This window comes from Primulina huaijiensis, chromosome 10 (genome assembly GCF_012295235.1).
Source record: "Primulina huaijiensis isolate GDHJ02 chromosome 10, ASM1229523v2, whole genome shotgun sequence".
NCBI lineage: Eukaryota > Viridiplantae > Streptophyta > Magnoliopsida > Lamiales > Gesneriaceae > Primulina > Primulina huaijiensis.
The window spans coordinates 16,354,365-16,425,585 of NC_133315.1; the positions used below are offsets into that span (position 1 = coordinate 16,354,365).

The window sequence follows — 71,221 nt, forward strand, 5'->3', positions numbered from 1 at the left end:
ACACAGAGAAGAACAGAGAGAATTCTGAGAACGATTTGAATATGTGTATGGATAGGCTATGGGGAGAAGCGAGAGGTAGTGTACCAGAGCCGGGATCAGGGAGGGTGATGCATTTGGTGAAGGCGTTTGAAGAACTTCTTTCAATTCACAAATTGAGGGATTCTGAGGAAGAAGTACAGGAGGTGGAAAATGCACCGCAACAGCCTCTGAAGGTTTGCGAAATGCAGGACTCTTCTCTCTTTCCATCAGAATTTTTCATCTCATTGAAGAGCTTAGATCTGCATTCACGACGATCTTGCTTATTGGACAGCAGCCAAGAGAGGTTGGTATGGTCACAGAAACTTAGTTGGATTTGATGATTATTTTTTAGATGAAACAAATTATCAAGTTTCGGGTCTGAAGGGATTTTCTTTTTTTCAAATTGCAGCCTTTTAACTAAAACTTCTGCTGGCTGTAGAAGAAGCTGGCTAAGCGTGAGAGCTATCCACCAAAACTTATCCTCTGCTAGAATAATGGTTTTTCTTTTAGGTGTCTCATCCATTTTTCCATTTCTGTAGAGCCCCGAATCCGTTGAAATGTTTTCTAGACCACACCGGAGGAGGAAGCCTAGAACAACTTCACCAAAGCCCTTCATGCTCCAAACTGAGGTTCGTGTTTCAAGATTTTTAAGCATGCCCGTGATGTGGAGTTCAGTTGGTGGTCATTTAGTGACAGTCTGGAGTAATTTTTTGCACATAGTGCAGTTTGAGAGTATATATTATGATTGATTAACCCATACATTCCAATTATCAATGATAAGCATTAGGCAAAACTTTAGCCCTTCTATTCTTTGTTAATCATGTTACTCTCTGTCGAACTGCTAATAATAATTTGAAAATTGCTCTACGTGCAGGAAAGAGGAAAAATCAAAGAGAAAGAATTCATGAAGAAATTGCAACAGATGATGAAGGAAGAAGAGAAGTTGCGGATGCCAACTACTCAAGGTCTTCCTTGGACAACAGAGGAACCAGAGGTAACTCATATCGACTTTCTTCTTGGTTTCACATGTCTTCATGACTTTTTTCATGATAACTATGTGAAGTATTATGCCTTAACATAACGTCTAAATATTTGTTAACTATTGGCCATATTGGCAAGTGATCGTGGATAAAATTTCCCTGAATTCATGTCAGTTTGCAGTTTTCTTTTTCACTCTTGTAAGGGGTAAATTCAGAACCTTAATGGAATATTTGAAAAGAAGTTAATTCACCGGATTTTTTTGCACCTCAGTGTGTGGTGAAGCCTCCAGCCAAAGAGAATACAACTATGTGAAGTTTATTTTTTTTCACACGTCTTCTTGACTTTTTTCATGATAACCATGTGAAGTATTATGCCTTAACATTGCGTCTAAAGATTTGTTAACTATTGGTCATTTTGGCAAGTGATCGTGGCTAAAATTTCCCAGATTTCATGTCAGTTTGCAGTTTTCTTTTTTCACTCTTGTAAGGGGTAAATTCTGAACCTTAATGGCATATTGGAAAAGAAGTTGATTCACCGGATTTTTTTGTACCTCAGTGTGTGGTGAAGCCTCCAGCCAAAGAAAATACAAGACCTGTTGATTTGGTACTGCATAGTGATACTAGGGCAGTGCAGCGTGCTGGATTCGATCATCAGGTACAATCTTCACATATCAAACATACTCTGCTGCCTTCCTTTTCACTAAGATACATATATGAGTCCAATGGTACGTGGCATTGGGACCAGAAAACTTGATATTGGTGTCAATATGAGCTATTTCAGTGTAGTTTTAATTTAAAATAAAACCGCGGTAGTCATACTTATGTCTTACAACTTTGCTTAACCAATTGGAAATTTGTCTATACATTTCAAACCAGAGTGGACTCATTGAAATGAAATAAGCTTAAAAATAAGCAAATGATTTCTCTAAATAAGTATGTTTTCACCCATTTTCAGGCTTCAGCTATATCTATATCCTTAGGGGTTTAGTAATACTAGGTTTTTTTTATCTCTGTTACAACTCGCGCTGTTTCGTAGGTGGCCAAGAAAATTAGCCTACTTGAGCACTACCGGATGGAAAGAGAGAAACAGCAGAAGGTAACTAAAACTGCAGCAATCAACTTTGACAACACAATGTTAATATTTTCACATTACGAATTTCACTTGCAGCTAACAGAAGAAGACGAGATCCGGAGACTAAGGAGAGAACTCATTCCGAAAGCTCTACCCATGCCATATTTCAATAGGCCTTTCGTACCCAAAAGGTAAACTGCATTAATTTAAAGATTTTCTCATCCGAGGCGCTCCCATCGAAACTGCTAATTAAACTCAAGCTAGATGTAACACAATGAGAAGCTATCTTTGGATTTCGCAGGTCTGCCAAGCACCCTACTATACCAAGAGAACCAAAGTTCCAGATTCCTTTATACAAGATGAAGTCTCTCAAATCTTTGGATAGCTTCTGTTTACACCAGTGAATGGCAAAAGATCCAGGATTTATTCTTATTTTTATTCAGATTAAAATTGCCAAAGGAAAGAAATTTTGATTATATAAAGAACTAATGTACACACAATTCTTATTGATCCTTTCTCGATTTCTTACACTCCCATGTGTCGAGTTTGACTCAATTATCAAGAAAAATCTCATCAACTTATTCTTCCATATGATTCAAATCTTCTTAATCTCTTCAATTTCCTTTAATTCAATCCACAAAATCTTGAAAATTCTTGTGAGAGCTACCCCTTCCACACACAATCCAAAGCCTTTTTCTGAAGCTCAAAAGCCCTTCTCTTCATTATTCATCACTCAGAAGCTGCTCCACCTTATTCTTAATCTCTTCCTGTTTAATTATCCCACTTTCATCTTTATCCGGTCTCAATCCAACCCTCCAGTAATCACAGATGTAGCTCATTGATGAACTGATCGGCAAAGTACGGCCAGCAAAAGAATCGCACCCCGTTGCTCACACCCTCCATCGTTGAATTCCATCCACAATGGCTCACGAAGCAAGACACAGAAGGATGCGACAGCACCTTCTGTTGAGGCGCCCAACCGACTATCTTCCCGCGACTCTCGACTCTTTGTTCAAATCCCTCCGGGTAGGATTTACCCGTGTGTTCCCTTACGACCCATAGGGAAACGGCATGTTGGTGCGTTCCAGGCCGAGCGCCAGTTCCTGAAACTGTGTTTCAATGAAGACGGTGAAGAGCTCCCGCATGCAACGTAGATGACAGAATGGCGGCTGTTTGTCGAGTCAATCCAGACTGGCGGAGTCTTCGGGCCAGAAATGACCCACCGTTCTGCCATGCGAGAAGAAGTCCTATGGCCGAGCAATTCGGGACAAAGACGGATCTCCTACAGGGTTATGGTGAGCTATACCCACCCAACTTTTTTTTTAATGTTTATATAGAGATCTAAAATAATCAATAATGTTGTAAAATTTTCACATTTTTGTATGCACTTCGTTTCTCTGAATTTTTTTTCCTAATTTTGATCAATTATTCGTTGTTAGATCAAAATAATTTATATGGGTTGGAAAAAATAAAAATTTTCAAGTCGTATTTATTATCTTATTACTTTAAATTCATGAAATTCTCAAATTGATTTCAAAATGTTAAAATTTATTATATTTTTTGATAATAATATATAATTTTCAAGTCCTCCTTAATTTTAATTCATGAAATCGTCCCTGATTCGAGACATACACGAGTGCCGCGGGTTCGAGCTCATGGGAGTTTGTAGGTCTGATTCGATACGATATACCGATTTTTTCAAATAATACCATACATAATACCAAAAAATTTCGGTATCGAAAAATAAATACTGACATCGTATTGAAATTTCGGTTTACCGGTAAGAACTGTATTAAATTTTTAAAAAGCTCAACACAAAAAATAAGAATTGATGCATTAAGTGAGCTCAACAACATTATATTATAATTTAAATATATAAAAAAATTTGGCAAAATTTCATATATATCAAAATATTTTGAATTTCATACCGATACCGAAAAGTTCACCATACCGAAATATTTGGTATACCGTTAAATTCGATATGTGAGTTATTTTGGAGTATGGTAAGTACGATATATCGGAACGATCGATATTTTTTCCCACCCATATGAGTTTGGTGCAGATTTTGTTTCTAATTTTAGAGAGTAATATAATATAGTTATATAATCCTTATCGAGAATTATTCCGTCAAAATGTGAGAAATTATCACACATTAACGTCTGATTGGGAAGAAAATAAAATTGGATTTGGATAAATATGAGTTCCAATCCCTTTTTGTCCGTCTGGTTATTGTTATTAATGAAATTTGATCATTTTTTGTAAATATAGATATTTGCATGAAAATTCAGATTTTTATTAAATAACCTTTGTTATCTCGTTAAAATAAAATATTGTTCAAAAAATATGTTATTCTTTTTATTTAAGCATAGAATATTTTATTCTATAAGAAAAGTTTTTGAAATTATTGTCTATATACGAAATTTTTAGTAAATTTGGAGGAAAACAAATGATTTACAAACGAGAAGAAATGAATATTAACAAAAGGTGAAGTATGACATCTGAAAAGAATTTCCCGTTCCAACTCCGAACAAATCCAATTAATTTTGAAAGGATTTCAATCAATCTAATGAAATCCTACCAAACTCTTCCCGATTACAATTCAATTTTAAAATCACATTCTTCTTCACAAATCCAAATTCTGAGGTTTATATAATTTTATCAAATCAGAGTGAGTATACAACGAATCAACGTGTAGCATGACCATTGATTTAGTATGGACTCCACATATTTTGTTGGGGCCTCACACCAAATATGTCACGGCCCAGCCCACTTATGATATTTTTCGATTTGGTCCGAGACCTCACGGCTTTAAAACACGCCACAACGTGCGACGTCCACACACTGGCTTTGATACCAAATGTCACGGCCCAGCCCACTTGTGATATTGTCCGCTTTGACCCGAGACCTCACGGCTTTAAAACGCGTGACAAGGGGTTCCTTTAGGCGAAATCCCACATCGCTAAACCACGGGAGAGATGCTAGGTATTTAAATGAGCGTGTAGCAACTCCTTGTAACGCGTTTTAAAGCCGTGAGGCCTCGGGCCAAAGCGGACAATATCACAAGTGGGCTGGGTAATGACATTTGGTATCAGAGCGACTTCGCATGAGTTTGAGAAGATGGGGCAAACCTCAGCGAGGACACTGAGTCTCGAAAGGAGGGTTGAAGGCCCTTAGATGAAATCTCACATCGCTAAATCATGGGAGAGATGTTGAGTATTTAAATGAGCGTGTAGCAATCCCTTGTGACACGTTTTAAAATCGTAAGACCTCGGGCCAAAGCAGACAATATCACAAGTAGATTGAGCTGTGACAAAATGAATAGTTGATGCACACAATTTTTCCACCGTCATCAAACAGAATTTGACATGGAAAATAATAGCAAATTGTAAAGGTTGTTGAGCAAAAAAGGTTGGACAAAACAAAAAGGAACAATCAACAAGTAGAGGGCACCAATTTTCCTTGAGGTTGAAGGGAAATGGAAGGGAATTTGGAGTGAAACTTCCATATGATTTGTGGGCATTACCAAGCTTTTCATCACATGTCCAACACACAAACTCAACAAAAAGTAGCTTTTCACAAGTAGGGGGTGGCCAATTTCAATTATTAGATTTCCCAATCTTTCCCCATACCACACCCTTTCTTACAAATTATTTAAACATTTTAAACCATATATTCCATTATTTTCCTTTACATTTATCTAACATTTCATAAAATATATATATATATATATATATATATATATATATCTCTAACATATAGTAAAAAAAATCAAATATAATTAATTAATAAAGTAGAATTAAATGTTTTCTTGTAGTGTTGTGAGTAAAGATTGATGGGCCCAAGACCAAGTCAACTTCAAAAACTAATTACAACAAGGTTTGGGCCTTGGGCCCACCAGCTCCATTGACGGGCTAATGCATTGACTGACCGGCTAATGGTCCATATCACCTGCCCACATTAAAGGTGTATTAACTTGGGTAACTCACTCTAACAATATATTCAAAATTCGAAGGAAAAGATGTGTTATATAGTTTATCTAACATTGAGTTTTCAGGTTGTGCTGGAATCAATAGATTTCAAGATTTTAAATAATTTTTTATTTAAATTTGTAACATCATAATATTCAAATTTATTTTTTACATGTTTCTATAGTACTTTATATTAATAAAGATGAATATCAAGTTCACACAATAATGACTTCATTTGAAATACATTCTAATTTGTATTATTAATTTGTCAATAAGTAAAGTGTGAATCTAAGATCTGATATATTATTTCACTGTAAACAATAAAACCAATCGAAATTCATAATTTTTTTAGATTCATCTCTTCAAGTACACTTTTAAATATGAAACCAGGTATTGGATTTGGGATCCAAANAACCGAAGATTCGTATTTTCTTCTCAATGGATTTTCTTAGAATCACTTTAAAATTATATCAAATATAATATTATTTCATCGTCGTACATTAAATTTCACTATCAATCTCATCCTCCAAATAAAGTGTGCCCAAAATGTACAAGAAATCTAGAAAAAATTATTATTAAAAAAATTTAAATATAACAAAGTTCGGTATAGAAAAATGAAGTGACTAGGAAGGTCCAATATGCAGTCATCATAGTCCAGCTTATGATCAAGAAAAATTCTCTGGATTTAAAAATGGAGGGGGCATTAAATTCTCTTTAAATTTTTTTTTTGAAAAAAAAAAAGAAAGAAAAATATGACAAGAGAAGACCAGAGAGAAACAATGAAATTGCAAAGCAACGCGTTTTGTCAAAGGAGAACAAACAAAGAGCAACCCCACTGTTTCCTCCTCCCTCTATCTTTCCTCTCTTTGCTCACCTCTGTGGACTCTGTTTCGTCAGTACAATTCGAAGAAAAAAGCTGATCCCCGAATTAGGGTTAGGGTTTTTTATCGCGCTCCATTACCTGATTCCAAGAAAAAGGTGGAAAAGCGAGGGTCCGAGCTTTTCTTGGGGCTTTTTGAGGACCCCTTTTGGTTATTCAGCAATGGGTTGTCTTTCTTTTCTTATGATATCGCACCATCTTCACAGGACGTTGAGGGTTTTGGTTTTCCTCTGTGTTGTCTTGTTTTCAGCTCAGAAGCGAGCTGTTTGGGGCTCCGATTCGGATAAATCCGTGCTCTTGGAGTTGAAGGATTCACTTTCGGACCCTTCTGGTGTGCTGAGTAGCTGGAATTTGGATAGCCCGGATCACTGTGTGTGGGCCGGGGTTTCTTGTGATTTGGGTTCCCGGGTCGTGGCGCTGAATGTTTCTGGTGGAGGTAATTCTTTGTCTTGTGCTAGAATTGCTCAATTCCCGGTGTACGGGTTTGGAATTAGAAGGCCTTGTTTGAAAAGTAAAGGTAAAATTTTGGGTACACTGAGCCCTTCTATTGCAAAACTTACTGGACTCAAGATTTTATCTCTGCCCTTCAATGAGCTAAGTGGTGAGATTCCCTTGGAAATTTGGGGTATGGAGAGTCTTGAGAATCTTGACCTTGAAGGGAATTTGATCTCAGGCTCTTTGCCCGCTCAATTTAATGGTTTGAAAAATTTGAAAGTTCTTAACTTGGGATTTAACAAGATGTTTGGGGGGATTCCAAGCTCTCTATCCGCCTGTGTTGCTCTTGAAGTTTTGAATTTAGCTGGGAATCAGATTAGTGGATCAATTCCGGCGTTTATTGGCAATTTTAAAGATTTAAGGGGGATTTACTTGTCCTATAATATACTTCATGGGCCGATTCCCCTCGAGATTGGGGATAACTGCAGGAAGCTTGAGTATTTGGAGCTTTCAGGGAATTACTTGACCGAAGGTATTCCTAAAAGTCTTGGAAACTGTAGTTGGTTGAAAACGCTTGTGCTATTCTCAAATATGTTGGAAGATGTTATTCCTAGTGAACTTGGTCGGCTGAGTCAGCTTGAAGTGCTGGATGTGTCGAGAAACAGTTTTAGTGGCACCATACCATCTGAGCTCGGAGGGTGCTCAAATTTATCTGTCCTTGTGTTGTCAAGCTTATGGGATCCTCTTCCAAATGTCGCGAGTCTTGGAAGTGGTCTTACAATGGAAAAGTTGGCAAATACTGGCAATGAATTTAATTTCTATGTAGGTACAATTCCAATCGAAGTTACTAGTCTCTCTAGCTTGAGGGTGGTCTGGGCACCTCGAGCAACTCTTCTAGGAAAGTTGCCTGTTAGTTGGGGTTCTTGTGACAACTTGGAGATGTTAAATTTGGCTCAAAATTTTTATTCTGGACATGTCCCCGAGGGGATTAGCAGTTGCAAGAAACTGCATTTTCTCGATTTGAGCACAAATAGACTCAGTGGTGAGATCCTTGACAAAATTCCTGTTCCTTGTATGACTCGGTTTGATGTTAGTGGGAATTTTTTGACTGGTTCAATTCCCAGATTTAATGGATCTTGTACACCGGTGCGATCAATATATGGGGAATCTCAAGATCCTTATGATCCACCTGCTGCATATATATCATATTTTGGATATAGAACTCAAGTTGAAACTTCTTTGCCATTGTTTGAAGATGCTGGTACTTTCCCTGTGATCCATAACTTTGGTTCTAACAACTTCACAGGCCTTGTGCAGTCAATGCCTATTGCATCTGAAAGATTGGGAAAGCAAACAGTTTATGCATTTCTTGCTGGCGGCAACAAGCTTACTGGTTCGTTCCCTGGAAGTTTTTTTGAAAAGTGTGATCAGGTGAGAGGTATGATTGTTAACGTCTCTGACAATTGGTTATCTGGCCAAATTCCGATAGATATTGGCACAATGTGCAAGTCTCTGCTGCTCCTTGATGCTTCGGCTAATCAACTGGTGGGTGGTCTTCCTTCCAGCGTCAGTGATTTGGTGTCACTTGAGGTTCTTAATTTAAGCTGGAACCGTTTGCAAGGTCTGATTCCTATCAATCTTGGCCAGATAAAGGATCTCCGATGCCTTTCTTTAGCTGGAAATTCCCTGAATGGTTCCATCCCTGCAAGCGTGGCACGTCTACACTCTCTGGAAGTTCTTGACCTTTCTTCAAACTCTCTGTCTGGCGAAATTCCTATAGACCTTGAGAATTTGAGGAACTTGAAGGTTCTCCTCCTGAGCAATAACAAATTTTCTGGGCAGATCCCGGCAAGGGTCGCAAATATAACCACTCTGTTGACATTTAATGTGTCATTCAATAATTTTTCTGGACCTCTGCCTCTGAATAATAATTCCATCAAATGCAACAGTTTCCTTGGGAACCATTTCCTCCAGCCTTGCCCTTCGTTCTTGTTAGCTTCGCCACCTGCTGATCAGCACAGAAACTGGCAAAATGATGCTACTTCTCCATCATCAAGTCCAAATGGAACAAGTGAACATGGAGGCTTCAACTCAATTGAGATTGCTTCTATAACATCAGCTGCAGCTATTGTATCTGTTCTTATTGCTCTTATTGTTCTATTCTTATACACAAGAAAGTGGAAACCACGGTCCCGAGTAAGTGGAACTGCACGAAAGGAAGTGATCACCTTTACCGACATTGGTGTTCCACTAACATTTGATATTGTTGTGCGTGCCGCAGCAAATTTTAATGCAAGCAACTGCATCGGCAGCGGAGGTTTTGGTGCTACATACAAAGCTGAGGTTGCTCCAGGTGTCCTGGTTGCGGTAAAGCGCCTAGCATTGGGACGTTTCCAAGGTGTTCAACAATTTGATGCAGAAATCAAAACCCTGGGGAGGCTTCGCCATCGAAACCTTGTTACTTTGATAGGATATCATGCCAGTGAAACCGAGATGTTTCTGATTTACAATTATTTACCAGGTGGCAATCTTGAAAAGTTTATTCAAGAAAGATCCACCAGAGCCGTCGATTGGAGAATACTGCACAAAATTGCTTTAGACATTGCAAGGGCACTCGCCTACCTACATGACCAATGTGTCCCACGAGTTCTTCATCGTGATGTGAAGCCAAGCAATATTTTACTGGATGAGGAGCATAATGCCTATCTATCTGATTTTGGACTAGCTAGGCTACTGGGGACTTCTGAAACTCACGCCACAACTGGTGTGGCAGGAACTTTCGGGTACGTAGCTCCAGAATACGCCATGACTTGCCGTGTCTCTGACAAGGCTGATGTATATAGCTATGGGGTTGTGCTGCTTGAGTTGATTTCCGATAAGAAAGCTCTGGATCCATCCTTCTCTTCCTATGGAAATGGGTTTAACATTGTCACATGGGCGTGCATGCTTCTACAGCAAGGCCATGCGAAGGAATTCTTTACTGCTGGGTTGTGGGATCCGAGCCCGCACGACGATTTGGTCGAAGTCTTGCATCTAGCAGTCGTTTGTACTGTCGACTCGCTGTCGAGCAGGCCAACAATGAAGCAGGTAGTAAGACGGCTTAAACAACTTCAACCTCCATCTTGTTAGAAATGCAGAAGAATTTTATTTTGTTGATACGGAATGTTAAAAAGTTCACTTGTATTTGTGACCCGGCGCATTTATGGGAGAAGTGGTTTTGGTTGTCTTCTTGGGGCTGCTGTCAGTATTGAATTTTTAGCTACTTGTATATTTTAGTGTAGCTTTTACCTTTACCCCCAATTTTTTTCCATGCCTGAGTCTTAGTTCAAGGGGGGATTCATTTACTAATGTTCTGCGGAATGAAGCAGATATTTGTTTATGGTGCTGTATACTTGTATCTTTTTCCTATTTTTTTTTCTTGGTTCAAGTAAAATAAGAAAGATTAGTGTTTTTTTTCCCTTTTTTGTAAGATTTCATCCCATGTTTCCCAGCCTGTGAAATCGACACTATTTATACATAGAAGGCCCAACTTCTTGCGTTGCAGACGATGTTTGGTTCTGATGCCCGAGTAAAATAACTATCAAGTAATTTCCCAAAACATCATTGAAAGTTTTAAGGAATGTTTGACAGGATGGAATGAGTTGGAAATGAAATGATCATTTTCAATATCATTTCATTCTTCATTTCTGTTGTTTTGGAATGAGTAATGTTCATGAGAATAGACATTCTCACCACTGTGGTTGAATTTATCTAATCTCCAAACTTTTATATATTCGTATTACATATTTATATAAATCTTTTTTTTTTGAATTCTTTTTATAATAAATATTTATAATTTATTTTTACAATATAATAATAATAAATAGAAAATAATAAAGATAATAAAAGTATAATAACGATATTACGAAGTAAAATATTATTAATAATTATTATTTGATAACAATTAAAAATATAATAAAAATTAATTGATGATGATGAAATAACAAGAACTAAGTTTAGAATAATTACTAATTAAATATTTTAATTGTAATATGGTTTGGTTATTAAAAATAATTGTATTTTATTTATTTTTTCATTTTTTTATGTCAATCATAGAAATTAAATAGATATCATTTCATTCTGTGATCCATTCAGTTTTTATTAAATTTTATTTTATCATACCATGCATGGCGGAAATCTTACTATACTATATATAATTACCATACTATATGTAATAATTATATATTATAATTCTAATCATATCTCATCAATTTTTTAAATATTTTTTCAATTAACTATCATAGATGTCAATTTATTTATTATTATTTTAAATGCCAAAAATTATATTAAATCAAATATCTGAATTAAACTAATTATTTGAAAAAAAATATTATTTATATGCAAATATAATACTAAATATGTCATATTATATTATATATATAATGTGTTCGATGAGGCTAGTTTAATTTTAAAGACTACTCACAGGAAATCTTTAATTTTTAAATACCAATCTTCCAACTATTAAGCACTAAATCTGAAATTGTAGAACGAAATCCTTCTTCGATCAATCAATAACAACACTTGCTCCAAATAAATAAAATGGATCATCGTTAAAATCTTCTTACAACCAAATCTCTCCCTTCGGGAGCCATGTTTTCTTCATGAAGTACAAGAAAGTCTGGAAACTTTCCTGCATAAACCAAATCCAGATGCCCAGCCTAACCTTCCCACCAAAGTTCGTCTCGGATTCGATTAAAAGATCATTACAAAAGAGGAGAGGGGTTAACAACTATGTGCTTCAAAGGGTTCTCCACATTACCGCCGCCGCCATGCTTCACGAATTCGGCTGGTGAAAGGAATTGACCATGGCAAACGCACAGAATTCTAACTTCCTCCCCCTTTTTGTATCTGTATAGAAACCCGTCGACCTTATTGCCATTTATTCCATCACATTTTGTTGATACATAAGGCATATCGAGCATGGCGTTCTTGAGCTTTTCTTTTGCTCCATACATTGTACCTTCATCGCCACTAGAAGGGCTCTTCACCTCAGTATTTTGTATTCCTGTTATAATACATAAGATACATGAAATCCCACAAAGATTTAGAGTAAATTCAGTATTAAAGTTGACTTTCAACGGTTACATCATATTGCATTTGGAGTGGAGAGATTTAATTTGAAATCCACAACCATAATGATGCCAAAACCTAGTTAGGGAGTTAAAACCCATTATCCCAAACAAACCAACGGATTTGTTAGTACGGATTTCAAATCTCTAGCTTCAAATACATTAATCCAAATGCAGCCCTACTGATTTAACTAGCTGAAAACTATAAAAGATCAAAATCGTGCACGATTTTCCAGAGGTGGACAATGGATTTCATTACAAGACAATGATCATCAACAAAACTCCAGAAGAAAGTATATTCTTTCGTTATAATATGATTTCCTAATATAAAAGGAGTCGCCGAATTTATATGCAGCATCAAGAAAATGTTGTTGAAGAGTGTGTTATTCACCTCATGTTACCAACATAAAATGTGATACACAGAGTTGAAACAAAGCACTTATTTCTCGAGGAGCATAAGCAGCAATTGCTCCTATTGTTCTCAACCATAGAGTTTCAAAGATTCGAGTCAAGCACTCGATCTTACATATTCTACAACAAAAATCAAAAACCATGTTTTCCAACTCCAAAATCTCCCAACATTGTCCATGATAATCACATAAGAAAACCAAGTCCAAAATGGCATATGGTCACTAATATGGGGTATATGAGAAACAGAATTAAATGACCCGATGCCAAATTTCTACATACATAAAAAAATCAAAGTCACACTTCATATTTGTTACTTCAACAAAAACAATTTAAAGTGCATATTTTAGACACAGTACCAAGAAATTTTTTTTAAAAAAAAATTACAAAGATGTGAATTGTAATATATACCATTTATATGCTGGCTCTGAGTTTCAGAAACTCCAGATGAACCACTCACCCTTGATCCAGTTGACCCTTCCATTCCATGTCCATTCTCCAAGCCATTACAATTCTCATTGCAAACCATTTGAAAGCCACCATTTTCAGATTCCAAACAGCTCTCCTTGTCCTTCACCACACGCACATTCTTCAACTTCTCCATCCTCTTCTTCCTCGCTTCCATACGCCGCATCGACTGCAGTTCCCTGCGGCGGCGGACCTCCTCCGCCGCCGCCTCCGTCGGCAGAGAGCAGGCCCTCATCAACGGCTGCCCGTAACTCTCAAACACAGACACACGTGGTGGTTGTGTGCCTCCCCCATTATCAGCCGCAGCCTCAACTGGGGAAACCAAATCCGAAATGGAAGAATAACGCTTCAGCTTCTTTCTAGCCGGGTCCACACCAAATCTACCGTTCGATGAAAGCCCTAAACTCAATTCTATATCTTCATCTTCCTCTTCAAAACCCTGGCTCGTGAATTTATGCTGCAGATCTCTTCGAACCCCATTCGCCAGCAAAGAAAGATTGAACTTTTCTTCATTTTCTCGAACTTTTTCCATAACTCAACCAAGAGAAAGAAAACCCAGAAAAGATTTGGAAGAATTCGCCAAACCCAGATTGTAAAACACACTTCCAATTCAAAATTCAGGCGGGTTCTTCAAAAACCAAAAAATTCCGCGCGAGTTTCAACGCAAGAATCAACATGTTTTCTAACAGAACAAATAACAGAACCGAATTTTCGGGGCTCCTAACCACCGGGGTGGGAAAAAAATCTTATCTTCTGATACTAAGAGAAAGCGGCCGGCGATATAGAGAGAAGCGAATGGAGAGGGAAAATAGGGAGAAATCGTTGGAGGAAGAGGTGGAAATGGAAGAGGGATCTTGATTATAGGAGAGAGGGTGAAATGACGAAAAGAGTCTTTCAGCGGTAACGTAGGTGTGTCAGAAAAGCGACACGTGGCGGCATGAGACGAGATTGAACTCTGTCACGTGGTTGAGACAACCAGTTTTCTAGGTGAAGTACTAAACAGGCGTCTCCAGCAACTTAGTTATATCCATTTAAAGATCATATTAAAATCAATAATTATAATTATAAAAAATAATAATAAATTTTAATTAATCTTTCTCTTATTTTTCATTAGGACTCTTTTATTAAAGAGAGTTTATAATAATTATAAAAAAAATTATTTTTGATTCTAAAAATCAATTTTGTATGTATTTTCAAAATCAGATTTTGTATTAAACACTGTTTAATTTAATTGAAATCTAAAATTTTATAAAGTTAAAATAATTTATTTTTATTGTATGTTTTTTTATACAAAATTGTTCTGAAATCGTCTCACGAACCAATTTTGTGAGACGGATTTTCGGCACGATCCAATTCATAAAAATAATTGTTACACTATTATAATGAGTTCGTTCGTCGCACGCCACCCATTATATTGGAAAATTTGGGAACGTTGACGAGTTCGTAATCACCAATCACCGTCTAAGTTGGAAAAATGGATAAAAAAAACATTGCACTAAATTGTATAAATTTATTCCGAGGTGGCGGTGGATTAGACGATATTATTATATTATACATTTGTCTCATGGCCAATAGGAATTGCCGAATTGGAGAAACATTGTCCTAAGAAAAATAATATTATATTGAGTAAAGTATTATTTAATTAATAAATTAGCAAGTTGGTGTGCAAGTAACAATAGACAAATGTCAATTGGGGCAATTAATGATTAATATTCCCAAAAAAAATTAATTTAATTTGAAAACTACACAAAAACATAATAATCTATAATTTTCAACTTTTAATGTGAGGCAAGTTGTCTTGAGAAACACTTAAAAAAAAAAAACCTCATTGACAATAATCTTTTTCCATGATTCTTCTATTTTTTTTTCTTCCATATTTTTAAGAGATTCGTATGTTAAAATTGATGTGTATGGATGCGTGGGATGTTTCCATGACATTCGATAAATGTATTCAAAGGAAAATTGGGAAAATCGGAGCTAACATGATCGAAAAATGTAGTTAATTATTATTATCGGTGACAATATTGTATGTATGAAGTATGTTTTTGTGACGTTTGATGAAATTATTTTCTTTAAAACGAGAATATTATAGTAGGTCGAATAGATTGTAAATGATGTATTGAGAATTATGATGTTTATTGTCAATTTATTGTTGCTATCTAATTAAAATAGAGGTTCTTATGCTAACATTTTAAATTTATTTGGTGGAATATTGATTCAAATTATAATTATATTTAACTCGAAACTTTTTTTAATTATTATTTTTAAGTATTTCAATTTTATTTTTATTTAAAATTTTTAATTCAATCATAATTATTCTATATTTTTAACATTTAGATGACGATATCATTTTATGATAAAAATATTATTTTTAAACAAAATGAATATCTAAAAACAAAAAAAAATTTCATCTATCCGTTGATATTATAATATTTGCTATAATATGGAGTAAAATTTCGTGGCTAGCTTAATTTTTTGATCATTTTAAAAAAAATTAAAAATTAAAAATTTCCAAATATTATTTTATGATTGAGATTTGAGAAGTTGTTGTCACAAGGAAAAAATAATAATAATGCAAGTTGGAGGGTCCGGGAGTCGGACCGAATCTGTGGAAAGATAAAAATGAAATCCGAAGTGGACCCGACTGGCGATTCAAGTTGCTCTTTCCGGTGCGGGTCGGTGTTGCCACGTGGATTTGTGGGTGATTTGTACACGTGTCGAGTTTTGGTTCAGAACCACATGTTACACGACAACATGCAACTTGCAGAAGGCAACGTTCTGAATGACAAACTGAATGAGAGTGGGGCCCATCTACTTTTAGCAAAACAATAATTTTGTATTAATATTTTATTAGGTCTTGGTATTTTAGAATAATCATAAGCAGTAGAGGTTTGTTGAGTATTTTTTAAAATGTTATTTTTTTCTTTACATTATTATAAGGCAGGATAATTTTTTCAGTAACAACTAATTTTGCATTATATTTGTAAGGCCCTGTTATTTTTAATCATGTAATCATAGTTCTCGTGATATTCCATAAAATCTTACTCACAGAACTCTCAACACCTGACTATGGAGTATGTGCATCCCCAGTTTCGAATTCAAGACGTACCAAGTTTTTTTAATCTAAGTACTTATGACTTGAACTTTTTTAATCCAAGTACTTATATGGCTTGAACGAGGTTTTGGGTTCGAAACTTAGAGATACATGTACTCCACAGCCAGTTGTGGGGAGTTATGAGGGTAAGGACATCATGGGCTATCGTGAGGGCTGTGGTTGCAGGACCTAAAAAAATATAAGATTATGAGCCTTACAAAATTCCACTATATCACGTTCTGGATTTGTTGATCCTTGAGCCAGCTAAACGCTTCTCTTATTCCCAAGATTTCTGCAGTAGTTGGAGAGTGATAACATGGACATGGGATACTTCCATGAACCGCAGCTACCAGCATTCCTTGATCGTGACAAATTAAACAACCATAACCTACATTTGGTCGGTCTGAAAAATAGCAGCGTCAACGTTGCACTTCACATAAGTCCATAGTATTCACCACCGTCCGGTCTGCTTTTACCTGTAATAGATAGTTTTCTTAATAAAAATAATTTTTTTTTCTTTATGATTAATTGGCTATAGTCCAAATGAATTTTATTCTAGACATTGGTACAAACCCAATCTCATTTCTACTTCATCATCCTCAGTTCCTAAAAACACAGATTTTATCTTTTATCCAATTCTTTCACTGTGTACGAGAGACACAAAAGAGGGATTTCGAGGAGTTGGGGGATGCACCTATTTGGTTCTAAAATGGGTGCATAAAATACGATATTAAGTATTTAAAATAGAAATAGAAAAAGAAATTGATTTCTCATTCTCAGATTCGTTTGATTCAATTGTAGCTAGAGAAAAATATTTGTCAGTTCCACTGAACAATAAAAATTCTTGCGATATTATTTCATAGATCAATTTTGTTAGATGAATCTTAGACTCGATTCGATCCGATTTATGAACTTTATTATTTTTTTTATGTCTAAGCTATTAGTTTTCACTGTAAAATATCATTTTTCGTTAGTTATATTATGAATAAATATTGTGTAATATATGTTGATTTGACAAAAAAAATATTATTATTATTTCAAAATTATTAATTTTCACTGTATGTATAAACCGGGTCGACTTGTTTAATAAATATAGATATGTGAGACTGTTGCACATGATACCTACTCCCACCGAACTTCATACCTAGAATTGCTGATTGCTTTCTATGGTTTTCCGAGATTGTTATGGAATTTTATTGTGAATTTGTTTTGAATTTTATTCGTATATTGAAAGTGAAAAATATACTTAGCTACTCTGTAATCAATTTCTGCCTACTCCCTTTGAGCAAGCACAATTGCTTTTGTAATTATATGGTGTCATGTTGGTGTACCATTTTTTTCGCATCAAAGGAATGTCCAAAGTTTTAAAAATTATGTTTTGAGGATCAAAACTCTCGTGGACGTTGTATGATTTAAACCATTCATAGGGCATTTAGATTTGATTTACCTTTGCATTTAAGATCAATGAACACCAAACCAGTCCATGATTAGCGGAGTTAGTCATTCTTGTAAATCCCTACGAACGATCTACTGGAATCAATTACCTTTTTCAACTCATGAATCAGATCCACGATCAAATGTTTTCTTCCTCATGTAGATTGCACTAGAAATCCACACGAAATTTGTTTCGAGATTACATCGGCTGAATTCCGACAAGCAGTGGAGGATGGCGGCGACACACGATGGAAGAAGGGTGGCCAAAAAATTTTCTTCAATATTAGGAGTGGACGATTTTGGCGACGGTGAGTAGAGAATAAAATTTTTTGTGGACAAAAACTTGTGGTAAAAGTTATGTAATTTCATATAACTCTTAATGAAATATTTATAAATTTTAATTCTTGATCTAATTAAGATTCTTTTGAATCATAACACTATATTTTCATTATTCAAAAACTCTCATGTATGTATATTCCATTTTGAAAATATCATGCATAATTAAATTATTATAAACTTTCGATAATACAATTTATATATATGTACACACACATATATATTTATTTATATTTTAAATTAAATAATTTTTATTTTATTACTCAATTAGGTATTAATTAATTAACCTATTATAGACTTTTCTAAAATGTTCTATGAGAATTTTGCACTTAGTAGTTTCTATTAATAATTTGTTATTTAATTAATATATTTTAAATTTACTAAATAAATAATTGTGAACTCATTGTAATTCCGATCGATAATCAGATAGCGTCGATGCATCAAGCGTACAAATCTCGTTCACATAGTGAAAATGAAAATTTCGAATGACAAAATTTTATACTAATTCATTTCGGCAGCTGTCAGTTTTGTGAACTCTTTTATTAAAACAAACAACTCCACTTTTCTCACTTAACTAGCAGTTAAACTAAATTTCACAACTTCCATTACATGAAATTAAATCATGAACTCCTTTATAAGTCACATGTTTGATCTCCATCAACTACAGTCTTCAAATTCAACTTCTTGAATATGACTATCTTAATGAGAACACAAAATCCAATACTTGCGTGACTCTCAAGCTCTGGAATATATCTAACGATCAGTTCACAACTTTATTTGATTCATAACAACATTTGTTCTATTTGGGCTTACCCTAATTAGTTTCATTCTTTTCAACAACCCCTTGATAAAAAACGTCAGAGCTTAAGTCTGATTGCACCCATCGGATCATATCAAGAGCATCTATTAATATCGCCTTATGATTCACTAGGTATCATTGATAGTGTCTGCATGAACCTTAAGTTATTATTAGCGTACAATATGGCCATTTCAACTCATATATACCGATCGAATATGCAACCATTGGTATTTCGAGAGTTACAAACGAAATCGATAACGAAATGGTGTATATTTTAGTAATAGTGACATGATATGTGCAAATGAGGAAATTCTTTCCAAAATGCACATATCTTACTCGGACTAGAGATTTCTTGTACTATTAACTCATCAGATCACAAATGATATCTTAACTCATGGGTGATCAGTGAATCTCCGACTACAATACATCGACTCCTACGTATTTTGAAACTACACCCAACCTCGTCACCTGATGACCCTCAATAGAGTCGATAAATGGATTAAAGTACATGATAGTACGTAGAGCCTCTACATTGTCCCAAGTCAAATGACTATGGTGTACAACCATAACCGCAGACTTTTCCACCCAATAAGTGATAACCACTTCGAAAGTACGAGGGAGAGTTGCTCAGTACTTCATCAAAAGATCAATCATCTGTATGAATCCATGCCCAAACATGGTGTTTACATCACAGATGGTACTCTCAAATTCGAGCGACATTTATCCTTATTTTAGATGGTTGAATCAACTAAGAACTAGTTTAGAATATACGATAAATTTCTTAATGAGTTTCGTGATCTTACATTGAGAGACATACTTCATGGTACCTATTTAATACTCAGTGACTTTGTCTATGCAGCTTGCATGAGTATACAGATACAATAAATGACATAATTGATAAAACCGTAAAATATATATTATTAAAATAAATATTGTTTTTACATAAGAGTAAAAAAACACAAACCACAAATTGATTTATTGGACACCTACTCTAGTACGTGGAAGTGGAATTATTAAAGCAAGTAGTTAACATAATGGAGTCATAGCCGAAGGTTTTTTTTTTAATGTGAAAATGAAACCGAAATTTATGCAAACTTAAACGTCATAAAGTTACGTATATTTCAACAATAGCAATATCTATTTATTTTTCAATTATTCATCCATTGTCACATATACATATTTTTAATTCCACAGTAAATTCAAAAAAATCATAATACTAAATCTTATTATATTCTTCACTCCATGGCTGCCCCCTCATCGATTGAAGTAAACTTTTGCATTCGCAAACTGATCTAATGTAGTTTGGTCCTTCACAACTTTATCCAATCTCTCACACGAGACACCATTTTTTCTCAGGGTTTTAAATCTAGTCGAGCTATTGAAGTCATCTAGGTCTGGGCTGCAATCCATGGTGGTATCGGTCCATTTCCGATGGTGTAGGGGCGGTGATTGCCCATAATCGAAAGGACCCATGGTTTAGGTTCGAACAAGAAAATCAATCGTACAAACTTTACCTAACGACAGAACACGAGATAAAATGCACAAAGTTATCGAAACAATGATTTGTCAGTTTATGAGAATATTATTTAATCTAAATAACACGTCAATTTTAAATATCGTCATGTTATTATACAAACCAACATAAACAATCACATTTGAATGCAAGGGAAAGAAACAAGTTCAAAAAATATCTAATCAGCCACATCCAAATATATTTTCCAAGAGAGATCATAATATAAATGGAAAAAAAAAACCCAACATTAGTTCAAATTCTAGAATTCATTTCGAGCGAAAACCCAAGAAAGGCCAAATCTTTATAAAAATACATCACAATCTCAATTAAATTTCCGAAATATACTTGATACAACTGAAAATTTAGAGTTCGATTTCAGCAGGTGATACTAGCTCGAGTGCAGACCTTGAATTTACTCTAGGCGTGAAATCAAAAAGAAGACCGTTAGAAGGGAACCGGGAGGATGTCCCGGTGTAGCCCCTCCGGCCCTCAAGTTAGATATTGAGAATAGAATGAGAGAACAGCTAGGGACACTGCTAAGAATCCATATATTGAATGAATGAATTAGACACTCAAACCTGATATTTATAAGTGAGTACATGAGTCTTCTACCTTGGCTAGAGATGGGTCGGGATCCAAAATCCAATTTGGACCTGATCTTGATGGGCCTATTCATGAGGTATCACCAGTCTTCCCCCTCCCGAGTCGAACTGCATCGCAGGTTCAAAGTTCGATTACGTGGCCTCGGTTTACAATATGTGAGTTGTATATTATTCTCATGTCGCTCACAGCCTCGACGCCTCGTTCACCCCACATCCTTGTGCTCGCCCTTCCTCTCCTAGGATAGCCCCTTGTATAGCCTCGCCGATTTCACCCCGCTTTGCCCTTCTCCGAATGCTCGCCCAACCTCTGCACGCCCTCGCCCGCAGCCGCCTCGCCTCGCGCTGCCCCTTCTTCTTCCTCGCCCTCCCGCGATGGCCTTTCTCACCCATCCTCGCCACCCTCGCCCGCAGTCGAGAGCTCGCCCACTCGCCCAACGCGCAGCCTCGCAACTTCGCCCATCTCTCACCCACTCGCCCAGCCTTGCACCCTCGTCTTTCTCTCTCGCCAACGCACGCCCTCGCCCATCACCCGGCTGTAGGCCCTCTCGCCCATCGCCTCCCTCGCCCTCGCCTTCCCACCTTGCGCCTCACCTGTCGCCTCTCCTCGTCCGCCGTCCATCGTCTCTCCATAGCCCTCGTCTAGCCTCGCCCACTTCACAGCCTCGTCTCTGCCCCTCTCCGTTCTCGCCTAGCAGCCCCTCTCCACTCCCGCACGCCCTCCATCCACTCTCACCCACAGCCCTGCGCCACGCTCGCCCATCTTCGCCCCACAGCCTGCCCTTGCCCTTGCATTACAACCGCCCCTCCTGGCCTTAGCTTCGCCTTGCACCGCATCACGCCTCTTCAGCCTCGCCTGAAGGCCTCATTTTGCTCTCGCCCATAGCTCTGCAGCCTCATCTCACCCCTTGCCCCAACACCCCACAACATCGTGACCTCGCCATCCTCACTTCAAGCTCCTCTACCTAGGGTCCAAACTTCACCCTCACCACCTCAAGCTCATCTACTAGGGTTCGACCTTAGTAGGAAAATTATGAACCATTATCCTCCATATTTCAAGCTCTTCACTTTCAGCACCCCAAGCTCATCTACTAGGCTCCAACCTTCACCCTAACCACCTCAAGCTCTTCTACTAGGCTTTAACCTTTATCCTCACTACGCAAGCTCTTATACTACATGCTTTTCTACTAGGCTCCAACCTTAGTAGGAAAAATTTAATTTTCAGTCTCCGCACATATTCTCATCTACTGGGCATAGCCTAAGTAGGTAAAATTTAATTTCAATCACCCCAAATCTTCTCCTCTACTAGGCGCAGCCTAAGTAAGTAAAATTTAATTTTTCTTCTCCCCACATTTTCTCCTTTACTAGGCTTAGCCTAAGTAGGTAAAATATAATTTTCAGTATCTCCAACTCTTCTCATCTCTTCTCCTCTACTAGGCACAACCCAGATAATAAAAGTTCCACATCCTTACCCCTGACTCCTCTGTTATGCGATGCATAAGCAGGAAAATAAAAGTTCCACCTTCTCATCTCTAATTCCTCTACTAGGCGATGCCTTAGCAGGAAAATAATAAATTCCACCTCCTCACCCATTACTCATCTCCTAGACGATGCCTTAGCAGGAAAATAAAAGTTTCACCTCCTCACCCCTGACTCTTCTGCTAGGCAATGTCTTAGCAGGAAAATAATAAATTCCACATCTTCACTCCTGACTCCTCATCTAAGCGATGCCTTAACAGGAAAATCAAAGTTTCACCTCCTCACTCCCGACTCCTCTGCTAGGCGATGCTTTAGAAAGAAAATAATAAATTCCACCTCCCCACTCCATGATCCTCTGTTATGCGATGCCTTAGCAAGAAAATAAAAGTTTCACCTCCTCACTCCTGACTCCTATGTCAGGCGATGTCTTAGCAGGAAAATAATAAATTTTAATATTCTCAACTCTTCTCCTCTACTAGGCATAGCTTAAGTAGGAAAATTTAACTTTCAATCTTCTCACCTCTTCTCTTCTACTAGGCATAATCTAAGTCGGAAATTTAATTTTCAATCTCCCAAATTCTTCTCATCTACTAGGCATAGCCCAAGTAGGAAAATTTAATTTTCAATCTCCTCACCTCTTCTCCTCTACTAGGCATAGCTCAAGTAGGAAAATTCAATTTTCAATCTCCTCACATCTTCTCCTCTACTAGGCATGGCCCAAGTAGAAAATTTTAATTTTCATTATCCCAAACTCTTCTCCTCTATTAGGCATAGTTTAAGTAAGTAAATTTTAATTTTCACTCCCCCTACCTCTTCTCCTCTAATAGGCATAACCCAAGTAGGTAAAATTCAGCTCATGTCATCCTCATAATAGAACAACATCCATGAAATTAATAAAAGAACTTTGTTTTATTAATTTTCAACCGATTATGCAGGACAAATTCAGAAACGAAATATATTAACAATAAAGTCAAGAGTAATATTTTCTAAGGTAGTAATCATTTCAGGGCCTCATTAAAGCATTGTCATGCGCATTCTCCAAATTTTCTCTCTGCTCTTCTTTTATCTTGTCTATCAAGAGTAGGCAATCTAGCATCACTCTCAACCATCTGCGATTTCTCCCACTTCCCTTCTGATTCCCCCACCTCCATCACCTTGTCTCGATCCTTATTCAGATGAACATGTGATGAGAATTGTCGTCTACCTCTAGCTTTATCCTCTTTTCTCTCACCCACACCTCTTCCTACCCTCTCTCCGCCTCCTCAACCTTATTTTCTCCATGTCGCTGCTCCATCTTCTTATGCCGTTGTGCATCTTCTAGGTTCACGTACCTTTCTGCCCGAGATAAAAGATCATCATAGCTCCACGAAATTTTCTTGACTAGTGATTTGAATAATTCTTCTCCTCTCAGTCTTTGGGTGAAAGCACTTATCATAATGTAAGGGGTCGCCGCTGGTATCTCCAGCGCTGCATTGTTGAAATACTGGATAAATTCTCGCAAAGTTTATGCTTCTTGTTGCTTCATCACGAACAGGCTTAGATAATTTTTCTGGTACCTCTTGCTGCGAGCAAACCGGTGTAAGAAAGCCGTAGAAAAATCCTCGAAAGACCGTATGGAGTTGGGCTGCAACGTATTAAACCATTGCTAGGTTGATCTCACCAACATGCCAAAGAATACCCTGTACCTAACTCCATCTGCTTACTGATGCAACAAAGAAGCATTCTCAAATCTCCCCAAGTGTTCTTCTGGGTCAATCGCCCGTCATACTCTCTCACGCTTGATTGTCAAAAATTTGGGGGAAGCCCTTCTTCCAAAATGGTGAGGGAAAAAGACTCCCTCTTTTGGGCCCAAGGGCTCTGTTTCTCAATTTCTGCCTTAACATTCTTATCTCCTTCCACATATCATCCATCTCAGGATTCTCTCCACTTGGGAGGGGCCGCATCTCTTCAACCTTACTCTGATAGCCCTCAGCATTCTCCTCTCGTTCCTGGCGAGTGGCCTGTTCTTCTGCAAATATAGACTTTTGGTTCATCTTCATGGCCTTGTCTACTGTCCTGTTAATGAATTGACTTAACTGTTCCATGGTCAGGTTCTCCACATTCTCATTGGGACGAGGTTGTTCATGTCTCGTCTCAAGACGAGGTTGTTAGCGTCTCATCACAGGCCGAGGTTGCTCAGGTCCCGTCTCAGGTCGAGGTTGCTCAAGTCTCGTCTGAGAAGGTGATGATATTGAGTTAGTTCTTCTGCTCCCTCTTTGGCCTACCATCTCTACGCCTCAGCTCAAGCTTCCCACAGATGGTGCCAAGTGATATTCACTGAAAATTTATGGTTCGGTTCCAGCAAGTGATACTAGCCCGAGTGCAGACCTTGAATTTACTCTAGCCTGAAATCACAAAGGAGACCGTTAGAAGGGGTCCGAGAGGGTGTCTCGGTGTAGCCCCTCCGACGCTCAAGTCAGATATTGAGAATAAAATGAGAAAGCAGATAGGGACGCTGTTAAGAATCCATATATTGAATGAATGAATTAGATACTCAAACCTGATATTTATGAGAGAGTACTGGGCCTGTCATGGGCCTTTTACCTTGGATAGGGATAGGTTGAGATCCAAAATCCGATATGAGCCTGATCTTGATGGACTTATTCATGAGATATCAATACTCAATCGACCGTAATCAGATCACCCGAAGTCATTTGCAAATCACACAAACAAATGATGTCATAAGCAACAAAAAACTTAATCCACAAAGGATTGCAGGGCAACGTTCCTGAAAGGGAACGGGTGAGACGAGAGATTACTAAAGAACTCATAGTGCAAGAGTCAAACAACTTGAAAAAGAACGTATTATTTTTTGTTATATCTAAGTATTTTTCTTTATATGATGTAGTCAAAAGTTAGTTTTTAGATCATCAACATATATGTCAACTTGCATAAAAATTCAAGGAAACCCACGTGATGTAATGTATTAGAACAAAAGAATAAACACTTTCAATATAAAATAGCTAACCCCAAAAGTCTGGTGCCTACGTTATCCCATCAACAAAAATCTCATAATGCCATCTGTCAAAATGTGGGCTTTTGTGAAATTAACCAATATTTTTTTTAAGCCACCTGTTCCTCCTTTGTCTTCAACCACGCTGATATCTAAAAATAACTCTTCATTGTAATCTAAAACATATTCTTACAACTAAAATGGGTTCAATTTATACCTTATAAGTCATTATTATCTTTACGGACAATTTTTTGTCCCTATCTTTTTTTTAAAAAAAAAATTAAAAAATATAAATGATATAATAGAAATGACTTGAAAATTTATAAAGATTTGGAAAAAATAATAGATATCATTAGATTCAGTAACGTCCATCCTTGATTTCTTGAAATTTGGGCTAATGTTAAATACTTGGATTTGAAATTCATGAATTTCGATTATAGTTTTTATCGTAAATAATGAAACAATTAATCGAATTTTAAATCTATATTTTAATTATTCATAAAAAAAACTCTCATGAGATCACCTCATCAGTGAGTTTTATGACACGAATTTTCCACTCAATTCGACTCATGAAAAATTATTATTTTTATACCAAAATATTATTTTTCAATGCGGGTATGAATCAATCCAACTTATCACGGATATAAATATGTGAAACCGTCTCATATTGTTTTATTGTTTATAATGAAATAATAGATCAAATATTAAATTTATACTTTATTTGTTTACACATTATTAGTAGATAGTAGAATGAATTTCAAATGACATCATAATTAAGTGAAGTTAAAATCCGTCATAATTAACATGTAATACTACATAAACACGTAAAAGGTGAATTTAATAATTATGGTTTTATTTCTCTAAAAAATAAAAATATATTTGAAATTCACATGTCCAAACGCAATCTTAATAAATTTCAATTAATTATTGAATTATAAAAACTAAAATTGTAACATATCATACTGTTTTTACTTTGAATAATACTAAAGATACAGTCAATATATCGTTACAGCGATATTTACAACCATTATATTACGAGATTTTACTGTTATATCGCGAGATTATGTATTCAATATATAGTGAAATTTTGACAAATTGATTTTTTACATTGAATTTTTTTTGTTGTACAAATTGATTTACAAATATGAATGTACATGTAGCATCACTCTTTTACTTTTAAGAACAAACCGTAAAAATTAAATCGTTATATTAAAGAAAATGATAGACGACAGATTTCAGTTCATGCAATAAATTGGGCTCCATAAATCTAAGCCCAATTCGCTCTTTATTTCTATTTTGTAGCTGTAATTTGACATCTTTTCCCCAATTCATCCATGGCGTCAACGGTAAAATCCCTATTACAAACCCTTCGTCGATACGTGAAGAAGCCATGGGAAATCACGGGCCCTGCGTCTCATCCGGAGTACCTCTCAGCCGTTCCTAAGGCAACGGAGTATCGGGTCTACTGCCCCGCCACCGTTCCCTCTCAGGCGATTGTGCCCTCTTCCCTCCCCGAGACTGTTTACGACATCAAGTACTTTTCTCGGGACCAACGGCGCAACCGACCACAGATTAAACGCACTGTTCTGAAGAAGGCGGACGTGGAGACGATGATGAAGGAGAAGGTTTTCGATCCCGCCAGCGATTTCCCACGGCCGTATTTGACTGCAAAAGTTGTGGAAGATGATAATGCTATTGGCGGTGGGTACCAGAAATGAAAGATCCGGTATGACCTTCTTCTTCTCTCTCTTTTCCTGAATGTTTATACATCTGGCTGACAAACGGGTTTTGATTCTTTTGAATTACGTTTGTTGATGGATATATGGAGAGTTACAAATGGTTGAGGCTTTTGATTTTCCATTGGTTTTGTTGTGAAAAATGGTGGATTGTGTTGATGATCGATGTTCTGAGAATGATTTTGATATCAGAGGTGGTGATTTGCGAACTTTCAATTGATATGTTTTGGCTTACGTGCAAAGTTGATTAATTTCTTTCATAAATCTGTTTGGTTCTTAAAAAGATACATTTTTGAGAAATACGAGTGGAGGTTTAGTTTACATCTTGGTAGAATTTTGGACTGCAATTGGATCAGATCATGCTATCGCAGCTACTGCTACTGCTACTGCTACTGGCATGTTCCATATCAACCCATTTGAAATGCATGTTCGTCAGAAGTTAGGAGGGATTTACTTGAACATGATTAGATCTCGTAGATATACGTGGAATTATAAAATGCTTGAATCGACACACTCTTTCAAGTGGTTTGAGGTTGCATTTATAATTTAGATCTGTTGGGGCATCAGTAGGAGTGAGTGTGATTCTCTGTTGTATTCAGTGTTTGTGAGACTCATGTGTCATTGATGTTTAGAAACATTTATTTGGACTTGGAATGGTAATCTTGTGTTGTTTTGGGGCTCGCATGCTATGAGTCTAGAGTTTGATAGTTGGTGATCATATAATGCTTTTATGATTGAAAGATTAAGATACTGGTAGTCTGTGACCTTTAAATCATCTCTTTATTTACATTATTTAGTCTTTCTTCGGTGCGCTTTGCTTTTCTGGAGAAGCACAGTACCACTTCTATTCATCTGTACAATATTGGTAGAAAAGGATAGAAGTTGGAATTTAACCTTTGAGGAATGCATTTTCTCTTTATAACAGATTTGTCAGCTGCGACGGACCAGTTGCTGCTCACTACTTGAATTCGAGGTCATTCTAGCTTCAAGTTTGAGCGCTTTGTTTCTTATTTCTTGCCGTATATCAATAATCACCTGTATTTCGACAACTTAGACGAATCTAAGTTGAGATAAGAAGGTCTAGGACCTAAAATGTATTTGTGGATGACGTTTTGTTGATGATGTATTGTTGCCTTCAAGTGATATTGTCTGATTCTATTTTACTTGAATCCAATTTAGCTCTGGAGAATTGTGTAATTCATGTAATGCAACAAACCGATATGCGTATGATAACCTTCTGTGCCTTGTAATGCAAGTGGAAGGTAAGGATGATTTATGTGAAATCTGCATCAATTTCAGTTGATATAACAATTTATGTTTTCACTTGTCACCTAGATTCAGTTCCTATAATGAATTGGCTCCATTTTTTATCGTCTCCCGCGACAAAACAGAATGCTTAAAACTCTTTTGACAAAATAAATTCCGTCGTTACAGCTGTGGCACCAAAAAGTTGATCTGTTATTCAGACTATAACAAATAATTAACTGTAATACAACAATAGAATAAATTTGTCCGAATAAATAGATTATTAACGTAAAACTAGTGTGACGTCATTAAACACTATAAGGTAATGTACACAAACTTAATGAATAATCTATCTATATATTAAAATAAGCAAAACTTTAACCTATTTAATCCCATGCTATGTCAAAAAGAGTGGCCAATTTAGAAAAATTTCCGTCTTCAAACTAAAATCAAATAATTATCAGAAATGAGAGCCCTAATGGAAGCCTAATTCTTCAGTCATTATCCAAACAAGTATCTCCCTGAGGTACTCGTTGAATGAAGTGAAGCTGTAAAGAAACTGGGAGCAGCAGAAAGCAACCCATTTGTTGTCTCTTCCCCCTCTTGTATGTTTTATCACTTTCTGACAAAAGCAGGCCGTTCCGCTGTTGTCGAAAAAATCCATGAAGAAGCTGCAAGATGTTACATATATTCTCTTGAATTTGGTGAACATTTTATGGAGAAAACAAATTCGATCAACTTTTATCTGTCTTAGATCTTGTAGCATATATGTTGATGGAATAGTTACTCCACCATCACAATCTCTGGACAGTGCTAAAGCAAAAGTCAACCCAATCCATACTATATGGTATTGACCGGACCAAATTCTTGTTAGTGTAATTCTAGGCCGTAAACCTCGTAAGGAGCCTGGTACGTACGCCTTACTCTCAGCTTTGCCAATTTTTCGGTATCCAGTCATCCCTCTCAAGGCTAAGCTAGCCAAGAATTTGAAGGGCACTAGTTCAATTGCAGATGGATTGGTTCTTGACCGAAATCCAATTCACCAAGAGGGCCTTATTGTTCATATGATTTCGGTTGCAGCTACCCAAGTTCGTGAATCTCCAATTTCCTACTATGAACTTTTTGAAAAACTAACAGACTTCAAAGAATGTGGTGGATAATGACTCAGGCTTCGCCCCATGCTCTTTCCATGGTTACTGTCACCAATTACCATCCCAATCTCAACCACTCTCGCCCAGCTTGTGTTAGGAGTCCTAGAATGGTAAATCCATCACTGGAAAACACCCATTGTCACCTGCACTTGAACCTTCGACTGTAATCCAAGCTCTTAAAGAACCCCTTTAACAACAGGGTGTAGATGATGAACATAATGTACTTTTGTTGAATGATGATTGGGAATTTATCTCGAAGTTCAGTTATGCGCATATACATTGCAAAATGGATATTTTGAGTGAGAGAAATCTAGATGACTCAATAGATAAATAATAAACTCGTCTTGTGGCAAAGGGGTGTCGACATGAGCAAGGGAGAGATGATTTTTGTGCATTCAATCATGTGACAGTTACAAAACCTGCACTGATACAATTATACAAATCATTTTTTTGTCTTGCCTTATCTAACAACTGGCCTTCGAATAATTAGATGTCAACGTCGTGCTTGTCCTTGAGACATTACATGAAGATGTCTGTGTTGGATAAGTGGTGAGTAGTGAATGAAAGGAAATGAGAGTTGTCCCACATTGGAAAATGAACCAAGCATATTCTTCTTTATTAACTTCAAGTTTGAGCGAAGGGTTTGGGTCTCAAGAGGCACCAGAAGTTTTTGGAAGGGGGAAAATTCTGATAGTCTGTGTCTCGGTGAAACACACACGCGCGGCCGGCTCGGCCCGGTCAGATCCAGTGTGGTGTAGTGTGGTCTCTTGAAACAGTGCGTCCAATGTTTGCACCCTCCGGTCAGTGCTCCAGTCCGAACCAGTGCGTCTCGTGTGACTGTCTTTTGGCGCAGAACTGTGAGTCCCCTGGCGCAGAACCGTGTGTCCCCTGGCTTGTGCGAGCGTCCCATGGCTTATCACAGAAGGGTGCGCCCTTTATGTCATACTGGTGACTCACTCTATATGTATCTCTCTGCTGAGCATTCAAAATCTCTTCTTTACATACATTTCATTGCATTCTTTTCCTCCGAAACTTGAAAGTTCAAGCATATGATTGTTCGCTGACATCCAGAACTTGAAGTGCTGCATTCTGGATCGAAGTTATTGTATCTTGAGGACAATTGTCATTCCGTATAGCATATACATTCGGGCAAATTCGTCTTGCGAAAAAAGAAATTTATTTGCCTCAACTCATATTCACTGTGCACCGAAAATCAAACAGAAAGACACATAACAGTCTATATGATACAAACCCCTAGCTATATCCATCAGCAGCTTCCGCATGCACATCTGTAAACTCAATAAAGCTCTATATCGTCTTAAAGAAGCGCTCAAGCACGGTGTTATGCTAATAATATTTTTTATTACCTTTGAGTTCCACAAATAATTTTCTGATGCATGCTTGCTTGTTTAAAATAACAATGGTGTCATGGCATATTTCATGGTCTATATAGATAGCATAGTTATAACAGGTAGTCATCCTGATTTCTCGGATCAGTCCGTTCGGCAAGTAGCTTGTAATTTTTCCATCAAAGATTTTGGCTCTCTACATCAATTTTTGGGAGCTGAAGTCATTCCCACTTCAAAGGGCCTCTTCCTGTCACAGCATCAGCACACTGCTAACCTTTTGACCAACGTCACATGACTGGTGCAAAGAATGTAGCCACGCCCCTAAAATTGTCTGAAACTCTATCTCTTGTTGATGGTTCTCCACATATCGACTCTATAACTCGTCCCCATGTGTCATTTGCTGTGAATAAATTGTCCCAATATATGCATGCACCAATGGAATTTCATTGACAAGCTATAAAAGGAGTTCTCAAGTACTTGAATGGCTCAATTTGTCATCGCTTATTTCTCAAACCGGGTTTCCTGCTAACTTCTCAGTTTTTTTGGACTGATTGTGACTGTGTTAAGGACAGAGGTTGTTCTACCACAACATATTTCATATAACTTGGTTCAAAAATTTTTTCGTGGCATTTAGCTCATCAAAATCAGTTTCGCACTCCTCCACCGAGGCTGAATACAAGAGCAAATCCAGCAGCAGAAGTTTTATGGGTTCTAAATTTATTACATGAGATTGGTGTCTATATACACCGGCCTCCTACCTTATTTTGTGACAATACAGGAGCCACATATTTATGTTCCAATCCTGTTTGTGTATGAAACATTTAGCTCTTGAAATCACTTTTTTCGAGAACAAGTTTATGCCTATTCTTTTGTGTGCTTACAGAGGGTTGGTAGTCCATTTCTCAGATTCATTCCAAGATCTAGACTTTGATGGATCCTCCATCTCGCAGGGCGTGGAAAGGATAAGTCAAAGGAGTAACCAATTCCAATATTATCTCCCTTATGCCTTATTTTTGTATCAATTAGTTAATTCTTGTGTGTTTATGTTGTAGCAATAAGTAATATCAATGATCATTCGACACCTTTATACTGCTTTCCTTTAGCCATGAGGTAGTTGGCAAAAGTCGTACGATATGATCACTTTTCTGTGAAACACCTAAACTACTGAGAATCAGAAAATGTTCGTGTCAACTGGTAATGATGAATCAGAAAACATTGGAGGAGCCAATTTCTTGGCCTTTAATATTGAACGATGTGGGTTAAAATGAATTTCAGTGTTAATATATATTCTGATCCACTTATTTTATAACTACAATTGCATACAATGATTCATGAAATGAGGCTTAGCCATGAAGAATAATGGTATTTTAAAGTAAATGAGATATTTACTCAATTCTAGAGATATGTTAATTTATATATACATTTGACATGATGTTTTACATAGAAGACGAGAAATGTAGAAGCACAGAGGGTAAGCATAACTTCTATTTTCTAAACAGTTGCCTGCAATGTTTCTTTGGCCAATTCTGCAGACCCACAGTGTCACTCGTGACTACCTCATTAATCAAGTCTTTAAAGATCAAGCGTTCGATATCCAACACCAAGGCTGGAACCTCAACACCGTAGTCTGCCCAGTCTTCCGATCGAGACATCATATCTGCATTTAAGATTCTGACTAGTCCTTCTTCTTCGTCAAGATTGCATTCCGTCTTCTGCTGCACACGGTCCACCTCCAAATATATTTCTTTTATGAGCACCTGTGGGCTTACCCTTTTCCTACCTGGGGTGAATGACCCATCTGAAGCGATTTTGCGGGCATATATCTCATTTACCATATCAAAAACAACTTTTCTATGGCTTCTACAACTCGACTGTGACCAATCACTCTTTCTGTTGAGTTCTCCATCACCCCTTTCCATGATCTGCTCAGTTTGTTCAAGGATGTGGAACATATTTGGATTGATCAGATGTGACGAGGAATGGAGCTGATCGGTCATGGAGATGACATTCACATCCTCAAGAAGTCGTGAAGCGAGTATCATCTTATTAATGTATCTGTGATCCTGATTTGGGCTGACATCCACCGATGCAGTTTGTTTTGCAGTAGCTTCATCAGGTTTGGTTTTCAACAATCTACGCTCATGGATTAGGTGCTTTATATTTTCTAGCTTCTTTTGATTGTACTCGTGACAAAGATAGGTTGGCAAAGGATTAAGTTTCTCTAGATTCCATAGAGCTTCATCAGGATTTGAACTTTCATCTTCTCCACAAGTAGGACACAACAGAAAAAAAATAATCACACGTCAGGTGATGGATATGAGGTGTGTATTATACAGGCGAAACTTATTAAATCATATGTTTATATAATGTGAAGTTTACTATCCACTTCAGTTTCTGTTTGCCACTCTGAAGAGAGAACAATACCTTTAAAAGCTGTTGATATCTTCTTTATTGGAGACGGTGAATCTTCTTCATAAATTGTGGTATCGAGAACTGAGATTGGACTTGGTTGTTCCATCATGGTCGCTGCAACTTCGACTGTTGGAGTGTGTTCCATCAATGTTGCCGCTGAATTCTGTGATACCTAAAATGAAGGCTAGTAAACTTGGGGGCCAAAATAACAAACAAGAATTATATTAAGTTTTTGTATCTCTATCTTTTCTTACCTTGTGCGTTTTGGTATTTGTGCGAATAGAACGAGCAATGCCTGTGACTTCTGTTTCCATCTGTGAGGATAAGCTAATGTTGTCTTCCGACTTTATAGAAACTGTATCACCTTGGTTACTTGAATATCTCGTCTCGCTGCTTCCCTCACTAAATTGATCATCACTTAATTGCAGATTTGTTGACTTTATGTTGAGTTCCCTGGCGTTGGAACCTTTTTCTATGACTTTCTTAATGGAGTGCCTTTTGACCCTGGCTGAGTCTGATGACGGGGTTGTGGGATGGAATTGTCTTTCTATCCTGCCTCTATTCTCTGTTAATCTTGGGTTCACACTTTCAGAACTCCTTCCAAAAGTATTGCAACTTCTTACCTTCATCTGTGGAGACGCTTTTAAGGTTTGCTCTACTTTTGTGGTTCTCCTTGTAATCTTCTTTTCGATGGAAGGATCATGTGGAGCGGAGACACCAAAATCAATTTTCCTTGCTTTCAGATCTTCTGCTACTTGTTTGTGAAGTGAGTTATCCCTGTACCGATTAGAGTCTTGATTCTGAAACCTCTGCAAATGCTGTATTGCTATTCTGGAAACCTGAGTTGATCTTGCATGTTTCTCTCTGTCCATTACTGTTGCTGGTTTCATGATCACGATTGAAGAATCTGTTATATTCGGAAAGCTATGCTCGTTAATGGTAAATGCTTGTTGATGATTCTTTTTATCACGCCACAATGACAAGCAATAATTCCGATCAGAGCAGCTTTCATCTAAACTATGTGCCCTTGTATGTGACGTGAACTGAACAGACTCTCCTCTTTGATTGTCCATTCTGTCTCTTGTTTTTTGCATTGCTTCGAGTATCCGTTTAAGAGCCCTCAGATCCTTACCGGACTTTTTGAATTCAAGTTCTGTTATTCTCTTCTCAATTTCGCCATAAACTGAAGAAGATTGATGCTGGATATTTGTTGAAGCTGCCCTACTGTGGGAAGCCACTTTGGGAGAATCTTGACTTGAATTTTGTTGCCTCCATGGAGCAGGTTCCATTGGAAACCTTGAACGGTTGCTTGATTTCCAATCAGAATTGGAATTAGGCAATCGTGGTGAGGCGGGATCATTCCGTGTAATTCGTGGGGAGTAAGAAACATGGTTTTGGTTGCTGTTCTCTGCTGTTGAGGATGATCTTGAAATCAAATCTTCTTTTGGGCATCTATTGATGTTTGTGATCCCACTATCACTGGTGGCAACATTATCTGGGAAAGATTCCAAACCCATTAGCTTTGCTACTAAACTGGATGATCGATTGTGGCTTCCCGGTTCTTGGTTCGTTTGGGGTACTTTGCTCCATTTCTCATTTTTCATGTGCAAGTCACAGCCCAAAAAATCCAATCTTGACTCGAGTGCTGAACACTTCATGGTACTTGCTCTACTGTCTAATGATAACCTTGGGAGTTCTTTGAGCTTCATCGTTGACTTTGATGTCTCTCGTGATTCTCTTCCATCGTAAGAGAAGCGAGGAAGTGCCGGCCGCTCATCCTTGGAGCTGTTTGTTCTATCCTGGGGCTTGGCAAGAACTCGAGTTGATATCTCAGCACTCATGGCTTTCGGTTTCACGTATTTGGGCAGCTCCAAAGGCCTGGGAGAGTCGACATGTTTTAAGACACGGCATCTTTTTTCATCTTTAGCTTGGCATTTTATCGACAATCCTGGTGCTTTTTTGTACAATGAGCCCTTCACTACATCTTGAAGATCGTGCGATTTCTGCTCTTTCATAGCTGTGATCTTTGATCGGGTATCAGGCATGCCGGTTTGCCTCAGAGAAAGTGATTCTGGTTTAACTGTTCGGTTACATTCGATTGATGAGAACATAGATGAACAAGAAGAAGATGATGAATAAGAGGGTCGGGACGATTCCATGGAACTCTTCGATTTCTCCTTCTGCACCTCCAAATCTTCTGCCTGCCAATATAAGTTATTCAAATTAAATAATGGCGGTGACAACTAATTTTAATGAATTTTGACCAATTTCTTCTTTCTTTCTCCAATAAAACAAAGAGTAGTACCCTGCAGAATCTTACCATGACAGCTTTTGGTGCATTTTTAGGATCCAAATGGTGTTGAGCACCTGAAAACATAAAGTTGCAGCTATATTTAGTATAAGAGAAATTTGATGAGTGGAACCGAGCTCTAAGTAGGTGCCTCTCATAACTGTGTAAATATATCTCTATCTTTAATCTATTGTGATTTTCCAGATGGTTCACCATAAATGACATGCAAGATTGCCAAAGAATTGAGTTTTATTTGAAAAATAGACAATGAGTCATAAGTCGAGCTGTGAGAAACTACCTTGGATTAGTCTTTTGTGGTTGCGACCATTTACACGCCGGCCTGCAAGAAAATGATTCGGGCCCAGGAGCTGAAATATGCCATTCATACACCCAATCTGCTTTTGCAGATCTCGATTAAGCATCCTCTCAGGCATATCCGTTTCCTTCCCCGATAACATATAATGAAAAAACTCGAATCTTTAATCCTCTGTTGCTTCTTGAATGGCTTATGTTGCCTCCAAACATGAAAGTAACCCGATTCAAGAAATATTTTGATCACACAGTTAATCTTGAAGCCTTTTTTTTATCACTTGACTTTTATTTCAGCATGTTTTGCTTCTTGTTTTCTGCCACAGGGAGGAATATACCGAATCTTTCCCAGTAGTTTTAAGGTTTTGATTCAACCAGACTTTGGAAAAAAAAAATATAAACTTTCATTGCAAGCATAAAACTTGAAACTGTGAGCATGATAAAAGAGAAGCAGAAAACAGAGCACTTACACAGAGATGGGATTATATTTAAAACTACAGATTTTCTGGATTCCAAAAATCAAGAATTGCCACCATCAATGCAGAATCTCAAAAACCCATCCTTCTCAGAAAACAAAAATGCTGTTTTATTTTGGTTTTCTCACAGAACAAGAAAAAGGGTGATATAGATTAGAGAACACAGTTTTTAGAGGGAATGTAGTTTGTTCAGGTAATATATATATAAAATGGTAAGTGTTTCTTTATTATATTTTATTTTTTGAGGAGAGAATCTGAGTCAGATGTAGTGTGAATGTGTGGGACACAGTTTCACTGCTCATATTCTTTGATTCCATGTGGATCATATAATGTGGGTGGGGTCAAGATTCTGGAGCCTGGACCTCTCTACTTTGGCATGTGGGAGTCTGTCAGATTGTGCAAGAAAGTGGATTCATTCATTTAGGCAAATACACTTCTATCACAACTCTCTAATCACTCACTTCTTCTTCCTTTTTTTTATTTATTAATTTGAAGAATAGATAGAAAATGTCGATTGGTTAGGAGGGGATGTTTCAAGGTTATAACTTGGAATATTCGAGGTTTAATACTAAAGTGGAAAAAATTTATCCGAGTTACAAGTAATCGTTGTACTTTTGGTGGAATATACAAGTTATTAGATCATGAAAAGAAACTCTGAAGGTATCCAAAATTTCGATATCGAATGACCTCGTAACATTTTCTACTACAGTTTTGAAGGTCTCTTCGATTGTTGAACCGATGCTTGATGTTGTCTTTAAGAGCCTATTGGTCTTGTTTTGAAGTTCAGTTGCATGATTCACATAACTTAATGGTAAGTGGTTGCCAATTTAATTGTTGATTTCAACTTAGCAGTTAAGTGTACAACATAAGTTCATATAATAGTAAGTCCAATAATTATTTTTTAATGCTAATGTGGTCCGGTATTAAGTGCTGGAATTGAATGTGAAAATAAGGAAGAAGACACAACAGTTAATGTCTTTTTTTAATGAATTATAATTGAGCAAGAAAATATAGATAGAGGGTGCAACTGTAATCCATCATAATANTTGTTTTTAGAGGATATCGTGTTCCGGTAACAATATGTATACTTTTTTTATATTTAGTCAGTATTTGATTTAAGTTTTATAAAATATCAGTGTTTTTTATTATTGTATTATTCATATATTATACATCATTCATAATTTATTTTTCGAACGAAACGGTATCTAAAAAGATTAACTAATCAAATTAGTTTCCAATGGCCTTATTTCTGTGGCAATATTTTCTCAAATGGGCGATACTAAAAAATATATTAAAGGAACTTGAATAAATTATTTTTACTCATATATTTTATTTTTGGGACATAGGCCCTATCATTTATTTAAAATTTTCTGAATTGTATATGTAATTTAAATATTGTCCCAATTAATTGTGTATATTGATTGAAGCATTTTGATGTGCTGACATCCCAACCAATAATAACGTTGTTTAACAATGCAAATATCATTTAATAACGTAGATGGCAAATCACATTTAAGGGACACTTTTGTCTATGTTTATCTTCTCACATGTTCATTCAACCAATCAACCACATTGATAAGGGGCACATTCAAAAAATTCAATGACCTTTACCTTGAAATTGGATTCTATATTTTGATTATGGAGAGCTCATTTATTGTCACGTCATTGGCTCAGGTCTGCGCGACTGCACAATAGTCTCTCGTAGACACCACTTTGTATCTGTCGTCGTTTTATGAAAATGATTAACACAAGTTGTCATAGGGAATTTATTGTTAGCCCTTCAAAAGTATTTTAAACTTTTTTATTTTTAACCAATGTGAGATAAAATTGTCACATTTATGACAAAATCTTCCATGGTTCGCTTACTTCCTCATTCGACTCATTGATCCTTTACTTTAAGCATTTTATTTGGAATTGCATCAAAATCTAGCTACCCCATTTGAAATAAGAGCAAGCATCCTAGTAATATTTTGTTTGACGAAATTTCTAAATTTCATAATAAATTTACATAATTTTGATTTTTGTTTTAAAAAAAAATCAATGAGGACTTTTTCCAATAGAAGGCACCACCAATTTTCCGAAGCTCCATCCATATGTTATTTTTCTTAAAGAAGTGGATGTCCTTGCAAGGCGAACATGGGATGTTTTTCCCAAGAAGATCCTTTGCTTGCTTGAAAAATTAAATATATATTGTAAAATACTTGATGAGTACATACGTAGATCTGTCACATGCTATGAATTTTCAAGTTTATTTGACTTTAATAATCTAATAAAATTGAGACCGGGCTTTAGCCCAATGGTCTCACTCACCAGCTTAAGTTGGCTCCCTCTCCGGGTTCGATCTCCCTCCCCAGCGTGTGTTGTAATAATAATAAAAAATAATCGAATAAAATGGGATGATTTGATAGTTGAAACATGAAATAAAGGGCTACAAAAGAAGGTTGGCACATCACGTGTATAAAGTAAAGATATACTTCATAAGGCCAAAACCAACTCCTAATCAATCCCAGTAAACTTACACCATGCTCCAAGAAATCATCCATTCGAGGGCGATCCAACATACACGAATATGATAATTCATCGATGTTTTTTTTTAAAAATATTTAAATTTTTTCTTTTTAACTATAATTACCCATCCGTTCGAGGTGGATCCAGAAGACGGAATGTGATAATTCATCGATATCTTTAAAAAAATCCGAGTTGAATAGGATAAATTGGAAACATAAGTTATACTTTTTAAACGTAATTAAGTCGTGAGTGATCTAATCGAATTTTCAAAATAACTTTTTATATCGCTGAGACGTCCTCTCGACTCATGCGAATCACAACCATGTGCAAGGACATATAAACTCTTGTGTAAAATGTAAATTAGGCGAGTCAAATGGGATCATTTCCTAATTCTTAATGTGATCATTTAATGGAAAAGGGTATGTGTCAAATTTGATTACAAATATACCGATAAAATAGTGTGACATTTCTAATTTGAGTAATGGTACATTTTGCTTCCGAATAAATATTTTCCCTATATCATGTGACACGAGATATTTGCAATTTTTTTTTTTGAATATCATGTGACATGGGATGCTTTTATATATNAAGAGTTTTGGTAATATTTGTCTTTTTCATCGAGAGTATTGATGTAAAATTACACATGTCAGCGCTATAACAGTGTCACATCGGAAAAATGCTAAAAAATCACAAAAATAAAGATAACGAATTAATATTTAGAACTTTAACAAAATAGATGACAAAATTACAAGAATTCTCTCATTATTGAAGGATGAATAAATAATTTGTTAAAAAGTAAAGAAACAATTCTTAGAAATTAAGGTGCATTGTCATATGCCAGATCATAGGAAGTGTGTAAATCAGAAGTCATATGTATGCACATGTCCACTTGCCTTCCTGCAACTGCGATCGAATCAATAGGGATCTGGAAATTAATAATAATAAAATTAAAAATAAATATAATTTAATGAAGAAAAAAATATTATAAAAGATTTCTTCAATCTGGAAATTCCGTGTTGTGTCAGGTTTAACGAGTAGTGGTTATCCATAATATTGGACCGATTCATTGTAAAGATTTTGATTCAGAAATTAAATAAAGATCAATCTCTAATGTCAAAAACTTGTGTGAGACGATCTCACAGGTCGTATTTTGTGAGACGAATCTCTTATTTGTATCATCCATGAAAAAATATTACTTTTTATGCTACGAGTATTACTTTTTATTCTGAATATGGATAAAGTTGACCCATCTCACAGATAAAGATTCGTAAGACCGTCTTACAAGATACCTACTCATCCCTAATAATAAAATTGTGGGTTGAAAATGTTAACAGAATATATTAAAGATAATAAATTTAGAAATATAAAAGACGTTCACAGCTCAAAATTCAGTGGTTTTAGTCATAAATTTGAACTACAAGTGTAAACAATAACCCGAATTATTTCGATAGATCGCAAGTCGTTCACGTAAAATGATCATAACATTAACTTTGTATAAAATGATTCCAAAATTAAACGAGTTAATGAATTCGAAACTCAGATCAAGATTTTTTTTATAATTATCACATACTGTGGGACTATATTTTTGTCGAATATAATCAATCTCAATAAAATTATTATCATCCGACTAGAAATTAATTTACAGAATAACAATATAATTCCTACAATTATTAATTGATTTGGGTTACCACTCTAATATTATAAAACGTTTATCAATAAAGATGATGTGAGTACTTTGTTGGATTCAAGTGGAAAATCACGTAAGTTAATCATGAAAAAATATTACGTTAAATTGTAATCTTGATCTTATATATTTGTTTTCATCTTGTAAAATTCTAGTCTTAATTCGCTATTTTTTTGAGAAATTTAGGTCTTTTTTTTCCAAACTGACGCTACTTATTGATATGTGTACAATGTCATATCAGCACTCTCGATGAAAGATGAATAATTTTTTTAAAAAAAATAAAAGACTAAGACTCAATTTTGACAACATAAAAGATCCAAATGACCAAGAAACAAACACACGCAACCAAAAATTGGAATTTTCCCAAATAATATAGCATAAAAAAACTTTAGAATTGATTAACTGTATTTTTACATTGAATAATGAGTGATGAAATGCACAAAGATTAGTCTATTCATTCATTAAATTATAGTGTTCAGATTCATGAATTATACTAGATAAGTGGATATGTTATATTCAACTTTTGGGGAACAATGAATTTGAGAAAATTAATTGGTACTTTGCAATTCAAATATTAAAGTATCCTACAACAAAGTATATAGAAAGAAAGACATAAACATTAAATAAATCTTTTTATACTTGGAATTCAAACAATGAACTGTTTTACAGGAAAATATACATGCATATCATTTCTAAACATCTTGACATACAGTTCTCTCTATTACATGAGTTCGATTCTCATTGTTTACAAAAAATACAATTATTGAGCAGAAGATTCTTACGATGAAATAATTGTCCATGGTGGGTAGATCAATCGAGCTATGACCGTCGAATGATTTGAAATATTTTAGTTGTACCACTACTACCAGCTATAGTTTTTTGTTTCATTCGATGATCCATTTGTTCGGTGGTTCTTATTTGGATATTTTTTTTAAACAAATGCGGCGATTATTTTGTTTGAATAATTATTGTATTTGGAGAAGAATCAACGAAAAAATATTGGGAGGACGACAAAAAGTTGAAACAAATTCCGTCAACTAAATTAACAGTTCCTGTCTATGTCCATTATTACACGATAAAATTTAGACTCATCCATTAAATCAGCGTTTTCTATACTATGTTGTATGTAATGTGGTGAAATAACCACTGTATTCTCGAAGTTTAAGACGAAATCTCGAAATTAAAGTAAATTCCTAGTAAAATATTAGAGATTGACATGATTTATTGATTTTGATAAACTTCAAATATAATAATATAATATAATATAATATAAACACGTGAAATATATTTGCAGTATAATTGGTACATGGAAATCCCGATGTCCGATGAAAAATTATAGTACACTTTCACAAACATGCAAGTACTCTAATAATAATTCAAATAATAGCGAAGGCTGTGGGCGAGAGTAGTCAGTAGTCAGTACATTACTTTTCGGCTTTTATTATTTGCGCATGCCTTCGCATCATCCTTGTCTTTCCACTACATTCATTGCACTAAATTTCCAATTTATGACGATTGNGACTTTTAACTATTTTGAATTTCAAATTTGACTATTTGATATGATTTCTTAAGATAAAATACACCAAAACAATAGAAAACAATGAAATTGATGCTGAAAATTTCTGGAAAACCCTAAATATGATTTACGTATATAAAAAACCAAGAGGAATCTTAATAAACATTAAAATTATTACAATGTTGGATGAAAAGTGAAAGAAATCGCTGAATAATCTAGAGAAAATCTACTGGAAAAATAATATTGGAATGAAATTCGGACGATGAAAAGTTTGTAATTTTTTAAGTGTTTGCAATTCTTCGAGAGTTGAGACCCTTTTTCCCATATGTCCATTCCTTTCTTTTGTTAAGATTTTTGGGAGTTTTCTCCATTTTCTACACTTCTACACTATCTTCACCCGCGAAATCTCTCCGCTATCTGACTTGTTCAAATTGTTTTGAATTGACGAGCTTCCCTTATAATTTGTGGGCTAATCCATTTTTTTTTAGGATTTAGGCTTAATTAATTGGGCTTGTACAATTTTAACCCAAACAATATTATAAGGAAGTAAAAACAAAAATACGATAAAACTTCAAATACAAGTATAAAAAGTTACCTATTTAATTTCATAAAAAATATCCAAAAATACAAACGAACGCAATTAGGAATAATTGTTTGCAAAATCATTTTTTTATAAGTAATCAAAGAAGGTTTTCTTCCTCTTCGAAAAATTATTAAAAATTCATTTGACATTTGGGCCGCCCACATTGACGATCGAGAAGACATTCTTCTTTTATTAATTGGGCCGATATATTTGTTACATACATACACGTAGTATTCTCATCGAATCAGTTTTGACCAACCGAACTGACCAATTTTTAAAGATAGGGTAGCAGATAACCGAAATGTAAACTGGGAAGAGAATGATTCAGTCCATCCGTGTTAGTTTTCTTCGATTGAGAAGTTAGGGAGACGGAAAGGGATGGATGAAAATCGGAGTGTCGACAGATATATTAAAGACTTTGTTTCCTCGTCAAACCTGCCCCATACCAGAGTTTAAAGGCAATACCCAATACATATTTTAGAGAAACCTAGCAGACGCTAATCATGAACACGCAGAGAAACTCAATCCTATGACAAGTAACAAGCATTCACAAGGCACCTGCTGGCTCAACACCACCAAAAACCCTGGTGTTATGCACAGAACCAGTTCCCCCACAACATATATGTTTCTTCTGCATTTGGCCTAAACATGTGGTCAGTACTTAACTATAAAACAGAAAAAAAAGACCGATGATGGCCATTAAATCTAGCGCTAACACCCTCAAAGTGGGTTGAAGTCACCGTTTCTTCCTCACCACCAATTAAAATTACTGATTTTTTGGATAATCGAGGCCATTTATACTCAAAACACTCCCCAAAATAAATACAACACAAATGCAAAACTCACGAGGACCAAAATAGTTGAAGGTGATCACACTGTAACAAAGCCATCCTATCCTTCCCTTGGTCAATACAAGGGATTGACAACAAGCAACCATATGTGAATTCACCAAGTTAGTTAAACAGTTGATTAAGAAATCAAACTTCAATCTGTTAAACCAAAACTCAATCTATCATACACTAAAACACCTAGCACTCCGACCATGTTGCACAATTTCCACACATGACAGTTAAAAAACCGAAAAGGCAAGTCAAGAAGCCACAATAAAAATAATAGCTCATGCTTCAGTGGAGAGTTAACTTTATATAATTATTTTGGTGTCAATGCTACAGTCCAAGCTAGTTAATTCAATTGGACAAGTCAACTCTATACAGGCGGATAAAGGAGAACAAAAGTCGAAAATATAAAGACAGCCATATCTACAAGAGACAAATACAAAATCTTTCAACTGTCTAAAAATCTAAGTTTCCCCGAACCAACCAGCCATGGACAGAAACATTAAAAATATTTTTAAACGTACAGGAAAATAAATTAAAATTATATTCAAAGAATCACGAACCGAGTTTCCAAATGCAATTGTTAAGAATCCATAACATTATCAAAACCGGCCAAGAAGTCTTGCATCACAACACAGAACTATCTATTTCATTTAAATTATAACATGAAATCCAGAGGAGACAAACATAATAGTTAAGCAGAGGAACATAAGATGGAAAAGGAAACGCTCAGAAGCCGAGCTTGGTGCGGCGCCAATGGCGGCGCTTGGCGTTGTAGCGGATGGTGTTGTCAGTACGCATACGGATCCAATACGGGATGGGCCTGTTCTGCCTCTGCTTCTTCGCCAATTTCTTCTTTATCATAAAAGTCTTGTGCGACGGCTGATTACACAATCATGCACACAATATTAAATTATTCAAGAAAAAACACAGGCATTCATTTGTAAGCGTAAGTAGAGAAGGGGAGATAGAAAACTGTACCATCTTGATTTCCGATGGCAAGAAAGCTCTCTGCTTTAGGGCTTCGGCTGCGCAAACTTCGATTTCTAAAGCGTAGTACTGTGTGCGGCTGCTATATAAACCCTAACCCTAATAAATAAATTTAGGACAGAATTTCCAAATACCGTAAAATTCCCGATTACCCTCTTAAAGTCATGAAATTGCCGAACGGCCCCGGAGGATATTAATAAGACAGTATTACCCTTCAGCTTCTGTTAACCGAGAAATTTAAAATCAGGCAAATAATATTTAAATTATATTATGTATTATATAATTATAAAGATGAAGAGCATAAGAGGTAAGATTAAAAAAGTTCATTTTATTACATATTTTTTATTAAATAAAAATAGATATTTTTTAATATGATAAAATATGTATATTTGGTTGATAAAGAGAGAGAAATTTACTACACTCATATAAATTTTTTTTATATTTTTATTAAATAAAAATGAATTTATTTTTGTAAATTGAGAAGAAATATATTTTTAATTTATAAAAAATAATACAATGAGCTGAAATTTAGTTACCACAAGCCTCAACTTAAATAATAACAGCAATATAAATATTTACTTCATAATATCTACAAAATTATTATAATTTTATTTCATTATTAATAATAAAATTAGCGTATTTAACATAAAATAAAATTTAAATAATATCGATCCTAAAATATTATTTTTAATTAGTGATAATCGCATATTCATAAAATATTATTAATAATAAAATTAGCGTATGTAACATAAAATAAAATTTAAATAATATCAATCTTAAAATATTATTTTTAATTAATGATTATCGCATATTCATAAAATAAAATTTAAACAATATCAATCTTAAAATATTATTTTTATTTTTTAATAAGTGATTATCGCATATTCATGAAATATATTTTAAAAATATTAAATTTAAGCGTATTTTTATAAGAAAATAAAATTAATCTTACATTTAATTTTAATATAAAAAAGTTTCTTCTTATTTTAAAATTTTGAATAAAAATTTATCAATTTTATTTTCTATTTCTGTGCAAAAATATTTAAAAATTGATATATACATTGAAATTTTTTTTATATAAATATCTTTTTTTTTTTAAAAAAAAAAAACCCAACCAGTTAATTATTAAAAAAAAAATTTGGGATAATTATAAAAGTTAAAAACTGAAACCTTTCGCGAAACAATCGCCTGAGATAGGGTTTAAGTTCCTCTATACCGGAGCTCTCTAGGGTTCCAAATCTACAATTTCAGAGAATGGCGACCGTTGTCCCCACATCAGAAGAAGATCCCGCCCTTTCCGTCGTCCGTTTCACTGCCGAGTTGTCATGGGGAGATGCAGGTCCGGAGGTAATACTTACACAAGATTTATGCACGCATTAAATAATACAGGTTTTGTGGAGACGTATGTGGAAGTTTGGTTGTGTGCGTCTGATTATAATTGCTCCGTGGTTATCGTCTGTAACGGAATTTTGTGTAACCTTGATGTCCGTGTCGAAAGGTGGCGGAGGAACAGGTCAGTAGATTGTTGGCGGAAGCTGGAGAATGTATGATTCAAAACCGATGGTTGGATTTAGCTTCGTTGATGCTTACCTCCGCTGATGTGATCTTCTCAAAAGCTTCTGAAAAAGGTGATATGATTTGCCTTGGATGAGGCTCTTTAGTGGTCACTTGATGGTTCTGATGTTTTAATACCTGTGTGCTGTGTGGTCCAGTTTTACGTTCTTTGTTAGGGTAATACCCAGTTTGCAATTTAAATTAGTTAAAGTCATAAATAGAATCTTGTGTGAAAACAATGAATTTCCATAGTTGGACGCTGTTGGGATGTGTTTATTTGGTCATTCTGATTGAATTATGTGAATCTCTTTTTGAGAATTATGAGTTTTTGTTATTCTTCCAGTTTAGTTTTTGATGTGGTTCTGAGCTGATCATTAATTTTTGCAACTGAACTAGTTATTCCAAAATTATGTGTTTGGTTTCTTAGATGTTTCTCGCTGGCTGCTAATTAATTTCATTTTAGATCTTGAATGCATATATATTGTCATATGCAACCTTGTTAAGAAGCCTGAGAGTCTTGATCAAGCGCATGAGATGGCGGAGCTTATAGCTACCAAGTTAACTCAACAGCTTAACAATAAGCCTGCACTGCGCCTAAAGATGTAATGGATATTTCAATTAATCATCAAGATCCTAGGACCTTATAACTGCCGTCTTTAACATTTTCTTTTATACAGTCTATTCAACCTCTACAACCTACTGGAGAACCCATATAGCCGATTCTTTGTTTATATGAAGGCACTTAACTTGGCAGTTAGTGGAAATGTTACAGAACATGTTGTTCCATCTTTCAAGAAGATGGATAGCTTTCTCAGGGAGTGGAATCTTGGAGTGAAGGACCAGAGAGCTCTCTTTCTTACTGTTTCTAATATATTGAAGGAGACTAAGAGGTTAGAAATATAAGTTGTTCGGTTTTTACACTTTTACATTACTTTTTCTTATACAAAGAAAGTATTTCACGACCTGATCATCAAACAAAATTCCTGTCTTTCCAGTACTGCGAAAGAGACTTTTAAATTTCTTATCAAGTACCTGGCTACTTTTTCTGGCGAAGATGCGTCAACTCTTAATGAGGCTAAAGAAGAAGCTGCTCGAGCTATTATTGAGTTTGTGAAGGCACCTGATATGTTTCAGGTAAAATTCTGCATGATTTCAGTTGTGAACATTATTAAACTTCATTCATCTTTTTGTGCTTTTGATCTTGATTGCATCCCTAATTATGTTAGAATATATTGTGGATATCGTTACTTGGTTGCCATGTCTTATGGCTGCTCATGTATCATGACTCTTATGCAAGAATTTTTTTTTTGACCCTGTATCATCATTGATGTAAAAGTGCCAGTTTTTTTTATTTTAATTATGAGACAAACAGAGTTCTTCTCTTGCTGCGAATAATGGAACATGTTGAATTTTTTAAATTTTAATCATTAGAAACGTTATGTGGATGTGGTGTTGTTACGAAAAGCAATGAACTTCATGCTACCAACTTCGAGCCCTACTTTGAGCACATTAATGACAGTCTCTGCCCAGATATTAAAATTTTTATTTCTTGAAATAAAAATAAGGGTGTTACAAGCTTCAACATCTGTACAGTTCCTGTGCAAATGTTAAGTTCTGCAATATTCTCATGAAATGTTCACCTGCATTTCTAGAAGTTATCTGTTTTATTTCTCATTGTTAACCGTTTTGAATCATATTCTCTTCACGTAAAATCCACAAAGACTATCTAAAGTAAATAAGTTTTGATTGATTATGGTCAAGAAGGTACAGTTATGACCCAAAAGCTATTCTTTTTAAGCTCACTTCCAGTATTCCTGAAAGTGATCTAGTATCTCTTACCAATTACGGTAAGATGAATCTAGTTCTTGTTAAGACTATGCTGCAACGGATTTATGAGTGCTTAACTTTTGAAATACATTGTACTCCATTATATCAGTTCTCAAGCAATTCTATGTTCCGGACCTTTGGGGTCTATTTCACGTTCCTCGCTGTGAAGCACGACAGTTCTTTTTCCCCCTCTTAAGAGCTCAGCTGAAGAATAAATATTGAATATGAGGCCATAAATATTACAAGCAGGTCCAAATTTCAGTCTTGTTAGTCTGGTTTAAAGCAGTTCTAGGCACTTTTGGGTCTAAGGTGGTTCCAAACATTAAACATGTGTCTGTGATACATCCTCACTTCGTTGTCTATGCCTTAGGTATGATATAATTTTGAAATATTTTCGGTTTATTGTTTTGGCATTCTCTGTTTGATGCATCTCAATGTAGCATGTTTACTAGCAAGCATTTAGTTTGGCCTTCTCATTTTCCTCATTCTATTTTGTGCACCAGAGTGATTTGCAAGACATGCCAGCTGTTTCACAGCTGGAGAAAGATGCTAAATATTCCCTGGTGTATCAACTTTTAAAAATCTTTGTAACTCAAAGGCTGGATGCATATTTGAATTTCCATGCGACAAATCCCACTTTACTCACAACCTATGGTGAGTTGTTGCTTGTATTTCCTGCATTTGAATATTACATACTCTAAGCCTCACTCAGCAGGTTTGTTCAACTTAGTTGGCAAGCCAACTCTTGTACGATCTTCAGGAGCTTAATGTTTCTAAGATATGGTGTAGGCCTGGTGCATGAGGATTGTGTTGCTAAGATGAGGCTGCTATCCTTGGTTGATCTTAGCACAAATGAATCTAGTTGTGTTTCTTATTCATTGATTAAGGAAACACTGAAGGTAATGCTTTTATTTCAACTCAAGGGCATAATTTCTGATTTATGTCTCCAATCATTTATGTGCTTCATGGCTTTCTTAGATTGAAGGCAATGAGGTCGAGCCTTGGGTTGTGAAGGCGATAACAGCAAAATTGATGGACTGCAGGATTGATCAAATGAACCAAGCGGTCATTGTCAGGTACTTAATATACTTCTTAGATGCATAATTTAAATTGCTATGAAAAGCATCTACAAGTTGTATTTTGTATTGCAGCCGCTATATTGAACGTGATTTTGGGCATCAGCAATGGCAAGCACTTAGATCAAAGCTAGGAGCATGGCGGGTAGGATTCAAATCTGGCATTTCTAGTTTGATTATATGATGTAGCTGAATCAGAGATCATGCGTTTTTTAAGATCTTCTATCTGTGGATGCCTAAACCGGTTCATTTGTTGTGTATTTCATTGGGTTTTGTGACTAATTTAGATGACAAATTTTTTTCAGGGACACATTTCGAATGTGATTGCTACCATCCAAGCTAACAAGATAACTGAAGAGGACACTCAAGCAGTGCAGGGTTTGGCGAGTCGCTGAGACTTTTATTCTTGCCTTATTTGATTTTGATACGTGTCAAATTGTGTATTGTGTCACACCCAGGGCTTATTCCCCAGAATCTCGACCTCAGGCCACTCACATTGCTCTAATTTTGATTGAGTTAAGGTTTATTGTAGCCGAATGAATTCTGTTTGCGCCAGTTTTATTCTATTAAATTTTGTTGAAGAGCCACATCAATTGTGGTTGCGCCCGTTTTTCATGAGCTTTCACCATATTAATTTTCATTTTTTCCTCTGATTCGAAAACATTCAGAAAATCACTTGTACCGGTGCAAGTGATAAAAAATACATGGTGATATTCATACTCGTAAGGCATCTTTTTTACGTGAAATGATGTTTTCCTGGTTTTTTTTTTTGTGACGGGTATATTTCGAACAAATGGCATACTGGATATCGGATAAAATTAGGGTGAACCCAAGAATTTAATGGGGTGATTGAGATTTGAATAAGGCGGTTTAATGCGTCTTCACCTGAAATTTGCTGTTCGAACTTCAAATTTTTTCAGAGGGACAATTACTTCTGACGAGAGTTGAGGAAGGTGAGTGGCGATTTGAATCCAAATATTATCTCATTTTTTTATAATAATTGTTTTAAAATTGAACATTTATTACTTAAATGTATCTTAAATCTTCATATAAAAGTACTTCGGTTCATCCTTATTCCTTATGACAGTCTCAGACTCTCGATTACCAAATGAAGCATAAAAGAAACTATTCCTATGTTTCAAAAAATAACCCCACGAGAGCTTATCCCACACATTCCGCATTGTGCATCATTTATTCACTTTTGGCTGTTTGCAATTGCCTCCTCACAAGTGCGGTATAGATTCCATTCATACCAAGAAGCTCGTCGTGACTGCCACTTTCGGCTATTTGTCCATCAGCTATGACCGCAACCGTGTCCGCACTTTTGACAGTCGAAAGCCTGTGGGCTATAACAAGGACTGTCCTTCCTCTCATTAACGAGTCCATTGCATCCTATAGAATACATGTGCAAGAGGTCAGCTGGAGATAAGATAGTTTATACAAACAAGCCATGATTGGAAACGAGAAATAATTCTATACCGGGTCAATCAACAGCAAATGTGTTTACTTTATGTCTATCAGAGCGCATGTGCAGTGTATGTGATTGCGTGAGAAATAAAAACACAAAAGATTAAAAAAAACACTAATTCTAGTTCAAAATAGAATGGATCCTAAAATGAGCAATAAAATTAAGAAGACACTTTAAAATAGACGATAAACGTGGACAAATGACAGACAAGGAGATTCAAGACTAAGAAAACTGAGAAAAAGTGATTTCTAGGTATTAATCTTACTTGTACTAAGTATTCACTCTCGGCATCAAGAGCACTAGTGGCTTCATCCAACAACAAGATTTTTGGGTTCATCAGTAGTGCTCTTGCAATTGCAATTCTTTGTTTCTGGCCTCCTGATAATCTCAATCCACGTTCTCCAACAACAGTTCGATAATTTTCAGGGAATGTTGTTATGAATTCATGGGCATTCGCCATTTTCTGCAGAATCGACAATAATGTAGAAAATTTTAAAAGTAAGGCTTCTGAACAAAACATAAAAGTTGAAAAGATGAAAAACGGTTTTGAACTTACAGCTACATTTTCTATGTCAGAATCACTTGCTTTTCCATCAAAACCGTATGCAATGTTTTCCTCAATCGTACAGTTGAAAAGAACTGGCTCCTGGCTTACTATACTGATCTATAGATGAAACTAGTCCATGCGTGACACACAATGCGTAGTTATAGAGAAATGGATTGGATCGTTTTTAATGTTACCTTTTGGTGGAGATATTCATGTGATATTTCCACTAAGGGAACCCCATTCAGCGAAATTTTTCCTTTCAGAGGGTCGTAGAATCTCTCGATCAAGTTAGCTATTGTTGTCTGCAACCCATGATGTGCATTTATTATAAGACTGTTGATCAAGGGGTATATTTACTTGAACGAGATATAAAGAGACAAATGTGAGGAGTTCATTACTTTTCCTCCACCGCTCGGTCCAACAAGAGCTACTTTGGAGCCGGGACTGAGTTTTAAACTTATTCCCTGTAACAATGAACGGTGAGTTTACTTAATTAGAATTGGGAAGCACACAACTCATTGTAGGTTCACAAGCGTGCAAAAAAATTGTAAGAGCTATCTAAAGTCTTGGTTTTGTGATCTTCGGATCTGCTTCGAACTTGGACAAAAGAAAATAAAAAAACGGCACTAAAATATATGATTTGCAGTTTTTTGGTGTAATAAACCAATTGATATTTAAGCAACCAAAATAATACCTTGAGTACCATATGACTTGGACGAGAAGGATAAGCAAACCAGACGTCACTTAACTCCACATCTCCATCAGGATCACTGCGAACAAAACTAGAAACATAATATGGCTGTGCTTTATATGCATATTTAAGGAGGAATTTATATATAGAACTAACCTGATTGGGCATTTATCTCCAGATTTAGGCATGGTGGAGACCCGATCTAGAAGCTGAAAAACTCTACGACTCGCTCCTGCAGCTTTCATTGCAGTGGTATACAATCCTGATAATGAGGATACTGAGGATCCAACTGTAGATGGGAGATTTCATTCATCAGAAAAAGCTGCTGATTTGTCACCATCATAATATAATAACAAACAAAAGAGTGAATCTTGCTGAGATATATGTGAAATAGCATCTTTGTCCTCTTATTGTATTATATTTTGGTTTTCTCACAGTGATAGCCATTCAGGTGATTATTCGCTAATTTAGTAAATACAAAATACCTGTCAGGCTATACAAAATGAAGGATGTGAGAGCTCCAGCAGTCAAGTGGCCCATTATAGTCAAGTAAGCTCCATAGATTACAACTATAATCACAGATAAGGTAGATGCTGCATTCAATCCTCCAAAAAATAAACCAACCATTCTCTGCAATTTTCAAAAAGAAATATGTGAAATTTCAGCACCCAGCAATCATTTAACATGCTGCTTGATAAGATTCGTTCCAAATCTAGCTCATAGATAGATACAAGAGGATTCATTAGAGATGAATTAAAGAATTTGAGAGAAGGGAACTGGATGAGGAACAAGGTTAGGCAACTGAAAAGATTATGGGGGGAAGTTGAAATTTTAGTCAAACTACGCAATCATTTTTCAAAAAATATTATACGCAATCAGCCCCCTTCTTTTAACGTATAGAGAAGAGCATAAAATGTAGAAACTCACCGCTTGCCGGATTCCAAGCTTCAGTGTCTCATCAACTTTTTCCGAGTAACCTGAGATTGCATGTTGCTCTTGTGCAAAAGATCTTACAGTTCGAATTGCTCCAAAAGATTCCTAAAGATCAAAACATGATGGCATCCATAACATAGATAGCTAAAGCATATGACATTCATTATGCATGGTGAATTGTACCTCTGCAATTGATGCGGCTACGGCAGCAGCGGCTTGAGTTGCATGTGACAGTTCTTTAAGATATCGTCCAAACATACGGACTCCGACTGAGATGAGTGGAACAACGACTAGTGCCAGAACTGAGAAAGAATACATGTCATTTTTTAGAAAGTTTTCATGTAAACAAAAGAATCCGAAAATCCCTTACGTGTTAATTTCCAGGATGATGATATCATGAAACCAATGCCAATAAGGGCAGTGGTCACATTGCGCAGCGATTCTGAAAGATTTGTCGTAGCAGCACTTTTAATAATCTGGGTATCTTCTGATAAACGGCTTAGAAGTTCACCCGTTCGAGTTACATCAAAGAATGCAATTTCCTGTAGTTGTAATTCCAAATAAAATCTAATAATCCAACTTCATTTCCTCTGGAAAATTGACCAAAAATCAGGTCTTACTTGCTGGATTAGTTGACCAAACAATTTCTTCCTTAGCCGAGCAACAACCCTTTCACTGGCTGAAGAAAATAACCACGTTCGAAGTGCTGTGCATATAGAACTGGAAGGAAGTTCCGAAAACAAGATGCTTTAAGGGTAGTAATTATGAAAAGAAGAGCTCAGAGTATGAACAAGAATGAGGAAGTAAAAGCCAGAGATATGAATTCATACCCAACAACAACAATTAGAAAGATAGCTAATATTGTCTTCTTGACGTCATCCCATGCCTCAGCTCGCTCATCAGGAGTTTTCAGATTCCTAGATACAATATCAATTATTCGACCACCAAATTTGGGCTGCGACAAAATAAAAACAGTAATTAATCCCTTTATGCCACATTGCACAGTTTCTCAATAGTATATTTGCAGAAGACAACATACTGATAAAGAAATTAAAAAATCTTATCAGAAAAATTAAAATGGCAAAAAATCACCAGCTTATCAATAGATGAATGCATTAACTGCACAGTGTCCCTCGTTTTGCCGGATTATTGGAGATATAATCATAAAGGATATTTTCAGGACAATAATAACGCACTAAATTATAGGGTGGATTGAATCTTGATTTATAGCATAAAGAAAGCCTTACCACAAGAAGGCTAGATGTGGATGCTATCAACAGTGCAACAGTTGCGATAATTAGCTTTCCAGCATCTGGCTTTGCCTGTTTATTTGGAAAACCATTAACTAAACATCCTAATAAACAAAACCTAGTTCATCAATACGAAGTGTCACTATTTTTCTCACCAGATGTAATACTCTACCGAATCCAACATTGGATGCCTGAAATTATCACAAAGTCAATATTTTTTGCAAGAGTCCCATGTACATATTTAGAGTTCAACGAGAAACCAATGCAATAAAATCACTGATCGCCCACCTCTGAGGCATCTCCTAGCTCAAGATCTGTAGTTCGATCATCAGGTGTCCCATCCTCGTTAGCCTTGCGCTGTGCCTACATGAAGAATAGATTTTGAAGTTATAATTGTAGGACCAACAATATAGCATGTTAACTCAATCCAATTAATTTCTCGGAATTGTCACAAACACATCGTTTCAAGTATTAGTTTTAATAACAATTTCTTTTGAAAAGCCTTGATATAGTGATCCTAAGATCATAAAAGACAAAACACCAAGTCTGATTAAAGGCATTTAAATGAAAGAACGATAGACAACAATGAACTGTTAAAATAACAAGTTTTAATTCAATAACAGTGATTTAAGCCTCCAATTTTTCAGCCTAAAATGGTGTTCTGTCAACTTGTTAACCAGAAACTTTTCCTAGCAACCATGTATTCACGAAAGTAAAAGTGCATGAATCCGCATCACCACAACACCAAACGATTTCTTATGTTTAACCGAATCAAAATCCTAGACAAATCATTTTATACACAACACAATGATTTCTTGGCCAACTGCATCCACCGTGACATCACCACCGTTGCCACAGAACACCACAGCAGTATCAAGAATTGCTAATCATTTAAAATCTTTTCAACTCACCCAAACCCAAATCGACCGAGTATTTCGGCTTGCAAAATCAACCAAAAAAAATAAACAAGAAAAAATAACACAAGATTACTGTAATAAATAGAGAATTCCTCGCCTCTTTATTCAAGAGAGAAACCCTTTCACTCCCAGAGGACGTAATGGATTTCGAAGTCCAATCAATATGCTGTTTCTTGCCCATCAGACACAAAGAAACAGAAAATAATTCTTTGATGCTCTGAACTCAAAGGTTACACAAATCCGCAAAATTCACCGGGAAAAAAGAGAAATACAACTTTGTAATTCGCGAATTTGTTCATGGGAATTGTTGATCGACCAGGTTTTTCAAAGCATTGATTTCCGTCTTGATATGAGCTCGCTTTCTGTGACTTCGTTACCCTTCGTCGTGTGTATATTCATTCAGTTACCCATGTCCACTTTATTTAATTATATATTGAAAGTTGAAACTTTCTAACTTGACCACGCGAGGAATATATTATATAATATTTTTTTAAATTTATTCGATTTATATTTAAATAAAGATGAATGTATAATCATAAAAAAAATAAAAAATTACAATGGATGTGCGACACCTAATCGGTGCTCAGTTGCAATGGATATGTGTGAGACGGTCTCACGGGTCGTATTTTGTGAGACTGATCTCTTATTTGGGTCATCCATAAAAAAATATAACTTTTTATGCTAAGAGTATTACTTTTTATTGTGAATATCGGTAGGGTTGACCCGTCTCACAGATAAAGATTCGTGAGACCGTCTCACAAGAGACTTACTCTCAAATTTTAGTTACTCTAAATCTCTCAAACTTAATAATATAATATAGATTTGTAAAATATCATTCAAACTATTCCAGTCACATTTTTTATATTTTATTTTAGAAAAAACAATTTTAATTTTAAAATTATTAACTTTTATTTTCATTTATTTTTTTTAAAAAAAACTGTTTCATTCTCTAATTTTTCTATATAACACACGACACACACATTGCTTACTTGTAAATCGTTTTTATAATTAATTATATTTACATTGAAATATAAATAATATCATAATAATAAAAAGTAACGAAAAATACTTTAATTTAAAATGATTATATTTAAATATGAGTCCTACGATAATCGTAAACCACATGCTGAACTGAAATATGGAATAATGAAATATAATATATAATAAATAAATTATTTTAAAAAAATTAATTATTTGACGATCTGAAATGAAAGTCAAGTTTGGTTTTAGTTTTAAGAAATGAACAATAAAATAATATAGAATGTGAACCCAAAATATCATCTCTTTGTATATAGAAATACTTAATTGGTAGAAACTATTAAATTTTGGTTAGTTGAGTGTAGAAGTGGATATATAAAATTAATTTTGAGTGATTTGTAGCTCATTTTATATCAATATTTAAAATATGAGATAAGATCTAGGATTCGAGAATTAATTGTAACAATCTTCTCACCCCTAAACGACTATAAAATTAAGAGTATGTCTTTTATAAGACGGATCAACCATGTCTATATTTATAAAATCGATCAATGAGATCTGTCTCATAATTTTTTTATATATAATTAATTATTAATCCGTCTAATAATAATAATATTATAATTATATTCACATTGGAAAACTAACCTATCAATCGTCGACAGGTACAATGTTTTTGTACCATTTTAGTACTGCCGTTCTTCTAGAAAGGACAATAAATAATGGCCTAACTTGAAGCACGTGTAATTTTTTTGCAATATACTTTTTTTTGGCCGTCCAATTCTAACCATGGATTAGGATAGGTTTTCCATAAGACGTTTTCACGAATTTTTATTCTTGAGATGGATCAATTATGTCTATATTTATAATAAAAATTAATATATTTTATATAAAAAGTAATATTTTTTCATGAATGACGTATATAAAATATATGTTTCACAAAATTGACCTATTAGAACGTTTCACATAAGTTTTTGTGCATAAATTATTTATCCCATTGTGTAATATAGAGTCCATATGTGTCAGAAATATTTACAAAAAAAAAATTTTTATTACAATCTCCACCACATGAGCATTGTCTAGGTATATTTTTTAAAAAAAATACAAATTAGGGGGAGTGTCAGCTATTCTGGCCTAAGGAGAGATCAGTGGGGCCAAGTCTCCTTCTCCATTGACTAGGCATTATATACTTATGTAATGATAAAGAAGTCACATCCAATTATATTTTATTGAAATTAATGTATTTCAAATTCATATATTTAAAATATGTATTTCAAATTCATATATTTTTATAATTTTAAAAAAACAAAATCATATATTTTAAATCCACTTCTTCTATGTTTATATAAGATTTTATATTAATTGAAATGGATTTCCAGTTCACATAATAATGAAGATATTTGAAATTCATTCTACTTTGTGTAACTGATATATAAATAAGTAAGATATTGATTTAACATGTCATCTATTATTTCATTGTTAACAATAAAAATATAATCGAAATCTATAGATTTCAAATTCATCCATCCAAATGCAACTTAATGTTTTTTTGTGTGGTTAATTTGATTTGAGAAACAATGTGAAAGTTAAATTTCAGATTATTTTTTTATATATAATTCAAAATTGTCCACACGAATAAATAAATAATAAAAAGAGGAAATTTTGGAGTTCATACAGCTCTTCCGATATATTTTTATCCTCTTTTTTCGTTAAAAAATAAATTCATTTTGAATGAAATGATTTGGATTTCTGGGACTAGGTCGAGGAATAGAGTTAANATATGTTTTAAAATTTTAGAAATAAATCAGCGAAATTGAATTATACATAACTAAAACTCAAATCATAGATAACCCAAATCATAAAATAAAAAAAAAAACATATTAACTTGTGCAAGTGGGCAGTCCATGAATTCAATTACAATAGAAAGAGACTTTGTTCATAAATATAATAATGCCAATCAAAACTACCGAAATTCGTCACATGGAATATCTCAAAGACGATATTTCTATAAAATGCAAAATCACAGGATACGATGATATTCATCTAGTCGAAGAAAAAGACGATACTGAAAGTTTTTGGGGACCAAAATATAATTGTGATTGCAGACTTGCAGTGATAATTATACTCGCTCTAGTGAATATGGTTGTTTATAACCTTGCGACGACTTCTGCAAGATAACAACACAGAAGAAAATAAGCCATCAACTAGTGCTAGACGACGACTATGCCTTTGTTTTTAGCTAGCTGAGATTGAAGAAACCACACAACTTCAATCATGTATTTGTCATCGGAATGGGTGGATTTGGTAAAGTCTACAAGGGGATTATTGACAATGGACAAGAGACCGTCACCATACAAAAATTAAAATATTGTTAGGAATCGATTTTCTCATATCCAAAACACAGTGGAAGTTTTAAAAAGTTTAATTTGATGGTCAAATAACGGTTTTGGACACTCGTATGCTTTAAACAAAATTAAACATTCATAGAGCGTTTATAATTATACGTTTAAAGAATAAATCACATGACACCAACTATTTTCAGATTGGCGGAGATAGCTCTTATAGTATTATCTACGAACGATATTCTTGAAGCTTTTCTTCAATTCTCCAATCAATTTCACGACTAGAAGGTTTGTTTCTCTTCTAAATTATACTAGAAAATTTAGAAGAATTTTAACGTTGAGATCAAAAACCAAAAGACGACTCAAACCCTAAACTATTTTGAGGTGGCCGAAATTTTGTAGAGTTTGAGAGTGAATTTGCAAAAATCATAAATGTGAATGCTAGGGTTTTTGGTCATCTTTTAAATCATGAGTCCTTAAACTAGTTTCCTTAATTGTAGGTTTAGATTTCCTTAATTAAATATTAATGAGCTTAATTAATTTGACTAGTCCAACTAGTTTAATTAATTACAATATCAAAGTCTATTAAGGACTTTAATTAATTAGCATATTCGAGTTGTACTACTACAAGTCCATTATATATACTCTCATTACATTTAATTTAATATTTCATTAGCTCAACCTTTGAGTTTAATATTTTAAATTATCAATTTTCATAAATTCAACTACTTGAATTTATTATCTTCAAATTGTAATTATCATAAATCCAACTCCTTGAATTTAATATCTCATAATTTTATATAAATTCAACTACTTAAATTTATTGTCTCAACGTCAACAAAATGTCCAGTACATGTGTGATCTTTAATGGTTCAGAGATACAACTAATCGTGGGTTCACAAGTACTCTTTGTGATTCAGGACATTGTCCTTCATTCAGGCTTACTCTTATTTACCCCATTCTATGTACCAACATTTGATCATGAGAACGTCAGAAATCATTTTCTGACTAAACTCATCTAATCATGGAAAGAGCGTCTAGTAGCATCACCTATGATTCCCTAAGTATCACTGATAGTGCATACAAAAACCAATCGGTTATGATTAACGTATAGTACGGTCCCTTCATCTCATATATCTCGATCGAATCTGCAACTAGTGGTTCATCGAGGGTTGCATATTAGATTTGATATCAATGTGATACATTCATGAAATACTCATAGTGTCATTACATGCACAACTAGAGAACATTTGTCCTTAATGTACATCTTACAATCTGGCTAGAAATTTCATACTCTACTATTCCGTTAGATCAAATAGGATATCCACACCCGTAGGTGAGCAGTGAATTCTCGACAACAATGCACCGGCTCCTACACATGTCGCAATTGCACCCAACCTGACCACCTCGTGACCCTCGCGGAGTTGGTAAACGAGTCAAAGCACAATCCAAGTATGTAGAGCCTTAATGTTGTCCTGGGTCGTAAGGACTAATGATGTACAATCATAACAACATACTTTTTCTTTCGATGAATGATAACCACTTAGAAAGTCTGAGGGAGAGTTGTTCGATATCATCATCTCATGATTACCCATCTGCATGATTTGACATCTCTATGTCATTATCATGAAACACGGTACACAACATCACAGATGCTAGTCTCAAGCTCATGCGGCATTTATCCTTGTTTTTAGGCGGGTGAGTCGACTAGGAATGCATTTAGAATATAAAGTATTTACAAATGAATTTCAAGATCGAATTATGATTCATTTGTATTAAAGTATAATAAAAGTTTTTATCTATGTTGATTGCATGAGTATACAGATAAAGTAAAACGAAATCATAAAATATAAATTATATTAAAATAAAGACTGTTAATTACAATAAATTCTTTAACTAACCGTTAGCTTACAGGACATATACTATAACAAGTATAGCACCAATCAAGGAGCACGTGAATTTTGGATGGGAGTTCAGACACTTTCTGAGTTGCGACTTGTTAATCTTGTGTCGTTGATTGGCTACTGCAATGAGCAACAGGAGATGATTCTCGTTTATGAGTATTTGATCCATGGAACACTGGGCTGATCACCTTTTCGAACATGCTGCTAGTGGCAATCATTCTTCTTCTCTTTCCTGGAACCAATGCCTCAAAATCTGCATTGGGGCAGGCCAGGGACTATCTTTACACAGACAATGGGATCATACATCGGAATGTAAAGACTTCAAACATCCTGTCGGATGAAAAATTTGTGGCTGAGGTTTCAGATTTTGGGCTGGCCAAACCTAAAAACATAGGCGAATCTCAAAGCTATGTCAGCACAAATATCAAGAGAACACATAGCTACTGCGACCTATATTACGTTAGAACCCGTAAACTAACAGGGAGAAGTGAGTATATGTCTTCGGTGTGGTGTTGCTAGAAGTATTGGTGTTGGAGACGTGCTCTAGATCCTAGGTTTGAATAAGATCAGCACAGTCTAGCCACATGGGCTCGAGAACACATTAGAAAAGGAGATATTGAAAAGATTATAAGTTCGAATATCAGGGGAGAAATCTTACCAGATTGTTTGAAGGCATTCGTGAGAGTTGTAAGTTGCTTAGATGATGAACCAATGAAACGACCAAAAATTGCTCAAGTTGTAATACAACTTGAGTTTGCACTTGACCTACAGAGGAAGCTAAATTCTTTGGTATCTACAGAGACAAATACTGCTAATGGCTTACAATGGGATGCAACTTTGCAATCAGCAAAACCATCCAACAGTGGGAAAGAGTCAACATCAGGTAATCATGCAGCTTTATTAACTTTGAGAAACATTTTGATATATATTGTTTTCTACGAATTTTCCCTATAGCTAATAGTGTCGTCTAAACTCATCTTCATGCACTATACCATGTCAAAGGAACACGTCGTAATTCCTCGAACTTCTTTAGCCAGTACCCAGATTTTTGCAACAGTGAAAAGTCCACTTTTATCCTGGTAACGAATTATCCCACTGAGATTATTCAACAGAGGTAGAAGTGACCAAACTTGATTGGACAACAGTTGAAACTGCCACCAATGGATTCTCTCACACATACCATATGAATAATCAAGCCATTGAAAACTTAGTTTTCCACCATGCACTGCTAGAGAATTTCAGACATACTTGTATACGATAATACGAGTTCATGGAAAACACAAGTCTCCACGCTATTTAGTCTCCACGCTATTTTATTTTGTTGGTAACAAAGAATCTTTGCATTGTTTTGTCCCAACTCTTTTCACATAATACTTGTTAATTTGAAGAACAATCTACAGAAGTTCAAAATTTCATTTCATCGTATGACATTAATCTAATCTAATCTATCTATCTAATCTAATCTAATCTAATCTAATACTATTATCTAATACTATTATAAATATATGAATTTGAATTGTGAATTTACATAAATATCATTATCTACATTTAATAACAATAATTAATACATGTTTTTTTTATTTATTTTTCATTAATATACTTTTGGAATAAAATTTAAACTTATCTTCTATTTTTTGGAATGAAATTTATACTCCATTTAAAAAAAAAACTATCTTTCATGAAATTTAAAATAATAATAATAATAATAATAAATACATGTTTTTTGTTCGCTAGTTATCAGCTATTAATTGATTATAAAAAAATTTAAAGAAAATGAAATTTTCTTCTATTTTTTGGAATTATACTCCATTAAAAAAAAAAACTATCTCTAATGAAATTTAAAATAATAATAATAATAATAAATACATGTTTTTTGTTCGCTAGTTATCAGCTATTAATTGATTATAAAAAAATTTAAAGAAAATGAAATTTTCTTCTATTTTTTGGAATTATACTCCATTAAAAAAAAAAACTATCTCTAATGAAATTTAAAATAATAATAATAATAATAATAATAATATTAATAATAATAAATACATGTTTTTTGTTTGTTAGTTATCAGCTATTAATTAATTATATAATAAATTGAAGAAAATGAAATTTTCTTCTATTTTTGGAATGAAATTTATACTCCATTTTTTTTAAAAAAAAACATATCTTTAATGAAATTTAAAATAATAATAATAATAATAAATACATGTTTTTTGTTTGTGAGTTATAAGCTATTAATTGATTATAAAATAAATTGAAGAAAATGAAATTTAGTCACCATTTTTGGAATGAAATTTACACTCTATTTTTAAAAAATATATATTTAATGAAATTTAAATTAAATAAAAGAATAATGAAATTTAATTTTTGTTTGATTTCTATTTTTCCATTAATTAATAAATTTTAAATAAATCGAATAAAAATGAATTTTAAACTATTGTTCAAAATTTTATAGTTCTCCAATTTTTTAATAGGTCTTCTGTGAGATAATTTTATGATTATATAGCCCTGAGAGGGGTTGGCCCAGTCATTCTCGGAGTGGAAAAAATGTTTTTTCATGATTCAAGTTGGATAGGAGACATGTTTTACAAAATTTACTCGCGAAACAACCTCATATGAGTTTTTGGAATGAAATTGAAGAAAAATAAAATTTAGCCACAAGTATATAACATGATATTTGAATTAAGCTTTCATTTTTTGAGATGAAATTTACACTTCATTTTTTAAAAAACAAATTACATCTTTAATGAAATTTAAAATAATAATAATAATAATAATAAATACATGTTTTATTGTTTGTTTTTTTTCCAACTATTAATTAATTGTAAAATAAATTAGAAAAGAAAAAAAGAAATTTAGCCACAATTTTTTGAAATGGAATTTATACTCTATTTGTTTTAAAAACTATATGTTTAATAAAATTTAAAATGAATAAAAGAATAATAAAATTTTTAATTTATTTTCAAAAAATGAATTATATCTTTATTTTAAAAATATTTCTTTTTGTTTAAGTTCTCTTTTTTTTTAAAAAAAAAAATTTATGAATTATATCTTTATTTTTTTATTTCCCTTTATTTGATTTTTTTACATTAATTAATGAATTTAAAATAAATCGAATGAAAATAAAGTATACATACACCCTTGTTCAAAATTTTATAGTTCTCTAATTTTTTAATAGGTCTTCTGTGAGCCGGTGTCATGAATATATTCTTCAACACAAAAACTCCTGTGAGACGGTCTCACGGGTCAATTTTGTGAAACAGATATTCTATATGGGCTATCTACGAAAAAGTAATATTTTTTATGTCAAATATATTAATTTTTATTGTAAACATGGACAGGATTGACACGTCTCACGAATAAAGATCCGTGAGATCGTCTTATGAAAGACCTACTCATTCTTCAGATGGGCCAACCCGGTCAATTTTCGAAGTTAAAAACAATAATTTTTCATGATTAGGGTCCGATAGGAAACATGTTTCACGAAAGTCTCATAGGAGTTTTTGTGCCAATTTTTATTTTTAACTTGAGTAAATTAACATCCATTAATAACGTAAATAATACAGGACTAATAAATTTGAAAACTATAATAAAATTGTGTGATTTTACATATATGTTCTTATCTTCGTTAAATAATATTATTAAATACATGTATTTTTTTTCATTTTCATGAATTAATGAATTTTATAATAATTGAAGAAAAATGAAATTTTATTTTTGGAATGAAATTTATAGTTTTTTTTTTTAAAAAAATTATATCTTTAATGGAATTTAAAATAAACGACACAATGTCAGCAGTTAAACTCACGAGAACTTCTCAGGAGTTCACTAATCACAGTACTACCTTCACTTATGCAAGCCTAACCCAAAAAACTGAATGACAGTGAAAGATTTATTTTTTAGTTCGAACGTTTCTTAATTTTCAGGTCAAAAGTTATATTTGTTACCCAAGACACGTTTTTTATTTCTCATAATTGCGATTTATCGTACAAAGCCCTATACTAAGCTAATGGTAAACATAATGAGAATTGCATTGACGTGGGTGTCAAAATCTGTGCATGACAAACACAAATAATTATTTGGTACCATAAGAAAACACTTCAAAAGATTCAAAATGAGTTTAAATTAATTTTATGTCCAATAATTACTCTTATATACATCAAAGGGATAGAAAAAAGAAAAATAAGAACGAATTCAAATCGTTTTTATGTAAAACAAATTATTTTACATCTAAAGTTACTTAAAATGATTAACAAGATTTTTAAAATTTTCTTATGTTTTTTAAATATTTTTCTCTCAAAAAATAAAAGTTTTTAAAAATATAATAATCATCTTTATGTTTTATGCCCTGTCAAATTTTCATCGATGAATATTTGTAGAACTTGTAACTATTTTTTTAGGACATTATTTATGTATAGAACTTTATAACTTCAAAATATATTATGAGAAATTTAGAAATTATAGTTCTTGTCAAAAAAATATATAATGGATTTGTTTTTTGTTTTATTATTTTGAATACTCATAGTCTAACTATATTATTTTTACCATTTTAAGGTTGAAACATTAAAATAGGTGTCAAAGTGACAGTAAGAATACGGTTATGATTATGGATCATATTAATAAATATTTCTATATTTAGACAGAATATTGAAATATTATATACTTATATAGATATCAAACCTAAAACAACTTATTTATATTAATATTCAAGAACTCGGGCAAAAATAAATTCTGAAATTTATCGATGAATCATAGATTGAATTGATTCTTAAAAAATAAAAGACAATGTGACTGTAAGAATTATTCTCCTCATATCATCATTGTATATTCCATATGTGCAACGCACGTAGATATCTTCTAGTTACCTTAAATAGAAGGACATGATCACCTTCCCTGGCCAGTTCATTTCAAAGTCATCGTTGAGATCGCTCGAGGAGTTTGCTGTCTTCATCTAAAAAAAGACTTGGGAATAATTTTCTGCAATCTTGAACCACCCTGCAATATTTTCTTAGACATTAACATGAATCCTAAAATAGCAGCTCAATCATCATCAGGTTCAATTGATTCCCAAGCCACCCCCAATAACCCTTCTAATAATTGTATTTTTTGCAATCAGTAACAATCAAACATGTGAACTTGACTCTAATATCTATTATAGGACCGAACGCTTATCAATTTAGAAAAATTACATATGATGATAACAATGATATTTTAAACTATACAAATATTTGTACAACAATCACACCTGCAATTCGAAGTGACATATGACAATTTTTACGAGTATTTGTACATCATATGTGAGAATCATTTAAATAGTGTTAGTGGCGACCTACACATTTTATGAAAACATGCCATAAAATAATACATTTTTGTTCTATGAAATGTATACAAAATTTTTACAAAGTAATAGATAAATTTTTAATCAGTTGGCTGGTCTCATGAACTGAATGAAGGATGACTTTTTAAATCATAACCAGAAATTTTTAAATGAAGCATCGTTATTTAAAACTTTGATCGGTTTAAAGGATTTAATTTCAACAATGGATTTGAAAATGTTAATATTGGAACTTGGACCTAACTCAACCCCAAAAGCTAGCTCAAGGGGGGAGGATTGTCCAAGCCCATATATACAACTCCCAGGTATTTTATTCAACCGATGTGGGACAATTAACACGCCCACTCACGCCCAGGAATGAACATCTGGAGCGTGAAGTTTTACAAATGACCCAACTATGAGCAGAACGGGTGGTCCAACACATAACGGTGGAACCTGAGCTCTGATTTCATGTTAAGATTGAAATTTGAACCTAACTCAACTCCAAAAGCTAGCTCAAGAGGGAGGATTGTACAAGTCCATATATACAACTCCAAGGTATTTTATCCAACCGACGTGGGACAATTATCAGAAAATGGCGAGAATTTGAAATACCTTGGTTTTATTAATTAAAAAAAATGTTGCTGCAATGGAGAAATAAGATTAAAATTAATTTAAAAAAAAAAAAACCAAAATTATTGCCTTAAATCCCAAATTCGGCGGATCAGCGGGCGAAAATTTATTCAAGATTTCCTCAAACAAAAAGAACATGTTCAGCATTTATATTCCAAAACAGAGAATAGAATGCCATTAAAAAAAGACTTGACAACAAAATATGAGTCATGCCTTGCTTATCAGTCTGCAGATATGATAAACAAAAAAAAATGTCAACGCTTGGAAAGTAAGACAAGAATTGAGCAAACACCACAAGACAAAGTATCCTTCCCCTTGGTTGACATGGATTTCTTCGAAATTTTATCAGCTCCATTTGTTATTGGTTTCTTTACGATAATCACAGCTGCATTTCATGATCACGAACAACTCACGGGTGGCATTCTTATAAATTGCGGCTCAACTGAAAATTTTGCAGCGGTTGATGGCAGGGAATGGATTGGAGATAAATACGGGAAAATATCTGCATCTGTGCAGATAAAGGGCTCATCGACGAGCTCAAGTGTCGCCGGTGGATCAATACTATCAGCTGATCAAGTTCAGTACAAGGCAGCGAGGATTTCAAGATCTCAGTTCTCATACACATTTCATCTCCATCCAGGTCCCAAGTTTGTTCGCCTTCACTTTAATCCAGTTTTATACAGAGGGTTTAAAGGGTTCAAGGATTTATTCACCGTTGAAGCTGGTCCTTTCACTCTGCTTAGTAACTTTAGTGCTTCACTAACTGCTGATGCTCTAGGTGGGAAGGGAAAATCGTTTGCAAAAGAATTCTGTATTAACATAGAAGAAAACCAACGATTAGATATCATTTTCTATCCTGATCAAAGTATTCAACCACAAGATGGTACATATGCTTTCATCAATGGTATTGAGATCATATCTATCCCTATGCATCTTTCTTACTTTCGTGGTGGAGTTCAAATGGTTGGTCTTAAGTCTCTGTCCTGTTGGATCTCGGTTTTCTACGTGCCCAAATGCAGCGGAAGTTTAAAATTTTTATTTTATTTTGAAAACAAAATAATTCTTTTGGACACTCGTATGGTTTTCAGAAATTAAACATGCATAGGATGTTTAAAGAATTATACCTTTGTGAATTAAATCACTGGACTCCAACTAATCCGGTATAAACGGATTAGCTCTTGTTGATTCTCTACGAACTTTCTTCGATGAAATCCTCCTATCAAGTCCACGACTGGATGGTATGTTCCTCTTCCAAATTGCACTAGAAAATTTGGAAGAGATTTTACGTTGGAGACTAAAACGAGAGGCGGCTCAACCTTGGAAAGAAAAACCAAAAAGGCCAATTTTTTTCTTTTGAAAGTGGGAGACGTAAATCATGTGGTGGGGTGGGCTAGGGTTTTTTTTTTTTTTGATTGTCTTATTTATAATTAAATTATACCCTAATCACATAATTAACATTAATGGGCTTGATTTAATTAATTGGGCTAGTCCAACTAGTTTAATTAATTTAATCAAAGCCTATTAAAACTTTAATTATTTATTATGATGGACTTGTACTCTTACAAGCCCATTAAACATACCCACCTTATTTAATTTATTAATTAATAAACTCAACTTTTGAGCTTAATAAATTAAATACATTATAAATTCAACATTTGAATTTATTATTTAAATTATAAATTCAACTCATTGAATTTTTATCACTTCCAAAATTTAATATTTAATAAACCCAACATTTGAGTTTAATAAATCAAATTCTCAAATTTTATAAATTCAACTACTTGAATTTATTCTCTCAAAATTTAATTATCATAAATTCAACTCCTTGAATTTACTATATAATATAAATTCAACTTCTTGAATTTATTCTCTCAACGGGAACAAACAATCCAGTACTTGTGTGACCCTCAATGGTTCAGGGATACAGCTAGCCGTGGGTTCACAACTCTTTGTGATTCAGGACATAATCCTTTATTCGGGCTTACCCTATTTAGCCCCATTCTTTTCATCAACACCTTGATTAAGAATGTCAGAACTCATTTCTGATTGCACCCATCGGATCATGGTAAGAGCGTCTAGTAGCATCGCCCCATGATCCCCTAGGTATCACTGATAGTGCCTGCAAGAACCAGTCGATTATGATTAACGTACAGTACGGTCCCTTCATCTCATATATCCCGATCGAATCTGCAACCATTGGTTCATCGAGGGTTGCATATTAATTCGATAACTATGTGATAACTATAATAGTGGCATCGCGTGTACTATTGGAGAACTCCTTCTTCAATGTACATCTCATACTCTGGCCAGAGATTCCATGCACTATTATTACATTAGATCACATAGGATATCCACACCCGTAGGTGAGCGGTGAATCCCCGACTACAATGCACTGGCTCCTATATGTGTCGCAACTATACCCAACCTCGCCACCTGATGACTCTCCTGGAGTCGGTAAACGAGTCAAAGCACAGCCCTAGCATATAGAGCCTCAGTGTTGTCCCGGGTCGTAAGGACTAATGGTGTACAATCATAACCACGGACTTATCCTCTCGATGAATGATAACCACTTGGAAAGTCCGAGGGAGGGTTGTTCGGTATAATCATCATATGACTACCCATCTGCATGTTTGGACATCTCTATGCCCTTACCAAGAAACGCAGTACACAACATCACAGATGCTAGTCTCGAGCTCAAGCGACCTTTATCCATGTTTTAGGCGGCTGAATCGACTAGGAACGAATTTAGATCATACAGTGTTTACAAATGAGTTTCAACATCGAATTACGATTCATTTGTATTAAAGTATAATCAAGGTCTTTATCTATGTTTGAAATCATGGGTATACAGATAAAGAAATAACAAACCATGAAATAATGAATTATATTAAAATAAAGATTGTTCTTTACAACTGAGTCAATAAAATCCCTAGTCAACAGTTGACTTGCAGGGCATCTACTCTAACAATCTCCCACTTGCCCTAGAGCCAACTACCCATAAACTTTAATCCCATTGCTTCGCGATGCTTCTCAAACAATGGTCCTGGCAAGGGCTTCGTAAGTGGATCGGCAACGTTATCTGCAGAGGGGACTCTTTGGACTGATATGTCTCCCCTTCCCACAATCTCCCGGATGATGTGGAATTTCCTCAGTACATGTTTGGATCGCTGATGAGACCTTGGTTCCTTTGCTTGCGCAACGGCACCAGTGTTGTCGCAGTACACCGGGACTGGATCAACTCCGTTAGGAATAACGCCCAACTCTTGGACAAAATTCCTCATCCAAACTGCCTCTTTAGCTGCAGCAGATGCAGCAATGTACTCAGCTTCAGTGGTGGAATCCGCAACGGTGTCTTGCTTGGAACTTTTCCAAGATACAGCCGCACCATTAAGCATGAATACAAAACCAGAGGTCGATTTCGAATCATCTACATCACATTGGAAGCTAGAATCAGTGTAGCCTTCCAATTTTAATTCTCCACCCCCATAGACCATGAACAAGTTCTTAGTTCTTCTCAAGTACTTAAGAATATCTTTCACGGCCTTCCAATGCATTGGACCAGGGTTCGCCTGATATCTGCTTGTAACACTCAAAGCGTAAGCAACATCAGGACGTGTCGATATCATACCATACATGATACTACCAATAGCTGACGCATATGGAACACGTGTCATCATCTCTATCTCTTCTTCAGTTTTGGGACACATTGCTTTAGATAGAGTAACACCATGACACATTGGTAAGTATCCTCTCTTGGACTCTTCCATAGAGAATCGCTTAAGAATGGTATCGATATAAGTGGCTTGGGTGAGTCCCAGCATCCTCTTCGATCTATCTCTATAGATCTGTATTCCCAATACATAAGATGCTTCACCCATGTCCTTCATGGAGAATTTACTGGCCAACCATACTTTAGTTGATTGCAGTAATCCTACATCATTCCCAATGAGCAGGATATCATCAACATAAAGTATTAGGAATGTCACTGCACTCCCACTAGCTTTCTTGTACACACATGGTTCCTCGGGATTCTTAGCAAAACCAAACTCTTTGATAGTGCTATCAAATCTGAGGTTCCAACTCCTTGACGCCTGCTTGAGACCATAAATTGATCTTTGAAGTTTGCATACCTTATGTTCACTTCCTACTGATGTGTATCCCTCAGGTTGAGACATATAAATTTCTTCTTTGATGTCTCCATTGAGAAATGCAGTCTTTACATCCATTTGCCATATCTCATAGTCATACCATGCTGCTATGGCTAGTAGTATTCTAATGGACTTAAACATAGCAACTGGTGAAAAAGTTTCCTCATAGTCAACCCCTTGCCTTTGAGTATAACCTTTTGCAACCAGTCTTGCTTTGAAGGTCACTACCTTTCCATCCGCCCCAAGCTTTCTTTTGTAGATCCATTTGCATCCTATGGGAACGATTCCCTCAGGTGGATCCACTAATGTCCAGACTTGGTTTGAATACATAGAGTCCATTTCTGACTGCATGGCTTCAAGCCATTTGGTTGAATCAGTATCAGATATTGCTTCTTTGAAATTCATTGGATCACATCCAACACAAGGCTCATCATGGCCTTGTTCATGAAGAAGTGTATATCTGGCAGGTGGTCTAATAACCCTATCAGACCTTCTAGGAGCTTGTACTTCAACTACTGGTTCTAGGGGATTAGGTTCAACTTCTAAAGTTGAGGGAGTATCTTGAATTTCTTCAAGTTCTATCATCTTGCCTTTTCTATCTAATAGAAACTCCCTTTCCAAAAAGGTGGCATTTCTTGAAACAAACACTTTTGCTTCACTAGGATGATAGAAATAATATCCAACAGAATTCTTTGGATATCCTACAAAGTAGCACAAAGTGGATCTACTATCCAATTTGTCTCCCACTGTCTGCTTCACATACGCAGGACATCCCCATATTCTCAAGTAAGAATACTTGGGAGGTTTCCCCATCCATATCTCATATGGTGTTTTATCCACTGCTTTAGTATGGACATTATTCAACAACATTGCCGCAGTTTCAAGCGCAAAGCCCCAAAACGATGTAGGCAATTCAGTGAATCCCATCATAGATCGAACCATGTCCATCAAAGTTCGATTTCGACGTTCAGAAACACCATTCA

At 35.0% G+C, this 71,221-nt stretch overlaps 8 protein-coding genes and 1 long non-coding RNA gene across 12 annotated transcripts in view; 5 read left to right on the top strand and 4 right to left on the bottom strand.

Annotated features, from left to right (window-relative positions):
- The window catches only part of LOC140986877 (microtubule-destabilizing protein 60-like), a 4,011-nt gene extending 639 nt beyond the window's left edge, over positions 1 to 3,372 (top strand). Inside the window, exons 1-8 of one of the 2 annotated variants that reach the window (XM_073455266.1) lie at positions 1 to 322; positions 428 to 473; positions 558 to 647; positions 893 to 1,012; positions 1,555 to 1,653; positions 2,035 to 2,094; positions 2,167 to 2,261; positions 2,372 to 3,372. The exon at positions 1 to 322 is cut by the window's left edge and continues 639 nt beyond it. In XM_073455266.1, coding sequence (XP_073311367.1) covers positions 1 to 322; positions 428 to 473; positions 558 to 647; positions 893 to 1,012; positions 1,555 to 1,653; positions 2,035 to 2,094; positions 2,167 to 2,261; positions 2,372 to 2,474 — 935 coding nt within the window. In that variant the 3' untranslated portion in view covers positions 2,475 to 3,372. Of the gene's footprint in view, positions 323 to 427; positions 474 to 557; positions 648 to 892; positions 1,013 to 1,554; positions 1,654 to 2,034; positions 2,262 to 2,371 lie in introns of both variants that reach the window. The other variant, XM_073455265.1, reaches the window with a different exon arrangement.
- A 3,401-nt stretch (positions 3,373 to 6,773) lies between these two features.
- LOC140986095 (LRR receptor-like serine/threonine-protein kinase RPK2) lies at positions 6,774 to 10,868 on the top strand. Its single transcript, XM_073454088.1, has one exon. The coding sequence runs from the start codon at positions 7,081 to 7,083 to the stop codon at positions 10,480 to 10,482; it is 3,402 nt and encodes a 1,133-aa protein (XP_073310189.1). The 5' UTR covers positions 6,774 to 7,080; the 3' UTR covers positions 10,483 to 10,868.
- Positions 10,869 to 11,896: 1,028 nt separating this feature from the next.
- LOC140986721 (ninja-family protein AFP3-like) lies at positions 11,897 to 14,189 on the bottom strand. The gene is made up of 2 exons (XM_073455045.1): positions 13,281 to 14,189; positions 11,897 to 12,397 (listed from the first exon to the last, which is right to left on the bottom strand). The coding sequence occupies exons 1-2, from the start codon at positions 13,867 to 13,869 to the stop codon at positions 12,096 to 12,098; spliced, it is 891 nt and encodes a 296-aa protein (XP_073311146.1). The 5' UTR covers positions 13,870 to 14,189; the 3' UTR covers positions 11,897 to 12,095.
- A 12,687-nt stretch (positions 14,190 to 26,876) lies between these two features.
- LOC140985581 (uncharacterized) lies at positions 26,877 to 28,516 on the top strand. Its single transcript, XM_073453436.1, has 2 exons — positions 26,877 to 27,309; positions 28,245 to 28,516. Exon 1 carries the CDS (start codon positions 26,918 to 26,920, stop codon positions 27,299 to 27,301), a length of 384 nt encoding a protein of 127 aa, XP_073309537.1. The 5' UTR covers positions 26,877 to 26,917; the 3' UTR covers positions 27,302 to 27,309; positions 28,245 to 28,516.
- A 3,932-nt stretch (positions 28,517 to 32,448) lies between these two features.
- On the bottom strand, positions 32,449 to 36,851 carry LOC140986149 (protein LONGIFOLIA 1-like). 3 transcript variants are annotated; one of them, XM_073454185.1, is made up of 6 exons: positions 36,546 to 36,850; positions 36,065 to 36,454; positions 35,797 to 35,843; positions 33,731 to 35,677; positions 33,489 to 33,648; positions 32,449 to 33,327 (listed from the first exon to the last, which is right to left on the bottom strand). In XM_073454185.1, exons 2-6 carry the CDS (start codon positions 36,222 to 36,224, stop codon positions 32,549 to 32,551), a joined length of 3,093 nt encoding a protein of 1,030 aa, XP_073310286.1. In that variant the 5' UTR covers positions 36,225 to 36,454; positions 36,546 to 36,850; the 3' UTR covers positions 32,449 to 32,548. The 3 variants fall into 3 exon arrangements, with proteins under 3 accessions (XP_073310286.1, XP_073310287.1, XP_073310285.1); XM_073454186.1 differs by having other exon boundaries at positions 33,489 to 33,639; positions 36,065 to 36,851; XM_073454184.1 differs by having other exon boundaries at positions 36,065 to 36,850.
- Positions 36,852 to 43,063: 6,212 nt separating this feature from the next.
- On the top strand, positions 43,064 to 44,376 carry LOC140986523 (uncharacterized). The gene is made up of 2 exons (XR_012176949.1): positions 43,064 to 43,577; positions 43,633 to 44,376. It is a non-coding gene; the product is annotated as an uncharacterized lncRNA (long non-coding RNA).
- Positions 44,246 to 44,683, bottom strand: LOC140986522 (large ribosomal subunit protein eL39x). Its single transcript, XM_073454804.1, has 2 exons — positions 44,660 to 44,683; positions 44,246 to 44,560 (listed from the first exon to the last, which is right to left on the bottom strand). Exons 1-2 carry the CDS (start codon positions 44,660 to 44,662, stop codon positions 44,408 to 44,410), a joined length of 156 nt encoding a protein of 51 aa, XP_073310905.1. The 5' UTR covers positions 44,663 to 44,683; the 3' UTR covers positions 44,246 to 44,407.
- A 1,152-nt stretch (positions 44,684 to 45,835) lies between these two features.
- LOC140986908 (uncharacterized) lies at positions 45,836 to 49,718 on the top strand. Its single transcript, XM_073455310.1, has 10 exons — positions 45,836 to 46,015; positions 46,167 to 46,296; positions 46,686 to 46,824; positions 46,900 to 47,112; positions 47,218 to 47,356; positions 48,553 to 48,703; positions 48,839 to 48,948; positions 49,028 to 49,125; positions 49,201 to 49,270; positions 49,431 to 49,718. The coding sequence occupies exons 1-10, from the start codon at positions 45,923 to 45,925 to the stop codon at positions 49,518 to 49,520; spliced, it is 1,233 nt and encodes a 410-aa protein (XP_073311411.1). The 5' UTR covers positions 45,836 to 45,922; the 3' UTR covers positions 49,521 to 49,718.
- A 377-nt stretch (positions 49,719 to 50,095) lies between these two features.
- On the bottom strand, positions 50,096 to 55,333 carry LOC140986709 (ABC transporter B family member 27). The gene is made up of 17 exons (XM_073455034.1): positions 55,029 to 55,333; positions 54,303 to 54,377; positions 54,170 to 54,205; positions 54,012 to 54,086; positions 53,595 to 53,719; positions 53,385 to 53,484; positions 53,135 to 53,306; positions 52,948 to 53,066; positions 52,759 to 52,869; positions 52,317 to 52,461; positions 51,988 to 52,120; positions 51,835 to 51,910; positions 51,539 to 51,604; positions 51,335 to 51,442; positions 51,150 to 51,257; positions 50,859 to 51,056; positions 50,096 to 50,517 (listed from the first exon to the last, which is right to left on the bottom strand). The coding sequence occupies exons 1-17, from the start codon at positions 55,110 to 55,112 to the stop codon at positions 50,317 to 50,319; spliced, it is 1,932 nt and encodes a 643-aa protein (XP_073311135.1). The 5' UTR covers positions 55,113 to 55,333; the 3' UTR covers positions 50,096 to 50,316.
- Positions 55,334 to 71,221: the final 15,888 nt, after the last annotated feature.

Bases quoted from the DNA above. Each gene is read 5' to 3' on its own strand.
- LOC140986908 (XM_073455310.1), top strand. From the start codon at position 45,923: ATGGCGACCGTTGTCCCCACATCAGAAGAAGATCCCGCCCTTTCCGTC. The intron at 47,357-48,552 runs GTAAAATTCTGC...TTTGTGCACCAG, and splicing joins AGGCACCTGATATGTTTCAG to AGTGATTTGCAAGACATGCC. The intron at 49,271-49,430 runs GTAGGATTCAAA...AATTTTTTTCAG, and splicing joins CAAAGCTAGGAGCATGGCGG to GGACACATTTCGAATGTGAT.
- LOC140985581 (XM_073453436.1), top strand. From the start codon at position 26,918: ATGGCGTCAACGGTAAAATCCCTATTACAAACCCTTCGTCGATACGTG.
- LOC140986095 (XM_073454088.1), top strand. From the start codon at position 7,081: ATGGGTTGTCTTTCTTTTCTTATGATATCGCACCATCTTCACAGGACG.
- LOC140986149 (XM_073454185.1), bottom strand. From the start codon at position 36,224: ATGTTATCGGGGAAGGAAACGGATATGCCTGAGAGGATGCTTAATCGA. The intron at 35,678-35,796 runs GTAAGATTCTGC...TTATATTGGCAG, and splicing joins ATGCACCAAAAGCTGTCATG to GCAGAAGATTTGGAGGTGCA. The intron at 33,328-33,488 runs GTATTGTTCTCT...CTACTTGTGGAG, and splicing joins GATATCAACAGCTTTTAAAG to AAGATGAAAGTTCAAATCCT.
- LOC140986709 (XM_073455034.1), bottom strand. From the start codon at position 55,112: ATGGGCAAGAAACAGCATATTGATTGGACTTCGAAATCCATTACGTCC. The intron at 54,206-54,302 runs GTGGGCGATCAG...TGATAATTTCAG, and splicing joins AGCTAGGAGATGCCTCAGAG to GCATCCAATGTTGGATTCGG. The intron at 51,605-51,834 runs GTATTATTTTGG...TCATTGTTACAG, and splicing joins CAAGTCATATGGTACTCAAG to GGAATAAGTTTAAAACTCAG.
- LOC140986721 (XM_073455045.1), bottom strand. From the start codon at position 13,869: ATGGAAAAAGTTCGAGAAAATGAAGAAAAGTTCAATCTTTCTTTGCTG. The intron at 12,398-13,280 runs GTATATATTACA...GTATTATAACAG, and splicing joins TCAGAGCCAGCATATAAATG to GAATACAAAATACTGAGGTG.